The 72,089-nt window shown below is 39.1% G+C and overlaps 1 protein-coding gene, 2 long non-coding RNA genes and 1 other non-coding gene across 4 annotated transcripts; 1 reads left to right on the top strand and 3 right to left on the bottom strand.

The window, feature by feature from the left end:
• Window positions 1-3,641: 3,641 nt before the first annotated feature.
• LOC133728788 (uncharacterized) lies at window positions 3,642-7,407 on the bottom strand. The gene is made up of 3 exons (XR_009856013.1): window positions 7,290-7,407; window positions 4,867-5,803; window positions 3,642-4,442 (listed from the first exon to the last, which is right to left on the bottom strand). It is a non-coding gene; the product is annotated as an uncharacterized LOC133728788 (long non-coding RNA).
• A 6,893-nt stretch (window positions 7,408-14,300) lies between these two features.
• Window positions 14,301-15,613, bottom strand: LOC133729160 (uncharacterized). Its single transcript, XR_009856253.1, has 3 exons — window positions 15,569-15,613; window positions 14,918-14,987; window positions 14,301-14,363 (listed from the first exon to the last, which is right to left on the bottom strand). It is a non-coding gene; the product is annotated as an uncharacterized LOC133729160 (long non-coding RNA).
• A 3,582-nt stretch (window positions 15,614-19,195) lies between these two features.
• Window positions 19,196-19,666, top strand: LOC133730866 (uncharacterized). Its single transcript, XM_062158377.1, has one exon. The coding sequence runs from the start codon at window positions 19,196-19,198 to the stop codon at window positions 19,664-19,666; it is 471 nt and encodes a 156-aa protein (XP_062014361.1).
• A 4,841-nt stretch (window positions 19,667-24,507) lies between these two features.
• LOC133735002 (small nucleolar RNA R71) lies at window positions 24,508-24,614 on the bottom strand. The gene has a single exon (XR_009858742.1). It is a non-coding gene; the product is annotated as a small nucleolar RNA R71 (small nucleolar RNA).
• Between the last annotated feature and the right edge of the window lie 47,475 nt (window positions 24,615-72,089).

The raw sequence follows: 72,089 nt of genomic DNA, 5'->3' as shown, positions 1-72,089 counted from the left end.
ATCCCCTTACCCTACCCTCCCCATTGCCATCCCTAGGCAAAAGGACAACATATGCAATCTTGGTACTCCGCCCAGCCCAACACAGACGCTGCCCAGGCCGCGCAACACCCGCCGTAATCCGCCTATATGTTCTGGGTATTTGAGTTTTTGGTAAGGTTTTGCTGGGTGAAGTGTTTTGATTCAAATCCTCATTTGGGTATTTGAATTTTTGTAAGGTTTTCTATATGATCTTATTTATTTGTGTTTTTGATTCATGTTTTATAGTTTAATTGAGAGTGTGATTTGGTTTGGATATGTAATTGAATTGAGGTTCGAAAGCTTAAAGCTTTTGATTTCTTTCACTAATTCTACTTATATCAGTGTACATATAATGTGAAATTCAGAAGCAAATTCCCCTTTCTCGGTGGTGGTATGGTGGTAGCAGGCAAGTGGCGGTGGTTTTTTTGGGTGTGAAGAAGAAGAAAGTAGGAAGAAAAGTACAAAAAAAAAAAATTTTAAAATTTAAAAAAAAAGAAAGGAGAAAAAATACAGGGATATATTGGACATTTCACTTTTATATAGCTGAGTTGGCGTGGAATGAATTGCCACGTCAGCAACTTAACGGATCATTTGGACGGAGGGGATCTATTAGAGAGAAATTGAGAGATCAAAGAGTTTTTGGATGAAATTGAAAGGTCAGAGACTGAAATGATATTGAAGACAAAGCATAAGGACTAATCAAATTTTAACCCTAAAGTTTATGTTACTATTTGCAGATTTATAATAGAAAAAAATTCTAGATTTAAAAACATACAAAAGGAAGAAAATTTTTGATACACAGATCTAAAAAAGGCTTTAAAAACATATAAAAAGAAGGGGGGAAAAAACCTAAAAAGGGCCCTATCAGGATTCGAACCACAGTTGGAGTGGATGAATAATTTTCAGCCTACCCCTGCACTGATGCAAATATAGATGATTTATGTGCAAAGTTTATAGATATATATGAACTATATCAAAAATAAAATTTCCAGAGGCCCTCCGACAACCAGTGCGCCTCAGGCCGGCTCTGGACAATGCAAAAGGTTTGAATTCCAAACATACGAAAATACACGTTCTAGTGTCTTGTTTGAGTTCATGTACTAATTTGATGACTTCAAAAGTTCAAAGTTTAGCAATCTACTAGTCTACAGTTCAAACACTACTACTGATAAATACTTTTTATGTTTTTCTAGAGTCATGTCTATCACAATAAATTTATATGTAATTCTTGGCATTCGCACAACATTGATAAATTTTATTGAACTATAGAAGAATGCAACGATAAGATGCAAAAATGCATACATAAAGAAAATAAACAGTACGAAAGGAATAGATGCACAAAATGCATCGAAAATACAAGGAAAATTAAAGGAGCAATACCAGCAGCATCTAAAAGCAAAGCTGATTTTACAGTATGGATTGCAGCCATGTAGTGAATTGAATAATTGGTGGTTTGACTACCCATGCAAATTCAATGCACAAAATGACAAAAGTCAATTTGGCGTAGGTCAGAGAGCAATCTTTCACCCAAAAATCGAAGCCGGCCAAGATTGTCAGAACATGGCCATGTTTGCAGACGATCTTTCACAAACAGTTACCATAGACATGGTTTTCAAATACAATACCAGTAATGCACAAGAGCCCCAAGCCAATTTAGCAAGTGATAAACAGCCCACAAAGATAGTGGGCAGCAGTCCAAGCCTAAACCCCACTAGGATCCCAGATCTAGACCCATTTGCAAAACCCGCCCGTATCCCAGATCTAGATCATTCTACAAGTTGCCAGCTCGATCCTTAACTGCCAACCCAGCACCACAGCCAGTTCGATCTCTGATCGCTAGCCCACCGGCGGCCTGGAGAATTCCAAGAAAAAGATCGAACCAACCTGCATAAACAAAACTAGAATCCAATATCACAGGATCCAACAATCCCTAAACAGCCAAGCTCGAAGAGGATACCCAGTTGTTATCACCATCAGACATAACACACCGCCCTCGTAGCGACCTAATCACCAGATCCACCATTACCGGATCTATGTGAACCATCACCTGCGCCGACGACAATAACATCCTCCGAAGACCATGGTTGGCAGAGAGAAACACCACTGAAAGACGTGGACGATGCCCAGCCTCGAAACAAGATCACCATCGTCAATCGTCCTTGAAATAGCAGACAACCGCCATCGTCAATCTGATCTGCACAAAGTTAGTGCTCAATTTAAAATCCTATCAATATAGTAAGAATAAGTAGGGATCGTTCAACCGGGGATTAGAGACTTATTAATTTCTAAAAATAAAACGTTAGACCAAACAAAACTATATATTATATACATATTCACAATATTTACGATTTACATATAGAAGGGGATTTAGGATTTATTTTCTAAATTAACAACTAATATATACATGTGGCACATCAAAACACAGAATCAAGTAGATTTATATGAATGGAACAAATTTAAATGTTAAAGCATATAATCATCAAGAACAAAGATGAACACATACAAATTTCTTTTTACTTCCCTTAATTAAATTTACTAGATGAACTCACCATAATTAATCCTATTAAGCATGCAATTACTAGTGATAGCTGATCACTAACAAAAACACTTTTAACGCATAAAGCACCATAGAAGTTTTATCAATTCAACCAAGAACACAAGTTAGAACGCTAATCAAGCATGCAGGACTCATTGTTAATTTACCTAAGTAATTTTAGGTTTTCCACTTAAATTATTAAAGCCTAGAACGCTAGCACTGACTTGATACACATTTACGCAAGCGTACGTATCATTGTCAAGATAGGGAAATATTATGCCCAAAGTTTATTGTACCATGAGGATTAGTGGCTAACCCACAATCCTTGGGTAATAGGAAATAAAGACACTTAGCAAACAAAGAAAAAGAAAAAGAAAAAGAAAATAAATAAAAATGCTACTGTAAGGCACCAAGTCTTAGCAATGCTCGGCTTTGGTTTGCACCAAAGCCTAATCAAAACTAAGACCTAGTGATGACTATTTACAATGAGATAGAAATTGTCACCGATAATTGTAATTTGAATTTCTAATAACTAAAGTGTAAGAATTTAAATAGAAACTTTAACCAACAACTAAATTAAATAAAGTAAAGAAAACTAGAAAATGAATATAAATATGGAATTGGTAGTTAGGGATGAATCCTAATCCTAATTCAATGCTCTAGATGCTAATTTGGTTGACATGCAATTTATTAAAGATGGTAGAAGCCGTACCCAAGGCTTTTCAAGGCTCAAGGGCCAAAATTCTCTTTCATGGTATTCCTACTCCTGTTCAAGGGCCGTAGGAACTCACTTGGCATAAATTAGAGCCGGTTCAAGGGTCACTAATTCACATCAAGAGACCTAGAGATCGAAGAATTAGGCAACCAAGCTCACCATAATTGCGATCAAGTTAATCATGTAGTGAACCATTCTTATATCTCCCACGATTATTAAATCGGGGTTCTAGCTCTAAAATCTAAGGATGTCATCCCCTAAATTTCAATCTAGAAATATTAAAACACATACCCAAGAGTTGACAATTCCTAAGCATGCATTCTAATCAATTATCATTAAACACAAGCATCCAATAATTAACAAATTCCATATACAAATCAAATTAAGCATCCATTACATCAAATTTGGGTTAGGGCACACAACCCTAACCCCCAACAAAGAAATTACTCACAATCCATAATTATGAACAACAAAGATACAAAATTCAAAGAGAAAAGATTATAGAAGTGTAGGAGAAAACAAAGGTAGCCACAATTAGCTAGGAAACTAATATGACTTCCCTTGAATTACAACTCCCACAATTAGCTTGAATCTTGTAGCTCTTGATGAATGCTTGAAGCTTGTGTGAGAAATTCTATGAATACCCAAAAGAAAACTAAAACTATTATGAAAAATGGAGAAGGAGGGAGACAGAGCAGCCCAAAGGACTGCCCCCTGCGGCTACTGTTTGTGTGTGCGGCGCTGTTCTATATGTTCCCAGAGATTGAATATATAAGGGTCACTTCGTGGCTATTGTTTGTGAGAGAGGAGAAAAGGATACGGGTTTTGGACGATCCGGTGCGTTTTGGAATTAAGACAAGGGAAGGAAAAAAATGAAATGATCCATGGTTGCTCCATCCCACGGGATTAGCTGCTGCATAATTTGAATGAAGACAAACGAGGTCCATGCCACTTGTCAACTCACAATTGGTCAGACCAATTAATTAGACCAAAACGTGCATGCCTGCTTAATTAACAAGTTAATTAACCAATTAACAATAGGTTAATTAACTAATGGTTAATTGGTTAATAAAGGTAAAATAATTTTGTCCTTCTGTCGAGAATTCCGACTTTCACCATTTTGCATCATTTCTGTGTCCATTTTTCTTCGATTTCCGCAACTCCGCTGATTTCCTACAAATAAATAAAAATAGATTAACTACATGTTAATTTACTTAAGGATTAGCTTATTTCACGTGTTTAGAATGCAATTACGTGCATAAAAATGCGTGTAATCAAGCACCTTAATATGGATTCAATTACATCTTCATCAACCTAAGTATGCGTCCAAAGATCAATTAATACATAAAAGATGGGATTGAAGCTCGAAATTAACAATCATGCATAACATATTCAAATCGCAATTTATCAATTTAAAAACCTAAAACCTAAAACATGCTTCATAGTATTCGAAAACTACATATCTAAAATCAATACTTCACCATCACAAGAAATCGCAACATGTAAAACCAATAAGAAAACCAAATCGCAAGTTAATTAAAACCCGAAATAATTTTACAATCCAAAACGGAAAACAAAATAAGGTGTTCATGGTTACACTTTTTGATCTTCAAGGACGTAAGAAACTTCAAAAGGTGGTGGAATAGATGAGGATCACGGCAAGGATGCTTGAATGGAGAGGAGGATTGCTCATGACCTTGAACTTTTGTTGCCGAAACATGGAAGAGAAGGGGAAGTGTTTGTGGCTTTTGATTCTAAATTTTGTGGTGTGTAGAATGGCTTCAGAAACCTCCTATATATAGTTAATGACAAGGGCTAGGATATCAAGGTTGAAATCTACTTGTGACATCATCCGGCCAATGAAAATATTTCATGAGAATTGGAGAACAAGTCACCTCTTTATTTGCCGAAATCTTCCATGTACCCAGACCATATTTCAGCCTCCAAGTATGTAGAATGGAATCAGAAATCCAAATTCAATATTTATTCCTTTATTTTCTTCTCCAAAATTCCATAGAAATCCAAAACTATCCCAAATTGTGCATTGCCGAAATTCCTTGAATATCTCTTTTAATTATCACTGCAAAAAGCAATTATAAATGGGCCATGGACTCCTCAAGACGTCATGGATAATTCTAGAGACTGATATGCCAATCACATGCTTCAATCTTCAGGCCAGGCTTCTTCAAATGATCCAATTCGAAACCCATCTTCAAATGTAACGCCATTTTGCTTCTTCTAGAACATTTTTGAACAATCTTGAGTCATCTTCAAGACACAGCATCTCCTAGTCTCACCAGGTCTCCTAGTAGCATCAAGATTCCTAGTGTCATCAGGTTTCCTAGTCCAACTGGGACTCTGTCATTTCTTCATTTCTGAACATCATTTTTCCGAGCTCAGTCCTAGTTGAGTTAGGATTCCTACTTTGACTGGGATTCCTTTTTCTAGTAGAACAAGGAAAACTTCATTTCTCCATTTCTTCTCATTTCTGCGCCCTTTTACTCCTTGCCTTCCATTTCCAGACTCAAAACTACCTAAAAACACAAAACAAGTTAGAAATGACAATGTCAAGGAAATAACTAAGCAAACTGTAGAGAGAAATGTACTAAAAATATAATCGAAATTAGTCTCAACACAATCACACCGCCATCGGTACTTTGGAGAGCGACGAGAGCAGCTAGGTACAGGCTGAAACCCGATAGTGTCTCCATGAAGATGGAGCATGTACAAGAACGACAAACCAAAGAGGCCGCTGATTCCCAAAACCTAGCAGAGCTAGGTCGGGTGCTCTTGATTTTCTTAAATTGACAGAGCTGCACCACATTGATAAATATATTTTCACTTTATAATTTCATGATCTTTAAATTATTGGGTACATCATAAATAATTGGATCATTAAATTATAAAGTAAAAATACATTAATCACAGTAGGAGTGAACAAGCAAGAGTGAAATTGTTATTGAGGCTCCACTTGTCTTTTATGTATTACACACATCTTATACATAAGACTTTATCTCCTAAAGTATATCAAGGGGTTTGCTTTTCAAAAAATTGGTCTCACAAAAGAACCTTGTTTAACCCAAATGTAATTTTTGGCTTTATTTTTATGCAAGAATGAAAGACTTCCAAGACAAAATCTCTAAAACAGCCACTTCCCAGCTGATCCAAATGGAAAATTGAGAATAAAGAAGAGAGAGGCAATTAAACCAAATTGAAGTATCCCTATTAGAATGGCCAAAGCTAGCTAACTTATCAGCATCAAAATTAGCCTCTCTAAACTTGATGTGTTTGTTTTATATATTTAGTGTTATTCCTAAATATAGAGATACATCTCTCTCTCTCTCTCTCTCTCCGAGTCGAGATTAGCTCCTCAGTGCTATTATAGGTCACTAAAGCAAAATCTTGACTTAACACGCCTACAATCTCAAGATTTTACAACATGACATTAATTGTACATATTGTAAGTGTATTCAAACGCTCAACCTTGTATATGTTGTGAAAATCTTGCAGTTACACAATAATATTTTTGTTTTTTGTTTTTAGGGCTCTTGACTTGGCCCAAGAAATGCCCATTTATTCGCAAGGTTCTAAAAATCGGCCTAGGCGCTAGTCGCCGGCGTACTGTTCCGATTTTGGCCTGGGCGAAGGTATTAGGCGCTGGCCTCTTAGGCGACTGCCTAGGCAAGATAGGCGGAGGTTAGGCAGCCTGAGCGGAGGCTGCGCAGAGTAGGCTTAGCGCTGGGCGCATGAATTTTTTTTTAATTTTTTTTATCCTCATTTGTCAAATCAACGATTGTCTTCTCTCACTCTCTTAGTTTGCTGACAACCCAGAACTGAAAAATCCATATTCTAAGCATACAAATCACAATTCAAAATCAGAATCATCTATTTGGGTGCAGAGAAAACATGGGATTTTTCTCTTTGGTTCAAGAAAAGCAAAAACTTCAATCTTTACTATAATCCCCAATTTTCTTGACCACATTTTATGGGCAACAAAACAGAGAGAGAGTAATAGCTTACTGTTAAAGATTGGAAATTGTAGGTGGAGATCTTAGAGGTCTCAGATCTGTGGTGGCCTTGCCTTGGGTCTTGACGTAGAGAAATGGAAGAGCTTGCCTTGGGTTTTGACGAACAGAAAAGGAAGAGAGAGAGAGAGAGAGAGAAGTAGTTGGTTTGGTTTAAAGTAGTGGGATAGGTTGGAATTAAGCTGAAGACTCCAGCTGGGATTTTTTTTTATTTTTTTATTATTATTATACTTATTGCTCAATTGACGTCTTTGTCCGTGCCATTCTTTCTATTTTCAAACATTGTATATATCTTATATTATTATTTAAATAATTATATGTTATAAAAATAAAAATAAAATATAAAAATTAAAACCGCCTAGGCGCCTAGTCCCTAAGGCGATAGTCGCTTACTCCACTAAAAAGATTATGTGTCCACTTACCCCATTTTAAGATAAAAAAAATATGTTTCCCTCCGAATAATTAAAAAGTCATTAGAGACTTTGCTGGAATCCATTGCCAATCGCCCGACTCCGATCACCTGTCACTAGTTGCCAGAGGTTACCGAAGGTCCCTAAAGATGTAGTGCCCCGGAAATTCATATTTATTTTCTGAGGATTTTTCAGAATTTAATTTAGTGATTATTGGATGGCTTTTGTGGCTCGTGGATGGAGCAGAAGTGTTTCGAACGAATTTTTGTTCGAAAAAATATGGTTTTGGGGGGGGGGGGGGGGCACGAAGGTTGACTTTCTATACACTGGGTTTCTCCGAAAATTTTCTTCACGAAAGTCGTAGAGCGTGTCGATACGAGTTTGTGGACATGTGGAATGCGGAAATCGGAGTTTGTATGTGGAAGTTATTGTCTGCGGAAGATTCGGATATTTTTGGAAACCTTCCATTTCAGGAAATTTACTATTTTCAGTTTGGCTTCCATTTCCGGAAATCAGAACCTCCGTTCTCTCTCTTCTTTGTGTTAGACCCGACCCAAACCCGGAAACCCGACCCGGCTTTTCCGGCGACCTCTAGCGGCGGGACCTAAACAAACCTCTTCGCCTCCTTGTTCCGGTCCTCCTGGTGGTGCCCTCTAGCGTCGATTCTCGGTCACGGTGGTGCAGCAAAGCGGCGAACCATTGTGCAGTCGGACCCAGTCGGAAATCCTAGTTCCGGCGACGACAAAGGCTCAAACTCGGCTTCCTGAGTTCGCAGCAACCTCCTCTGTCGATCCTTGGTGGTTGTTTGGAGTGATTTACGTTGGAAGTGGTTCAACAGGAAGTGAACAGTGATCCTCTGCTTGCAGGCTTGATATAGGTTGAGTTGGCTTGAACCCCAAGTATTAAAGTTGTTATATTTGGTGTTCTTGACATTTTGGACGGTTGGATTAAGATGGTTTTGAGTTTTGGCCGGTGGTGGTTGTGCCACATCCTGTGGCGGTTTGGCGGCGTTCTGGCCATGTAAGGATGGTTTCTTGTGTTATTTATCATCTACTCATCGATACGTGCATTTAGATATATAATATGCAATTTTTGGAGATTGTACGAAAATGTTATGATTTTTAAGGTTTCGAACCGTTCGATTATTCGATCCGTGAGGATTCGAGCGTTCGATCAACTTGTGGTTTTGGCATATTGATCGTAGTAGCATTTCGGAGATTTTGGGTGGTCTCGGACGAGGTTTCGCCTCGATTGGCGTTACTTTCAGGGTTGTTGTTCGATTAGGGGATTCGAACTTTAATCACTTGGTGATTCGTATACTGATTTGAGACCCTTAGTGATTAGGTGCTTCTTAAGGTTATTTGGACAAGTTGTTGGTGAGAGTGTTAGTTCGGTTCTGTATAGAAGACGCAACAGGATTCTGAGGTGAGTAATCTCACATTGTTCATTTACGAACGAAGTTACCTTTATCGTTTTGAGAGTTATTTAGTTAACTGCAAACTATAGTTGGTATTAGTGGCAATTCTGAGTGAATGACCATGTATATATATATATATACACGTGAAATATGTATATTCTTATGGGTTGATGGGTGATTTAAGCAATAGGGATTGATGGGTTTCATTCTATTGTTTTGAGGCTTGACTTTTCGGGAAACATTGTTTTAGGAATTGGGAAGTTCTATTGTTTGAAAAGTGTCAAGAGTTGGTGGGAGTTGCCTTTAATGAGTTTAAACGTTTTGATCTAACTACCGGGGGTCTGAAGATCTAAGAGTCACAAGTGGTGATTTCTCCTTTTGATTTGATTTAACATTTTGGGTCCCGAGCGACTTGTTTAATGTTTTGATCTGACGACCGGGGAGGTCTGATGATCGGAGATCACAGGGTGACATCTCCTTTTGAGAGTCGAGTAACTTTTGGTCCTGAGTGACCGCTTTGAAATGTTTTGATCTGACGACCGGGGAGGTTTGAAGATTCGGGGTTGCTGGGAGTGACCTCAGGCATATATATCGGGACTTCAAGCCTTTGGCCTGGTGAGTGGATACGATCAGTTAGAGTTCTAATATGTTGCCATTGTACATCATGGGGGGTAGCGGGGAGTTATTTGATGCTCATGAGTACGTGTTTTAAAAGGGAGTGTCGGGGATTTTTTTTTTTTTTTAAATGTCCAGGGAGTACATGTGTATCATGTTTAATTGTTAGAGTTTTAATTTATATGATTTTGTCACGGGGTGACTTTTGTTAATTTGAGAACGTGTTTTAAAAGGGAGTTTCGGGGATTCTTTCTCTTAAACGTCTGGGGTGGACTTGTGTATCATATTTAAATTGTCAAATAAGTTTCAATTTATATGATTTTGTCACGGTGTGACTTTTGTTGTATTCTTTGGGGGAAAAGCATATTTGAATTGTCAGAGTTTCAATTAATATGGTTTTTGTCACGGGGTGATTTGTGTGGTTTTCTTTTGGGAAAAGAATGTGTTGTTTTGGGAAAACAGGGCGTGTGATCCTTTTTCAAGAGTTGATAGGTGTTCCTCAATTGGGTGAGTTGTGCGTGTGTTTGAGTTACTCATACGAGCTTTCATAAGCTTACTAGGTTTGTTGTGTGGCAATCCGGTGCACTATTTAATGGTGTAGGAGTTAATCCTATAAGTCAGGATAATCGTAGCTGAAGTTGAGATCGTGTGCTTATCGCTATATGGTTGGAAGCCAATTTTTCTAAGGAGCATTTACTTATTATTTTTTTATGGCAATTTAATTCGTATGCTTGTGTAATATTTGACTTTGCGGAGCGAGTCTGTATTGACATAGTGGGTTCAGGGCATCAGTATGTACTTGGTTTAAAAGGAAAAAAGTTTTCCAGGTATTTTATATTGATAGTTGAACCATCACGCTTGTATAATTAAGGGATTATATATCGATTTTTATTTTTGTTTAAAAATTGGGACGTGACAAAAGAGATCATCGGAGATCTTATAGGCCACTGGAGAAGTCATCAGAGACTTCTATTACCGAAAATAAAACTCAATAATTTTTATTCAGGGGCAATAAAAGTTTATTGGGTTTTGTCATGGGGGGCAAGAAAAGTTTATTAGTTATTATTAGGGCGAAATAAAACCAGATGCTGAACTCCAGTCATCGGAGGTCCTTAAAGAGGTTATCGAAAATCTTATAAGTCACCAAAGAGGTCGTCGGAGACTTTTATTACCTCCAATAAAACACAATAAATTTTTATTGGGGGCAATAAAAGTTTATCGAGTATTATTGGGAGCAATAAAACCGGACGCCGGACTCCCATCACAGGTCGCCGGAGGTTGCAGGAGTTCCCCAAAAAGGTTGTCGGAGATCATATAAGTCACCAGAGATGTAGCTGGAGACTTTTATTACCCCCAATAAAACCCAATAACTTTTTATTGGGAGAACATCAAGTATTATTGGGGGGCAATAAAACCAGACGCCGGACTCCCATCACCGGTCGCTGGAGGTTGCAGGAGGTCCCCAAAAAGGTCATCGAAGATCTTATAAGTCACCGAAAATGTCGTTGGAGACTTTTATTACCTCAAATAAACCACAGAGGTCGTCGGAGACTTTTATTACCCTCAATAAAACCCAATATATTTTTACTGGGGGGCAAGAAAAGTTTATCGAGTATTATTGGGGGGTAATAAAACGGGACGTGGGACTCCAGTCACGGGTCACAGGAGGTTGCAGGAGGTGCCCAAAAAGGTCGTTGGAGATTTTATAAGTCACCGGAGACTTTTGTTACCCCCCAATAAAAATTTATTTGGTTTTATTGGGGGGCAATTAAAGTTTATTAGATATTATTGTGGGCAATAAAACAGGATGTCAGAGTCATGTCACCGGTCCGGAGGTCCCCAAAGAGGTCATCAGAGATTTTTATTACCTCCCAATAAAACCGGATGCCAGATTACAGCGGTCGGTGAAAGAAGTTTGGCAAAGTTTTCGATGACTTTTCTCTCTCTAAGTGACAAAGAGAGAGAGGGAAAAATTTTCCCAAAAATAAAAAAAATTAATTGGATATTAGCGCAAAAATATGTAATTTATTGGGTAAATGGATAATCTTATAAAATATTTGGGTAAGTGTAGCTCAAATTTGAACAAATGGACTTTTTTTTTTTTATCAAACTAAAATTTTATATTAATATATTGTATTTAGAAGCTGACTGCAATTACAATACCCAATGATTATATCCACGAAGACCACCACTAATAAACTAAAACTATGCATCCTCACTCGAAATATGAGACTAACATGCCAATGGAATCAATGATGAGAACAAGATTGAGCAACTAACCAAATCAAATTAAAAAAAATTAGCAATAGTTAGGACATGTGATCACAACAATAAACTGTTGAATGAGCCATCCCAAGATATGCCAATCACATCTAAACAGGTAAATACTAAACCACACATCCTTAAATCGGCTAGGGACTGGGTCCTATGGAGGCAACCACGGCGGAAATTACAATCATACATCTATGTCACATGCTCCTTTGCATTCTAGTGAGCCTAGCAAACCCGGTTTTGAAGAGTTGATGAGTAAACTCATAGAAGCTCAAAATTCTACAAATGCGATCAACAAGCAAGCTATTGATTCTCTTCAAGCGGGCTTGCACAAATTGGAGACTCAAGTTGGGCAAATGGCATCTTCTATGCACTCAAGACCGCAAGGGTCTCTTCCTAGCAATACGGTGCCTAATCCTCGCCACAATGAGCAAGCAAATGCTATATCTATTCTTAGAAGTGGAAAGGTCTACGACAATAAGGTACACATGCCACAAACTTCATCTCCTACTCCCTTGCATGTGTATGATAATATGTATGACCCCTATTCCTCCTCATCCCATTCCTATAATGGTTATGTTCCCTCTCCTATGCATGCTCCCAACTCCCCCATTTCAAATTCTAGTGATGAGTATGTTATGGTAGAGGATTGCTCTAGTGATAGTGATTTTGAATTGATTGATGGTGCCACGAGGGAAGAAAATGTACCTCGTGGCAATGTTGAAAATTCTTTAAATATGCATGATTTTAATTCAAAGGCGGATGGGAACCGGGGGGAAGAAAATGTACCCCCGGAAATTGGAGTGGGTGATGTGGCTTTGTATACAAAAGGAAGAAATAAGGGGGTGGATAAGGAAGCCGGGGAGGAAGAAAATGTACTTCCCGGAGGTGCACAAGGAAGGAATTCTTCTTTATCTCATTCTACATCTTCAAAGTCTCATGTACCTACTTCATCCACACCACCTAAGCATGTTCACTTTGGGCCTACCACTACTATTGCATCATCTTCTAGTGATCATATGGGGAGCAATAAGGTGGAAGACCGGGGGAGAAATAAGGTGGAAGACTCTTCTAAAAGGAAGCCTCATGCTAAAAATTCGGAGCCTACATCAAAGGGGAGAAATAAGGCGGAAGATTCTCATATAACTAGTGGAGGTCCTAAGGATAGGAGTACTCCGGTCTATTCTTCACTAGGGGAGGCCGTGTTGGCTAGGGATCCTAGTGGGACCGTGAGCACCCTTAAGGGTCCCATGGGTAACTTGAAATTTACCCCACCATTAGTTTTCTCTCAAGAGCCGATTTTGCCATATCCTAATGTGAAGAGGATGCAAGACCTCAAGAAGAAGAAAGAGCGTCAAAATGTGGAGTTCATGGAATTGTTCAAGAAGGTGAATATTAATATTCCACTTTTGGATGCCATTAAGCAAGTACCCTCATATGCCAAGTACTTGAAGGAATTGTGCACAAATAAGAGACGGTTTAGGGATGATGAAAATGTGTTTCTTAGAGAGGAGGCCTCTTCCGTGATTCAACGAAGGCTTCCTCCTAAACTTGGAGATCCCGGATGCTTTACTGTCCCTTGTACCATTGGATTGAGAAATTTTGATAAGGCACTTCTAGATCTTGGAGCGAGTATCAACCTTATGCCTTATGAAGTCTACAAATCACTTGCTTTGGAGGACATTAAACCGGTCAAGATTAGATTGCAAATGGCGGACCGAAGTGTGGTTTACCCAAGAGGAGTAGTAGAGGATGTCTTGGTGAAAATTGATGAGATATTGATACCCGCCGACTTTGTGGTTTTAGATATGGAGCCTTTGAGTAGTGATAGTGAGGAGCTTCCCATTATTTTGGGGCGGGCATTCATGGCAACCGCTGGCACCAAGATTGATGTTCAAAAGGGAATCTTAACTATGACGGTGTTTGACACTACTATTGGGTTTCGAATTTTTGATGTCATGAATGTAACGCCCCAAGCCGCACCTCACCAGCTTAAGCACGTTACAGTGCCGCGAGTCTCTAAAACATAAACCAAACACTCAGTTTACATTCTAGAGGACCGCTAGGCATTTTGTTTGAAAAACTTTTCGTAAAACACAGCGGAAGCTACCAATATTTTTGAGGTGAAAATCCTTGAACGCTAAGTTCAATTTGTTCGTCCAGACTCATGCTCACTCAGGAGGCACAAGATTTAAGGACTAGGAATTTAACTACGTTTGACCCAAGAATTCCGGGACACAAAGTTCGAGAAATAGAAAGAAGAATAAAGCCCAGAAGGCAATTTACCAAACTTGTTCCGCACACCCAGCTCGGTCCGCCATTGTCCCGTCACCAGTGCACAGTACCTGCATCCATACTGTTGTAGGGGGTGAGCTTTCGTCCTCGCTGCTCAACAGGAACTCTACCTCAACTAGACTTAAAACCAATAAACAAATATTTGGGCTGCCCAGTATGAAAACATGCTTAAACCAAGTATTTAAAAGAACGACAAACTTTATAAAAATACTTTTTGACTCGAAAATCGATGCATGATACTAAATTGAATTACGCGCGCTTAATCTTACCAGATGGCCGGTCCCATAGACCCACTACACGACCTTACCTCAATTTACTTTATCACCAGGTAAGCGTAGCGAGAGCGTCCGCTACCTAGCTACGCACACGTACCGGGCCCGTCATTACGATCGGAATACCCGGACGACCGGCGTATCTAACCCTCCGGAGGTTTTGGGGATCGAACCCAAGGAAGTCAGAGCCACCCTTCGCTCTCAAGCCATCACAAATTTTCTCACGATTTGGTTAGTATGCGTTGCATTTGAATTTAACCAAACCGTACCACTTAACATGCATCACTTTAATAACAATATATATATGAAATTCACTAACCGAAGAGAGTCCTGAATCCCCTACCTGGATTCCGATGCTTTCTCTCACGTACTCCGAGAGTCGCGAACCTTCTGTTCCTCGGGTAATTGGAGTCCTAAGTTCCGACATTTTGATAGTTAATATCTCATTGAACTAGTAATTAAAATCTCGACGATTAATAAATCGTATGACTATTTTTTCCTGGTTTGACCAGGATTGACCAACATTTCTTAGTTTGACCAATTTGACCATTATTTTTCAAACTTTTCACCACCACGTACAACCAATATCTTCCAACGAAATATTTATTCCTAGCCAATTTCATCAACAATAGCCATCCACCACCTTAGCCACTCGAACAGAAAAACAAACGATAATCACAATCCATTCCACCACCGGTTCATAATTGTTGTATTGTTACCCCTCAAGTAACAATAGCCACAGTTCAAATATAACAACCCATACCACTAACTCATTCATGACCAGCAATCAATATTTGACAGAAACCTCACACACACGCTCACAATATCAAATCAACAATGCAACCAATTTCAAAATCTATAATTCCGTTGATTCTCTAGCCAAACAACATAAGGATAAACCAATTTCTATATCACATATCCGATTCAACTTGCATCCAACCAATCAGCATTAATTCACAAGAAGTATAGTTTCCTTCCAAGAACTTGAATTTACCTTTGATAATCAAAGTAGCTCGATTTGAGCTAATAGAAATCATGAACTTGCAGCCCCTGTGCTCGGTGAACTTCGAGCAGGGTATATCCCAGTTCTCTCATTTAGTCCGAAGTGCAGCAAGGACCAGAGCATCACTTTTTGATTTTTAGGACGAGAACCAACTTCAAAAACGAGCACAAAAACTCCAGAATCGCCGCCGTGCTCTGCAACTCCAACGAAGGCCGACTCACCCAAGAACATAACTTCATCAGAACACAATCGAATTCGAAAACTAAGCATACAAACGTGTAGAGCATGACGAGGGGATAGTTTTTCATACCACTTGCAGCTCCGACGGTGGCCGGAAATTGCAGAACTCGCCGGAGAGACTCAGACCTTCTCACTGACGTTTCTCCCTCCTCGTCCGGTGCATGGGCAATCGAAGACCATAGGCGTGACGGCGACGACGAGACGAGGCGATAGACATAAATTTCTCGGCCAACGGTGGCCGGAGGTGAGATTTCCGGTCGGGTTTCTCTTCCGGGTTGGCGCTCTCCCTTCGGGTCAGAAGCTTCGAGCTTCTCTCTCGATCCTTCTCTCTCTCTCTCGTGTTTACTGATTCAATCTCTGTCCTTGATCTGATCAAGGGCTTTATATACCTCAACCAAAATTGTAATCAAGGGCCAGGATGAAGCGGTGGATAGATCAACGGCCAGGATTGCACCGCAGAAAATCCTATTTCTTTAATTTATTTTCTAAAATTCAACAACTTCGGAAAATCGCTATAAATAGCTCGGGTGTCCAGAAAATTCCCCGAAAATTTCCACGAACTCGTGGTGTCGTGTACTTTATTATCCAACTCCTAAATTGAGGATTTCACTTTATGAAAATTTCTGAAAATTTCCTCGAGCATCCTAACATTTATCGAGATCGTTGAATAACTTCGTGTACGATCTCCATTAAGCTCGATACATTTTTCCGGGGCTCACAATGAAGAGTTCGGTGTATCTCAAAGATTGTTTTCGAGTTGAGACGATGGATATAATTGATGATCTTGTTGAAGAGTCTAGCTTGAGATTTAATGATGATGACATAATGGAGGAGGTGAATCACATGGAGACTATAATGCCATTCCATAAGGCATACAAGCCCAAGATAGTGCCTTTGCCTCCTATTACTACTAGAGCGGTACCATCTCTTGAGAGCCCACCTACACTTGAGTTGAAGCCCTTGCCGCCCACATTGAAGTATGTTTTTCTTGGAGACAAGGATACCCTTCCGGTTATTATTTCATCAAAGCTTAGTGAGTTGGAGGAAGGGAAGCTTCTTGAAGTTTTGAAGGAGCACAAGAATGCCTTAGGGTGGACAATTGCCGACATTAAGGGCATTTGTCTTTCTAAGTGTATGCACCGTATTCATTTGGAGGAGGACTCAAAACCGGTGCGAGATGCTCAAAGGAGGTTGAATCCTCCGATGATGCAGGTGGTAAAAGCCGAGGTGCTTAAGTTACTTGATGTGGGTGTGATCTATCCGATTAGCGATTCAAAGTGGGTTTCGCCGGTGCAAGTTGTTCCTAAGAAAGGTGGAGTAACGGTGATAACAAATGATAAAGGAGAAGAGGTAGCACAAAGGGTACAAACCGGGTGGCGCGTATGTATTGATTATCGGAAGTTGAATGTCACTACCCGAAAAGATCATTTTTCCTTACCCTTTATTGACATGATGTTGGATCGTTTATCGGGGCGCTCTCATTATTGCTTTTTGGATGGGTACTCCGGGTATAACCAAATAGCAATCGCCCCTGAAGACCAAGATAAGACCACTTTTACTTGTCCATTCGGCACGTTTGCCTATCGGAGAATGCCATTTGGGCTTTGCAATGCCCCCGCTACATTTCAAAGGTTAATGATGTCTATTTTTCATGATATGACTGAGAAATTTATGGAGGTATTTATGGATGATTTTAGCATACATGGAGATAACTTCGATGATTGCCTTGCCCATCTATCACTTGTACTTACAAGATGTGAGGAGACCAATTTGGTCTTGAATTGGGAAAAATGTCATTTCATGGTAGATGAGGGGATTGTATTAGGGCATGTTGTTTCATCAAGAGGCATTGAGGTTGACAAGGCGAAAATTGATTTGATTGCACGGTTACCACCTCCGACTAGTGTGAAGGGTGTGAGGAGTTTCTTGGGACATGCGGGATTTTATCGGCGGTTTATTGAGAATTTTTCCTTAATCTCTAAACCTCTATGTGATCTCTTGGCGAAAGATTCTAAATTTGAGTTCACCTCCGATTGCCTACGTGCTTTTGAGTTGCTTAAGGAGAGGTTGACACAAGCACCTATTATTGTTGCTCCCGATTGGTCACTCCCATTTAAAATTATGTGTGATGCATCAGAATTTGCCTTGGGAGCCGTGCTTGGTCAAAAGCGAGATAAGCGCTTGCATGCTATATATTATGCTAGTAGGACTTTGAATGAGGCTCAAATGAACTACACTACTACCGAGAAAGAACTACTAGCGGTGATTTTTGCTCTTGAAAAGTTTAGAGGTTATCTCTTGGGTTCGAAGGTGATAGTCCATACAGATCATGCGGCATTGAGATATTTGTTGAGTAAGAAAGATGCCAAGCCCCGTTTGATTCGTTGGGTGCTATTACTCCAAGAGTTTGATTTAGAGATCAAGGATAAGCCGGGTCGGGAAAACCTTGTTGCGGATCATTTGTCTAGACTTGAGCATGGTGGAGATTCTTCTGCTATACCATTGGTTGAGCATTTTCCCGATGAGTACTTATTCCATGTTGATATTGAGACGCCTTGGTTTGCAGACTTTGTGAATTATTGGGCTAGCAATTGTACTTTCATTCCAGATCACTATGATGCACAAGCTAGAAAGAAGTTTCTTCGTGATGCTCGATCTTATATTTGGGACGACCCGTACTTGTGGAAGGTGGGCAAAGACCAAGTGATTAGACGTTGTATTCCTCAGTGGGAAGCCCCAAAGATTATCTCATTGTGCCACTCATCTTTATGTGGAGGTCATTTTGGTGGGAGGAGGACAGCTTTCAAGATTCTTCAATCCGGTTTTTTTTGGCCTACATTATTTCGGGATTGCCATACTTTTGTTCTTCAATGTAATAGATGCCAAAGGACCGGGAATATATCCTCCAAGGACCAAATGCCTCTCACTAACATTATGGGAGTTGAGATTTTTGATTGTTGGGGCATTGACTTTATGGGACCCTTTCCGAAGTCTCATGGGAATGAATATATCATAGTTGCGGTTGATTACGTTTCAAAGTGGGTTGAAGCTAAGGCCACACGGAAGAATGATTCCAAGGTAGTCACTAAGTTCTTAAAGGAGCATATTTTCTCTCGATTTGGGACTCCTAGGATTATCATTAGTGATGGTGGGACACATTTTATCAACCGGACTTTTGATGCTTTGTTGAAGAAATACGGGGTCAAGCATAAGGTTGCCACACCTTACCATCCTCAAACCTCTGGTCAAGTGGAGGTGTCAAATAGGGAGATTAAACGGATATTGGAAAAGACGGTCAACTCTTCTAGAAAGGATTGGGCCATTAAACTTGATAATGCTTTATGAGCCTATCGGACCGCATATAAGACCCCTATCGGCATGTCTCCCTTCCGTTTATGCTATGGAAAGAATTGTCACCTTTCGGTCGAGCTTGAGCACAAAGCTATGTGGGCTATCAAATTTTTGAATTTTGACTTGGAAGCAAGTGGTGAGAAGCGGAAGCTTGATCTTTGTGAGTTGGAGGAGATTCGGGAAGAGGCATATGAAAGTGCCAAATTGTTTAAGGAGAAGACCAAGGTGATACATGATCGACACTTGGTGAAGAAGACATTTCTGCCCAAGCAAAAGGTTCTCCTATACAATTCTAGGCTCAAGCTATTTCCCGGGAAGTTGAGATCTAGGTGGAGCGGCCCATTTGAAGTAGTTGAAGTTTTCCCACATGGCGCTATAGCAATCAAGAACCTCAATGGTGGGGAACCCTTCAAGGTAAATGGGCACCGATTGAAGCCCTATATGGACTCTACCTTTGACTCTCAAGAGGAGGTGATCATCCTCCAAGATGTTCCTTGACTCACTCTTTTGACATATGGATCGGCAATGAAGTCCTTAAACAAAGCGCTCGCTTGGGAGGCAACCCTAGCATACTTATGATGTTTACTTTCCTTGTTGATAGTTGTGGTAAGTAGTTTAATTTCTTGTTATTTTTGGGAGGTTGGGAGGTGGTTGGAATTCGGAGAATATGGAGATATTTGGCATGGAGAATGACTTTGGGTTGTGAATTGATGGGATCAAGGCTATGAGCTTAATGGAGGACCCTTGTCCTTATTCTTTGCCTATTTATGACCGATTGCTCTTGGACACTACATATTTCTCAATGGAGTTGATCTTTACATGAGCACCTAGAGCTATTGTGGAGCATACGTTAAGGAAGTCAAGGCCTTGTGCCTTGAGGTTGGTGTCTCGTGTTAGTCTTCTCCAAAGGTCGTGAGCAATGGAGGGTCGCCAAAGGGGGTTTCCGTATCTTTTCTCCGCATTTAGTTTAGTATATTTGTGTAGGTTTTTCTTGTGCCTTCGCCCGGACTTCACTCTCATGCCTAATTCCGACTTGGATTTAGCTTTCGAGCTCACTTGACAACATTGAGGACAATGTTGGTTTTAAGTGTGGGGGTGAGGGCTCGGGCACCCTAAATAAAAAAAAAAAAAATAGATAGCTTTTTGTAATTAGAATTTAGTGGTTAATGCCTTTTCCAACCCCAGTGACGAGCCATGAACTTAACTTGTTATGATTGTGGATAGATTAAGCATGATTTAGGACTTTGAATTTGTTTTGTGATTGAGTGTATATGTGATCTATGCTTGATTATATGTGTGCACATAGCCTATGTTAGGTTCGTTCATCATAGTTAGAGAAGCATATAGATTATTTGATTAACTTGCATGCCTTATTTGTGAGCTTTTGAGCCTAATATCTATAGTGTATGCATTGTTCATTCACTTATTCTTTCATGTGTGTACAATTTCATGACATTGCGTATCTAGAACTTGCTTGAGACCTCTCGAGGCTACTTTTAGCTTGCGACATGATAGAAAGGATTGAGGCATTAGGACTATATACCACCATGGCCAAAGAAGCATGTGCCCAAAGATATTTACCACTAGATTGCCACTTTGAGCCTATTTATATATTTAGCATTTTTGTTCATTACCACCCCAAATTCCTACCTAGCCTATACACTCATATCCTACCATTCCATGGTAGTTGGTGAAGCGATTCGAGAGAATGACTTTATGTTTGAGTGCTTCAAAAGAAAGAAAAAGTTAAAAGTGTGAGGTTACAAAAGAATAAGTGTGGGGGTGAGTGTTTTGTATAGAAAAGAAAGTTCTAAAAAAAAAAAAAAAAAAGGTTCAAAGGAAAAAAAGAAAAAAGAAAAAAGAAAAAAAAAGGTGATCGAAAAAAAAAAAAAAAAATTGTTGAAAAGAAAAAAAAATAATAATAATAAATAGCTAGTATTATTTTTGCTTATAGTATAATGTAGTGTGGGTTGTACATTGGGTTTAGAGTGAGTGAGTTAGCATTTGAAAGCAAAAGTCATATATATCTCTACAAGAGAGAGTTGCTTCACGAGCTTCTATGGACTTTGTATTTTCTTATCCTTCATTTCTTATAGCCACTTGCCCTTAGCCCCATTACAACCAAATAAAAGACCTCTTAATCTTGAATGTTGTGGGTTACCTAGCGGAGATGAGATCGAAGAGCAAGCATATGGCGGCGCGTGTTGTGAAGTTACTTTTGAGTGAAACACATATAGCCCCTAAACACTTGAGCGGTAATATGTAGTGAACCTATGTGAGTTTAGCGGGTTATATCGGGTCTTCTATGTGCCTATTTGATTGTGGTGGATTGATTTGACACATGGTCAACCCATGCATATACTTGAGCATTTCTCATATGTGCTTCTTAATTGCCTTAGAAATTCGTAAGTCCTATGTTGTGCTTCATCAACTTTATGGTCATATACATAATTAGTTCTCCGAGGGTTATGGTTGGAAAGGCTAATACCACATTTTCTTTATGTTTGAGCATATGTGTTTGAGTTAATAGATTTTTGGCTATTAATTTACATTTAGTTTGCTTGGGGACAAGCAAAGTTCAAGTGTGGGGGTGTGATTATACGCATTTAAATGCGTGTAATTATATTTAAAACACTATAAATAAGCAAATCCCCATGTCAATTAATATGTAATTAATCTATTTTTATTTATTTTGTAGAAAATAAGCGGAATTGCGGAAACGAGAGAAAATTGTGTGAAATTGGAGTTAATTGAAGTTTTCTACAAAATGACGAAATAGTCAATGCGGGTCAACCGTAGTCAACACTATCAAGGGAGCGGAATCTAATCACATTTGATAATATGTTGTGGAACTGCATTGAGAAGACAGAAGAAAGAAGAGAGAAGAGAGAAGAAAATTGAGGAAAAGAAAGAAAAAGGTGAAAGAAAGAAAGAAAAAAAAATTTCTGATTTTGCTGACGTCAGCAGCTGACCCTTCCCTCTTCTCACGTGCCCAGTTTTTTTCTCTTCCTCCCTTCCTCTCATAGCTTTCTTTTCTTTTTCTCTCTTCCTCTCATAAGCTGACACATCAGCTTAGCTTATCTTTCTTTCTTCTTCCTCTCTCACCAGACCACGTATCTCTCTTCTTCCCCTCTCACCAGACCACATATAATTAACCTCATTTCCTCTCTCCTTCCTCTCTCACGCCCAGACCTCACTATTAATTCCAATTCCCATTTTCCTTCTCCTCCAACACGCCGAACAGCCACACACCACCAAACCTCACCACAATTCCTTCCTTCTCCATTTTTCCCTTCTCCTCACCAAGATTTCTTCTCCTCACCAAAATCCAACCCACCTCACCAAGATTCACACCACGTCACTAAGATTTTCTTCTCCTCACCAAAATCCAACCCACCTCACCAAGATTCATACTTCCTCACTAAGATTCACTTCACCAAAATTCCATCTTCTCATCAATTTCACAATATTCAAAGGGGAAGCACTTCAAGCATAAGGGGATTAATCACCACTTGGGTAAAAAGGGAGAAATTATAATTCCAAGGCTTGTTATGTTTGCTTTTTAGCATTTGTAACTTGTCTTGGTTGTTCTCCCTCTTCTATACCTTTTCCTCTTTTATTGTATGAAATTGATGGAATTGATGATGTATATATTTATGGGTAGTGAGTAGAAATTTTGTTGGGGGCTAGGGTTGTGTGCCCTAGCCCAAATTTTATGTAAAGGATGTCTATTTTAATGTCATTGATGCAATTTATTTTATTGGATGCTTATATCAATTTTCATTGAGTTGAAATGCATGTCTAGGAGCCTAGTCAACTCTAGGGTATGTATTTTGAGCATGTCTAGGACGGAATTAGGGGCTTGACCTCCTTTAATTCCTAAGCTAGAACCCTCAATTTGGTATTGTAGGGGTTATAAGCATGGTGATTTACACCCGCCGCGTGATTGCGAGGGTGAATTGCTTAGTGGTCTAATTCTTGAGCTTTATGCCAATTAGAGCGACTTAGAGACCATTAAACCGGCTCTACCTCTTTCTAATTGAGTTTGTGTGACCCTTGAAACGGCACATTAATACCGTAATTGAGAATATATGGTCCTTGAGCCTTGAACCGCCTAGGATACGACTACCGCCAAATGAAGAATTTTGCATCTACATTAGATTAGCTTCCGGCACATAGGATTTGGGTGAAGGAACCTCCCTAGCACCCAACACTCTCTTGTCTTGAATTTTTTCGCAAACTACTTTAGCATTGCATTTTTCATTTTTAGCAATTTTCTATTTTCGGTTCTTAAATTTAGTTTAAGTCTTCACAATTAAAAATCACAATTTCGGATACTTGTTGCTAGGATAATTTGTATTTGTGCTTAGTTGTCCGTAACTAAGTAGGGGTTCCCTATTCCCTTGGGTACGATACTTGGAGCTTAATTTAATTGCCCTAAACTTGATGACCGTGTTGTATTACGCGTGAGGCGCTAGTATAGGCACCGAATCAATGGCGCCGTTGCCGAGGATTAGGGTGTAAAAACCTTATTCCCTTGGTGTTCGGATTCTTAGGCACTTTGCATATTTTTCTAGCTTTTTCTTTATTTTGATTTGTGTGTGTTAAATATTGAAAATATATTTTGGTAATTTTTATTGCCATAAAAAAAAAATTCCAGATTTTTACTTTTGTGTTATATGTTACTTGTTGAGTTTTTATTATTGTAGTAGAAAAGAAGAAGAAAAAAAAAAGAGGTTTAATTATTTGTTTGAATTACTTGTGTTTTTCTTGAATTCTAGTTTCTAATCATTTTCATAGTTTTCTTTTGAAGGTGCATGAGTGAACTTCCTAATAAGAGAGGAAGAGGTCGACCAAGAAAAAGGGTGAGAAATCCGAGGACTAAATCTTTTGCACCATCAAGGACTACTTCACCTATTTTAGAGGAGAGATCACTAAGTCCAAGAGTTGAAGAGGTAGAAATGGGTGACGCGGAGAATAATGAGAGACCAATTAGAGCCTATAGTTGTCCTACCGTTGTCAACCAACCTTCTTGTATTGTCTTGCCACCTTGTGGAGTCAATTTTGAGATCAAGTCTTCTACTCTTCAAATTTTGCCAAAGTTCAATGGCTTTAGTCAAGAGAGGCCTTACACTCATGTGAAGATGTTTGAAGAAGTATGTGGTACACTACAATTGGGAGGACTTACACCGGATAGCTTGAAGATGCGTCTTTTTCCCTTTTCACTACAAGACCGGGCAAGAGAATGGTTACATAGACTACCTCCCGCGAGTATACGATCATGGCGTCAACTTCAAGAAGAGTTTTTGAATGCATTTTTTCCTCCCCACCGGACTACAAGTATGAGAGATGATATCTTGCGGTTTATTCAATTTGATGGAGAGACTTTGCATGAGGCATGGGAGAGATTCAAGGACATTGACCTTGGATGCCCTCACCATGGCCTAGATAAGTGGTTACTTATTGATTCATTGCATAGAGGCTTGCTACAGGAATCTAGAAGACGTGTGGATAATGCCGCACTTGGAAGCATTGAAAATAAGCATGCTACGGAAACTTGGGGTATCATTGAAGACTTATCTAAGCAAAGTGCAAGGTGGGACTCTCATGACCGAAGAAGAAGACCAAGAGATGAATTTGAGAAGCCAAGGAGCCGTGAATTGTATGATGAGCATAAGAGTCGAGATTCCTATGATGAGCCTAGGAGAGGCCGTGACACCCTTGATGATTCAAGGAGGAGCCGTGAGTTGTATGATGAGCCACGGACTCGTGAGCATGGTATTGATGATGTGAGAGGCCGAGAGCCTTTACCTAGAGGTCGTGGGATTTATGAGGTGTCTATGCCAAGTGATGGAATGATGAGTTCAAAGTTAGATAGACTTGAGAAAAAGATGGAGCAATTACTTGAAAATCAAGATCGTGAGCCACACATTTCACAAGTCAAGGCCATGCATTCTACTCTTTCTACTTGTCTTTTATGTGAGTCTCCTAGCCATGTTACTCAAGAATGTCATTTAGCACATCAATATCCCGATTTTGTGGAGGAGCAAGCAAGGGTAATAAATAATTTTCAAGGAAGGCAACAAAAGAATGACCCTTACTCACCAACATATAATCCGGGGTGGAGGAATCACCCCAATTTTTCATGGGGAGGCAACCAAGGTGGATCAAGTTCGCAAGGTGGTGGTTCTTATAGTCATCAAGGGCAAGGAGGTTCTAGCTATGTTCAAAGAGGCTCTAGTAACTCAAGTTTTATACCCCAAGGTCAAGGAGGTTACTATGGTGCATCGCATAGCCAAAATGGCTCAAGTTTTTCATCTTTTGGCCCTCACAACAATCAAGGGCAGATTTCACCTATGCATATGGTACACATGGGAATGTCACTTATCCTTATGGTTCGAATGTTCAAAATGGTCCTCCCGGATTTGTGCAAGGTAGTGGCTATGGAAACACCAAGTTTCAAGGTGGTTCTAGTGCTTTTCATGGAGGCAACCAAGGCGGAAATTACAATCATACATCTATGTCACATGCTCCTTTGCATTCTAGTGAGCCTAGCAAACCCGGTTTTGAAGAGTTGATGAGTAAACTCATAGAAGCTCAAAATTCTACAAATGCGATCAACAAGCAAGCTATTGATTCTCTTCAAGCGGGCTTGCACAAATTGGAGACTCAAGTTGGGCAAATGGCATCTTCTATGCACTCAAGACCGCAAGGGTCTCTTCCTAGCAATACAGTGCCTAATCCTCGCCACAATGAGCAAGCAAATGCTATATCTATTCTTAGAAGTGGAAAGGTCTACGACAATAAGGTACACATGCCACAAACTTCATCTCCTACTCCCTTGCATGTGTATGATAATATGTATGACCCCTATTCCTCCTCATCCCATTCCTATAATGGTTATGTTCCCTCTCCTATGCATGCTCCCAACTCCCCCATTTCAAATTCTAGTGATGAGTATGTTATGGTAGAGGATTGCTCTAGTGATAGTGATTTTGAATTGATTGATGGTGCCACGAGGGAAGAAAATGTACCTCGTGGCAATGTTGAAAATTCTTTAAATATGCATGATTTTAATTCAAAGGCGGATGGGAACCGGGGGGAAGAAAATGTACCCCCGGAAATTGGAGTGGGTGATGTGGCTTTGTATACAAAAGGAAGAAATAAGGGGGTGGATAAGGAAGCCGGGGAGGAAGAAAATGTACTTCCCGGAGGTGCACAAGGAAGGAATTCTTCTTTATCTCATTCTACATCTTCAAAGTCTCATGTACCTACTTCATCCACACCACCTAAGCATGTTCACTTTGGGCCTACCACTACTATTGCATCATCTTCTAGTGATCATATGGGGAGCAATAAGGTGGAAGACCGGGGGAGAAATAAGGTGGAAGACTCTTCTAAAAGGAAGCCTCATGCTAAAAATTCGGAGCCTACATCAAATGGGAGAAATAAGGCGGAAGATTCTCATATAACTAGTGGAGGTCCTAAGGATAGGAGTACTCCGGTCTATTCTTCACTAGGGGAGGCCGTGTTGGCTAGGGATCCTAGTGGGACCGTGAGCACCCTTAAGGGTCCCATGGGTAACTTGAAATTTACCCCACCATTAGTTTTCTCTCAAGAGCCGATTTTGCCATATCCTAATGTGAAGAGGATGCTACCCATTGCCATCCCCTTACCCTACCCTCCCCATTGCCATCCCTAGGCAAAAGGACAACATATGCAATCTTGGTACTCCCCCAGCCCAACACAGACGCTGCCCAGGCCGCGCAACACCCGCCGTAATCCGCCTATATGTTCTGGGTATTTGAGTTTTTGGTAAGGTTTTGCTGGGTGAAGTGTTTTGATTCAAATCCTCATTTGGGTATTTGAATTTTTGTAAGGTTTTCTATATGATCTTATTTATTTGTGTTTTTGATTCATGTTTTATAGTTTAATTGAGAGTGTGATTTGGTTTGGATATGTAATTGAATTGAGGTTCGAAAGCTTAAAGCTTTTGATTTCTTTCACTAATTCTACTTATATCAGTGTACATATAATGTGAAATTCAGAAGCAAATTCCCCTTTCTCGGTGGTGGTATGGTGGTAGCAGGCAAGTGGCGGTGGTTTTTTGGGTGTGAAGAAGAAGAAAGTAGGAAGAAAAGTAAAAAAAAAAAAAATTTAAAAATTTAAAAAAAAGAAAGGAGAAAAAATACAGGGATATATTGGACATTTCACTTTTATATAGCTGAGTTGCCGTGGAATGAATTGCCACGTCAGCAACTTAACGGATCATTTGGACGGAGGGGATCTATTAGAGAGAAATTGAGAGATCAAAGAGTTTTTGGATGAAATTGAAAGGTCAGAGACTGAAATGATATTGAAGACAAAGCATAAGGACTAATCAAATTTTAACCCTAAAGTTTATGTTACTATTTGCAGATTTATAATAGAAAAAAAATTCTAGATTTAAAAACATACAAAAGGAAGAAAATTTTTGATACACAGATCTAAAAAAGGCTTTAGAAACATATAAAAAGAAGGGGGGAAAAAACCTAAAAAGGGCCCTATCAGGATTCGAACCACAGTTGGAGTGGATGAATAATTTTCAGCCTACCCCTGCACTGATGCAAATATAGATGATTTATGTGCAAAGTTTATAGATATATATGAACTATATCAAAAATAAAATTTCCAGAGGCCCTCCGACAACCAGTGGCTTGAGGCGCCTGCCTCAGGCCGGCTCTGGACAATGCAAAAGGTTTGAATTCCAAACATACGAAAATACACGTTCTAGTGTCTTGTTTGAGTTCATGTACTAATTTGATGACTTCAAAAGTTCAAAGTTTAGCAATCTACTAGTCTACAGTTCAAACACTACTACTGATAAATACTTTTTATGTTTTTCTAGAGTCATGTCTATCACAATAAATTTATATGTAATTCTTGGCATTCGCACAACATTGATAAATTTTATTGAACTATAGAAGAATGCAACGATAAGATGCAAAAATGCATACATAAAGAAAATAAACAGTACGAAAGGAATAGATGCACAAAATGCATCGAAAATACAAGGAAAATTAAAGGAGCAATACCAGCAGCATCTAAAAGCAAAGCTGATTTTACAGTATGGATTGCAGCCATGTAGTGAATTGAATAATTGGTGGTTTGACTACCCATGCAAATTCAATGCACAAAATGACAAAAGTCAATTTGGCGTAGGCCAGAGAGCAATCTTTCACCCAAAAATCGAAGCCGGCCAAGATTGTCAGAACATGGCCATGTTTGCAGACGATCTTTCACAAACAGTTACCATAGACATGGTTTTCAAATACAATACCAGTAATGCACAAGAGCCCCAAGCCAATTTAGCAAGTGATAAACAGCCCACAAAGATAGTGGGCAGCAGTCCAAGCCTAAACCCCACTAGGATCCCAGATCTAGACCCATTTGCAAAACCCGCCAGTATCCCAGTTCTAGATCATTCTACATAGTTGCCAGCTCGATCCTTAACTGCCAACCCAGCACCACAGCCAGTTCGATCTCTGATCGCTAGCCCACCAGCGGCCTGGAGAATTCCAAGAAAAAGATCGAACCAACCTGCATAAACAAAACTAGAATCCAATATCACAGGATCCAACAATCCCTAAACAGCCAAGCTCGAAGAGGATACCCAGTTGTTATCACCATCAGACATAACACACCGCCCTCGTAGCGACCTAATCACCAGATCCACCATTACCGGATCTATGTGAACCATCACCTGCGCCGACGACAATAACATCCTCCGAAGACCATGGTTGGCAGAGAGAAACACCACTGAAAGACGTGGACGATGCCCAGCCTCGAAACAAGATCACCATCGTCAATCGTCCTTGAAATAGCAGACAACCGCCATCGTCAATCTGATCTGCACAAAGTTAGTGCTCAATTTAAAATCCTATCAATATAGTAAGAATAAGTAGGGATCGTTCAACCGGGGATTAGAGACTTATTAATTTCTAAAAAATAAAACGTTAGACCAAACAAAACTATATATTATATACATATTCACAATATTTACGATTTACATATAGAAGGGGATTTAGGATTTATTTTCTAAATTAACAACTAATATATACATGTGGCACATCAAAACACAGAATCAAGTAGATTTATATGAATGGAACAAATTTAAATGTTAAAGCATATAATCATCAAGAACAAAGATGAACACATACAAATTTCTTTTTACTTCCCTTAATTAAATTTACTAGATGAACTCACCATAATTAATCCTATTAAGCATGCAATTACTAGTGATAGCTGATCACTAACAAAAACACTTTTAACGCATAAAGCACCATAGAAGTTTTATCAATTCAACCAAGAACACAAGTTAGAACGCTAATCAAGCATGCAGGACTCATTGTTAATTTACCTAAGTAATTTTAGGTTTTCCACTTAAATTATTAAAGCCTAGAACGCTAGCACTGACTTGATACACATTTACGCAAGCGTACGTATCATTGTCAAGATAGGGAAATATTATGCCCAAAGTTTATTGTACCATGAGGATTAATGGCTAACCCACAATCCTTGGGTAATAGGAAATAAAGACACTTAGCAAACAAAGAAAAAGAAAAAGAAAATAAATAAAAATGCTACTGTAAGGCACCAAGTCTTAGCAATGCTCGGCTTTGGTTTGCACCAAAGCCTAATCAAAACTAAGACCTAGTGATGACTATTTACAATGAGATAGAAATTGTCACCGATAATTGTAATTTGAATTTCTAATAACTAAAGTGTAAGAATTTAAATAGAAACTTTAACCAACAACTAAATTAAATAAAGTAAAGAAAACTAGAAAATGAATATAAATATGGAATTGGTAGTTAGGGATGAATCCTAATCCTAATTCAATGCTCTAGATGCTAATTTGGTTGACATGCAATTTATTAAAGATGGTAGAAGCCGTACCCAAGGCTTTTCAAGGCTCAAGGGCCAAAATTCTCTTTCATGGTATTCCTACTCCTGTTCAAGGGCCGTAGGAACTCACTTGGCATAAATTAGAGCCGGTTCAAGGGTCACTAATTCACATCAAGAGACCTAGAGATCGAAGAATTAGGCAACCAAGCTCACCATAATTGCGATCAAGTTAATCATGTAGTGAACCATTCTTATATCTCCCACGATTATTAAATCGGGGTTCTAGCTCTAAAATCTAAGGATGTCATCCCCTAAATTTCAATCTAGAAATATTAAAACACATACCCAAGAGTTGACAATTCCTAAGCATGCATTCTAATCAATTATCATTAAACACAAGCATCCAATAATTAACAAATTCCATATACAAATCAAATTAAGCATCCATTACATCAAATTTGGGTTAGGGCACACAACCCTAACCCCCAACAAAGAAATTACTCACAATCCATAATTATGAACAACAAAGATACAAAATTCAAAGAGAAAAGATTATAGAAGTGTAGGAGAAAACAAAGGTAGCCACAATTAGCTAGGAAACTAATATGACTTCCCTTGAATTACAACTCCCACAATTAGCTTGAATCTTGTAGCTCTTGATGAATGCTTGAAGCTTGTGTGAGAAATTCTATGAATACCCAAAAGAAAACTAAAACTATTATGAAAAATGGAGAAGGAGGGAGACAGAGCAGCCCAAAGGACTGCCCCCTGCGGCTACTGTTTGTGTGTGCGGCGCTGTTCTATATGTTCCCAGAGATTGAATATATAAGGGTCACTTCGTGGCTATTGTTTGTGAGAGAGGAGAAAAGGATACGGGTTTTGGACGATCCGGTGCGTTTTGGAATTAAGACAAGGGAAGGAAAAAAATGAAATGATCCATGGTTGCTCCATCCCACGGGATTAGCTGCTGCATAATTTGAATGAAGACAAACGAGGTCCATGCCACTTGTCAACTCACAATTGGTCAGACCAATTAATTAGACCAAAACGTGCATGCCTGCTTAATTAACAAGTTAATTAACCAATTAACAATAGGTTAATTAACTAATGGTTAATTGGTTAATAAAGGTAAAATAATTTTGTCCTTCTGTCGAGAATTCCGACTTTCACCATTTTGCATCATTTCTGTGTCCATTTTTCTTCGATTTCCGCAACTCCGCTGATTTCCTACAAATAAATAAAAATAGATTAACTACATGTTAATTTACTTAAGGATTAGCTTATTTCACGTGTTTAGAATGCAATTACGTGCATAAAAATGCGTGTAATCAAGCACCTTAATATGGATTCAATTACATCTTCATCAACCTAAGTATGCGTCCAAAGATCAATTAATACATAAAAGATGGGATTGAAGCTCGAAATTAACAATCATGCATAACATATTCAAATCGCAATTTATCAATTTAAAAACCTAAAACCTAAAACATGCTTCATAGTATTCGAAAACTACATATCTAAAATCAATACTACACCATCACAAGAAATCGCAACATGTAAAACCAATAAGAAAACCAAATCGCAAGTTAATTAAAACCCAAAATAATTTTACAATCCAAAACGGAAAACAAAATAAGGTGTTCATGGTTACACTTTTTGATCTTCAAGGATGTAAGAAACTTCAAAAGGTGGTGGAATAGATGAGGATCACGGCAAGGATGCTTGAATGGAGAGGAGGATTGCTCATGACCTTGAACTTTTGTTGCCGAAACATGGAAGAGAAGGGGAAGTGTTTGTGGCTTTTGATTCTAAATTTTGTGGTGTGTAGAATGGCTTCAGAAACCTCCTATATATAGTTAATGACAAGGGCTAGGATATCAAGGTTGAAATCTACTTGTGACATCATCCGGCCAATGAAAATATTTCATGAGAATTGGAGAACAAGTCACCTCTTTATTTGCCGAAATCTTCCATGTACCCAGACCATATTTCAGCCTCCAAGTATGTAGAATGGAATCAGAAATCCAAATTCAATATTTATTCCTTTATTTTCTTCTCCAAAATTCCATAGAAATCCAAAACTATCCCAAATTGTGCATTGCCGAAATTCCTTGAATATCTCTTTTAATTATCACTGCAAAAAGCAATTATAAATGGGCCATGGACTCCTCAAGACGTCATGGATAATTCTAGAGACTCATATGCCAATCACATGCTTCAATCTTCAGGCCAGACTTCTTCAAATGATCCAATTCGAAACCCATCTTCAAATGTAACGCCATTTTGCTTCTTCTAGAACATTTTTGAACAATCTTGAGTCATCTTCAAGACACAGCATCTCCTAGTCTCACCAGGTCTCCTAGTAGCATCAAGATTCCTAGTGTCATCAGGTTTCCTAGTCCAACTGGGACTCTGTCATTTCTTCATTTCTGAACATCATTTTTCCGAGCTCAGTCCTAGTTGAGTTAGGATTCCTACTTTGACTGGGATTCCTTTTTCTAGTAGAACTAGGAAAACTTCATTTCTCCATTTCTTCTCATTTCTGCGCCCTTTTACTCCTTGCCTTCCATTTCCAGACTCAAAACTACCTAAAAACACAAAACAAGTTAGAAATGACAATGTCAAGGAAATAACTAAGCAAACTGTAGAGAAAAATGTACTAAAAATATAATCGAAATTAGTCTCAACACAATCGCACCGCCATCGGTACTTTGGAGAGCGACGAGAGCAGCTAGGTACAGGCTGAAACCCGATAGTGTCTCCATGAAGATGGAGCATGTACAAGAACGACAAACCAAAGAGGCCGCTGATTCCCAAAACCTAGCAGAGCTAGGTCAGGTGCTCTTGATTTTCTTAAATTGACAGAGCTGCACCACATTGATAAATATATTTTCACTTTATAATTTCATGATCTTTAAATTATTGGGTACATCATAAATAATTGGATCATTAAATTATAAAGTAAAAATACATTAATCACAGTAGGAGTGAACAAGCAAGAGTGAAATTGTTATTGAGGCTCCACTTGTCTTTTATGTATTACACACATCTTATACATAAGACTTTATCTCCTAAAGTATATCAAGGGGTTTGCTTTTCAAAAAATTGGTCTCACAAAAGAACCTTGTTTAACCCAAATGTAATTTTTGGCTTTATTTTTATGCAAGAATGAAAGACTTCCAAGACAAAATCTCTAAAACAGCCACTTCCCAGCTGATCCAAATGGAAAATTGAGAATAAAGAAGAGAGAGGCAATTAAACCAAATTGAAGTATCCCTATTAGAATGGCCAAAGCTAGCTAACTTATCAGCATCAAAATTAGCCTCTCTAAACTTGATGTGTTTGTTTTATATATTTAGTGTTATTCCTAAATATAGAGATACATCTCTCTCTCTCTCTCTCTCTCCGAGTCGAGATTAGCTCCTCAGTGCTATTATAGGTCACTAAAGCAAAATCTTGACTTAACACGCCTACAATCTCAAGATTTTACAACATGACATTAATTGTACATATTGTAAGTGTATTCAAACGCTCAACCTTGTATATGTTGTGAAAATCTTGCAGTTACACAATAATATTTTTGTTTTTTGTTTTTAGGGCTCTTGACTTGGCCCAAGAAATGCCCATTTATTCGCAAGGTTCTAAAAATCGGCCTAGGCGCTAGTCGCCGGCGTACTGTTCCGATTTTGGCCTGGGCGAAGGTATTAGGCGCTGGCCTCTTAGGCGACTGCCTAGGCAAGATAGGCGGAGGTTAGGCAGCCTGAGCGGAGGCTGCGCAGAGTAGGCTTAGCGCTGGGCGCATGAATTTTTTTTTAATTTTTTTTATCCTCATTTGTCAAATCAACGATTGTCTTCTCTCACTCTCTTAGTTTGCTGACAACCCAGAACTGAAAAATCCATATTCTAAGCATACAAATCACAATTCAAAATCAGAATCATCTATTTGGGTGCAGAGAAAACATGGGATTTTTCTCTTTGGTTCAAGAAAAGCAAAAACTTCAATCTTTACTATAATCCCCAATTTTCTTGACCACATTTTATGGGCAACAAAACAGAGAGAGAGTAATAGCTTACTGTTAAAGATTGGAAATTGTAGGTGGAGATCTTAGAGGTCTCAGATCTGTGGTGGCCTTGCCTTGGGTCTTGACGTAGAGAAATGGAAGAGCTTGCCTTGGGTTTTGACGAACAGAAAAGGAAGAGAGAGAGAGAGAGAGAAGTAGTTGGTTTGGTTTAAAGTAGTGGGATAGGTTGGAATTAAGCTGAAGACTCCAGCTGGGATTTTTTTTTATTTTTTTATTATTATTATACTTATTGCTCAATTGACGTCTTTGTCCGTGCCATTCTTTCTATTTTCAAACATTGTATATATCTTATATTATTATTTAAATAATTATATGTTATAAAAATAAAAATAAAATATAAAAATTAAAACCGCCTAGGCGCCTAGTCCCTAAGGCGATAGTCGCTTACTCCACTAAAAAGATTATGTGTCCACTTACCCCATTTTAAGATAAAAAAAATATGTTTCCCTCCGAATAATTAAAAAGTCATTAGAGACTTTGCTGGAATCCATTGCCAATCGCCCGACTCCGATCACCTGTCACTAGTTGCCAGAGGTTACCGAAGGTCCCTAAAGATGTAGTGCCCCGGAAATTCATATTTATTTTCTGAGGATTTTTCAGAATTTAATTTAGTGATTATTGGATGGCTTTTGTGGCTCGTGGATGGAGCAGAAGTGTTTCGAACGAATTTTTGTTCGAAAAAATATGGTTTTGGGGGGGGGGGCACGAAGGTTGACTTTCTATACACTGGGTTTCTCCGAAAATTTTCTTCACGAAAGTCGTAGAGCGTGTCGATACGAGTTTGTGGACATGTGGAATGCGGAAATCGGAGTTTGTATGTGGAAGTTATTGTCTGCGGAAGATTCGGATATTTTTGGAAACCTTCCATTTCAGGAAATTTACTATTTTCAGTTTGGCTTCCATTTCCGGAAATCAGAACCTCCGTTCTCTCTCTTCTTTGTGTTAGACCCGACCCAAACCCGGAAACCCGACCCGGCTTTTCCGGCGACCTCTAGCGGCGGGACCTAAACAAACCTCTTCGCCTCCTTGTTCCGGTCCTCCTGGTGGTGCCCTCTAGCGTCGATTCTCGGTCACGGTGGTGCAGCAAAGCGGCGAACCATTGTGCAGTCGGACCCAGTCGGAAATCCTAGTTCCGGCGACGACAAAGGCTCAAACTCGGCTTCCTGAGTTCGCAGCAACCTCCTCTGTCGATCCTTGGTGGTTGTTTGGAGTGATTTACGTTGGAAGTGGTTCAACAGGAAGTGAACAGTGATCCTCTGCTTGCAGGCTTGATATAGGTTGAGTTGGCTTGAACCCCAAGTATTAAAGTTGTTATATTTGGTGTTCTTGACATTTTGGACGGTTGGATTAAGATGGTTTTGAGTTTTGGCCGGTGGTGGTTGTGCCACATCCTGTGGCGGTTTGGCGGCGTTCTGGCCATGTAAGGATGGTTTCTTGTGTTATTTATCATCTACTCATCGATACGTGCATTTAGATATATAATATGCAATTTTTGGAGATTGTACGAAAATGTTATGATTTTTAAGGTTTCGAACCGTTCGATTATTCGATCCGTGAGGATTCGAGCGTTCGATCAACTTGTGGTTTTGGCATATTGATCGTAGTAGCATTTCGGAGATTTTGGGTGGTCTCGGACGAGGTTTCGCCTCGATTGGCGTTACTTTCAGGGTTGTTGTTCGATTAGGGGATTCGAACTTTAATCACTTGGTGATTCGTATACTGATTTGAGACCCTTAGTGATTAGGTGCTTCTTAAGGTTATTTGGACAAGTTGTTGGTGAGAGTGTTAGTTCGGTTCTGTATAGAAGACGCAACAGGATTCTGAGGTGAGTAATCTCACATTGTTCATTTACGAACGAAGTTACCTTTATCGTTTTGAGAGTTATTTAGTTAACTGCAAACTATAGTTGGTATTAGTGGCAATTCTGAGTGAATGACCATGTATATATATATATATACACGTGAAATATGTATATTCTTATGGGTTGATGGGTGATTTAAGCAATAGGGATTGATGGGTTTCATTCTATTGTTTTGAGGCTTGACTTTTCGGGAAACATTGTTTTAGGAATTGGGAAGTTCTATTGTTTGAAAAGTGTCAAGATTTGGTGGGAGTTGCCTTTAATGAGTTTAAACGTTTTGATCTAACTACCGGGGGTCTGAAGATCTAAGAGTCACAAGTGGTGATTTCTCCTTTTGATTTGATTTAACATTTTGGGTCCCGAGCGACTTGTTTAATGTTTTGATCTGACGACCGGGGAGGTCTGATGATCGGAGATCACAGGGTGACATCTCCTTTTGAGAGTCGAGTAACTTTTGGTCCTGAGTGACCGCTTTGAAATGTTTTGATCTGACGACCGGGGAGGTTTGAAGATTCGGGGTTGCTGGGAGTGACCTCAGGCATATATATCGGGACTTCAAGCCTTTGGCCTGGTGAGTGGATACGATCAGTTAGAGTTCTAATATGTTGCCATTGTACATCATGGGGGGTAGCGGGGAGTTATTTGATGCTCATGAGTACGTGTTTTAAAAGGGAGTGTCGGGGATTTTTTTTTTTTTTTAAATGTCCAGGGAGTACATGTGTATCATGTTTAATTGTTAGAGTTTTAATTTATATGATTTTGTCACGGGGTGACTTTTGTTAATTTGAGAACGTGTTTTAAAAGGGAGTTTCGGGGATTCTTTCTCTTAAACGTCTGGGGTGGACTTGTGTATCATATTTAAATTGTCAAATAAGTTTCAATTTATATGATTTTGTCACGGTGTGACTTTTGTTGTATTCTTTGGGGGAAAAGCATATTTGAATTGTCAGAGTTTCAATTAATATGGTTTTTGTCACGGGGTGATTTGTGTGGTTTTCTTTTGGGAAAAGAATGTGTTGTTTTGGGAAAACAGGGCGTGTGATCCTTTTTCAAGAGTTGATAGGTGTTCCTCGGTTGGGTGAGTTGTGCGTGTGTTTGAGTTACTCATACGAGCTTTCATAAGCTTACTAGGTTTGTTGTGTGGCAATCCGGTGCACTATTTAATGGTGTAGGAGTTAATCCTATAGGTTAGGATAATCGTAGCTGAAGTTGAGATCGTGTGCTTATCGCTATATGGTAGGAAGCCAATTTTTCTAAGGAGCATTTACTTATTATTTTTTTATGGCAATTTAATTCGTATGCTTGTGTAATATTTGACTTTGCGGAGCGAGTCTGTATTGACATAGTGGGTTCAGGGCATCAGTATGTACTTGGTTTAAAAGGAAAAAAGTTTTCCAGGTATTTTATATTGATAGTTGAACCATCACGCTTGTATAATTAAGGGATTATATATCGATTTTTATTTTTGTTTAAAAATTGGGACGTGACAAAAGAGATCATCGGAGATCTTATAGGCCACTGGAGAAGTCATCAGAGACTTCTATTACCGAAAATAAAACTCAATAATTTTTATTCAGGGGCAATAAAAGTTTATTGGGTTTTGTCATGGGGGGCAAGAAAAGTTTATTAGTTATTATTAGGGCGAAATAAAACCGGATGCTGAACTCCAGTCATCGGAGGTCCTTAAAGAGGTTATCGAAAATCTTATAAGTCACCAAAGAGGTCGTCGGAGACTTTTATTACCTCCAATAAAACACAATAAATTTTTATTGGGGGCAATAAAAGTTTATCGAGTATTATTGGGAGCAATAAAACCGGACGCCGGACTCCCATCACAGGTCGCCGGAGGTTGCAGGAGTTCCCCAAAAAGGTTGTCGGAGATCATATAAGTCACCAGAGATGTAGCTGGAGACTTTTATTACCCCCAATAAAACCCAATAACTTTTTATTGGGAGAACATCAAGTATTATTGGGGGGCAATAAAACCAGACGCCGGACTCCCATCACCGGTCGCTGGAGGTTGCAGGAGGTCCCCAAAAAGGTCATCGAAGATCTTATAAGTCACCGAAAATGTCGTTGGAGACTTTTATTACCTCAAATAAACCACAGAGGTCGTCGGAGACTTTTATTACCCTCAATAAAACCCAATATATTTTTACTGGGGGGCAAGAAAAGTTTATCGAGTATTATTGGGGGGTAATAAAACGGGACGTGGGACTCCAGTCACGGGTCACAGGAGGTTGCAGGAGGTGCCCAAAAAGGTCGTTGGAGATTTTATAAGTCACCGGAGACTTTTGTTACCCCCCAATAAAAATTTATTTGGTTTTATTGGGGGGCAATTAAAGTTTATTAGATATTATTGTGGGCAATAAAACAGGATGTCAGAGTCATGTCACCGGTCCGGAGGTCCCCAAAGAGGTCATCAGAGATTTTTATTACCTCCCAATAAAACCGGATGCCAGATTACAGCGGTCGGTGAAAGAAGTTTGGCAAAGTTTTCGATGACTTTTCTCTCTCTAAGTGACAAAGAGAGAGAGAGGGAAAAATTTTCCCAAAAATAAAAAAAATTAATTGGATATTAGCGCAAAAATATGTAATTTATTGGGTAAATGGATAATCTTATAAAATATTTGGGTAAGTGTAGCTCAAATTTGAACAAATGGACTTTTTTTTTTTTATCAAACTAAAATTTTATATTAATATATTGTATTTAGAAGCTGACTGCAATTACAATACCCAATGATTATATCCACGAAGACCACCACTAATAAACTAAAACTATGCATCCTCACTCGAAATATGAGACTAACATGCCAATGGAATCAATGATGAGAACAAGATTGAGCAACTAACCAAATCAAATTAAGAAAAATTAGCAATAGTTAGGACATGTGATCACAACAATAAACTGTTGAATGAGCCATCCCAAGATATGCCAATCACATCTAAACAGGTAAATACTAAACCACACATCCTTAAATCGGCTAGGGACTGGGTCCTATTGATAACAAATTAACTACCTAAATACATATGCCCTTTGGAATCCAAGACTACAACCCTGACTCAAAGAAGTGTGAACTCAGTAGATTGAAATTTGCACGAAATAAAATAGGTTGAACTCACACGACTAAAGAGCGAGTCATTTACATGTCAAATCGCCAACATGAATGAACCTGTATAACTCATTATTAAAAGGATTAGGTTTGGTGAGTAATATTCACATGGTTATCAGTGACCAAGGATTTTGTGGTCACTCACCGTAAAATTTAATATCAAGGGTTGAGATTAAAAGAATAAAGTTAAAGTGTTTTAATCCCAACCCTTGAAATTAAATCCAAGAGTGAGTGACTACAAAATCCTTGATCACTTGGTGATCGTGGGATCATCGCTGTAAATTTGTTATTTATAATCCGCAGACACAATATGAGATCTCGGAATTTCGGTTTCCTATTTTTGAAAAGAAAATTAATTTCAAGCTATTTTTAGTTGAATTTCTATTATTTTAAAATTATTTAAATTTTTGGTTTGCCAAAATTTATCTTTCAAGCCCGTAGGATTAAACTAGACGTCGTTACGAGTTCATAGGAATTTTCGTAAGATTTTTCAGATATCCGAGCTATTTTTAATGATTTTTAGATGGTGGAATTATTCAGAAATTTAATTACAAATAGAATTTAGAGGCGGCTGAATCTGGAGCTTTCATTTCAAACACCACTGAATCTGGAACCTCCGCCGACCCGGATATGCACGACGGAGACCCGGCCCTTTCTCCGTCATCCGGCTGTCTCCCGGCTTCACACCGGTGGTGCTGGCTTCGTCTTTAGATCTCTGGCGTCATGGTGGTCCTCATTTGTCAAGTCGTCAAGCGAGGAAGGAGAATCAAAGGAGAGAAGGTGGTGGGCTTTTCCGATCGGGTTTTCCGATTCCGACCATGTCACGGCATCTCACCGGTGCCGGAAGCTTTGTCTCCAGGTCAGGAATCTTTCTCTGGTCTTCCTTGGTCCAAATAATGACCGGTGATTGAAAAACGAAGTCCGAAAGCTACGGTTGGATTTCCTTGTTTTTCCGGCGGTTCCGGCCATGAACGGCGGCGATTAAGGTATCAATATTCATCTACTCAGTGAGCTCTACATTTTGGTGTACTTGGTTTTCAATTTCAGTTCATGTTTCAAGATTTGGAGTGTTGGAGTTCCGGCGGGTTTGCTTAGTTTTCCGGCAACTCCGGCCTTTTTTCGGCAAGTATGATATCAGAATTTCTCCTCTCATCGAGCGCTATCTGTTTGTGTAATTGGTTTCAGAATTAGTTGGGTTTGCAAGAATTGGAATTCTGGGGTTTGTACGATCAAGATGAGTTTATTGGGCATGGTGGTGATTTGGTTTTCCTTAGCTAGGTTCAGTTATAATTCGTCTCTTTGGACATATTTTGATGCTTGTACAGGTAGAAATCATATTATTGTGAAGTTTGGAGTGAAAATCGCAGAACAGAGATGTAAGGTTTTGTGTTAAGAAGCTATGTTCTTGGAAACTTGCTGATCTTCGTTTGTGTTGGTTGATGAGAGCAGGAAGGTATTGGTATGGTGTTAGAGTTGTGTGAGGACGAGGGAAAGCTGCTAAGTTCTAAATATATGATTGATTAGCAGAAACTGGAAAATTGTGTGGAAGACTAGAGTTGAGTTATCGAAGTTAACCTTGATATTGTTGGTATGGATTTGGTGACTATTGTGAAACTTGCGAGAATCCTAAAACTTGGTATTGGAGTTGTGGAGCAATGGTTCAGGCTCTACTGGCTGTAGAGATCACATCGGATTGTGCATGGGTGTCCAGAGTAATTTATGAATCCTTTTAGGAAAATATATTTTCAAGCTATCAATGGTTATTTGGTCGACGTTATATTGAAATTCAATATAAAGTTATTTGAATAACATGTTCAAGGAGAAGTTTGGAAGAGGTTTAATATATTAGTTTCTTAAGGAAGAAGAAATTAATGTATCGAACAATGAACACTAGTAGCAGTTGGTATATTGGGTGTCCTTAATAATTTGTAGGATTTGCACCGATTTGGAAAATAAGGTAGTTCTCAGCTTTCAAGCGATAGATATTGTTTTGAAGTACTTCACCGACTGTCATTGATTAAAGATTCAATACGAGGATTGAATGATTATCGGCAATCCCAGCAGCATACCAATTTTGAGTATCGATGTAATTAAAGCTTGGACTTCCAGGTAGGGTCTCTCGGGGAACCTTGTCTGTTAAATTGATAAATAGTATTATATGCAAATCAATGAATTGTTTGATATTGCTTGACTTAACTCTCGGATGTTATCGCTTTGTATAAAGGCATGTGTAGTCGATGAGTTACTTATTGAATGTAATCACTTTCAATATAAGCATATGCTGGATATCATATTTCTTGCATTAATTGATATTCAAATTGGCATACATAATGCATGGAGAGGCATTGAGAGTATGCATTTGAAAGTGGTGTATGTGGAAAAGGATGTGAGCGATGTTGATATCCCAATGAGATCGAACGCAATGATCCTTTTGTGTGGTTGAGTTTGGCGTCATGAGACATTCAGGATCTATGATCAGCCCACAAGTGCACATTGAGGGAAAGTATACCCTTTTTCAACAATGAGTGTTGATAAAACGATCTCATTGAGTTTCGGGTCTAAAGATCATGAGCAAACAAGATGACTAACAAAAGGGATATGTGCATTGAGTTCTTATGGGTTGTTAGATCATATATTCAAAACATCTAGGGTCACCCTCGGTTAGTAAAATACAAGGTATGGGACGTGTAGGCTCTCTCGTTTTTGATATATGGACAAACGGGTACTTAAGTGAAGTTCATTTGGCATACATGCATCAATTGTTATCATTTATAAATTATTTGTTGATAACTTGATTGCTTTACATAGTTAAGAATAACCTAAAGAGGTTGAGCCCTACTGAGTGAAAGCTCACCTTTCGCTCACCCCTATAGATTTTGACTTTGTTCAGGACGTTTGACACGTTTATCAAGAGGACTAAGCGAGATATTAGTACTGTTTACGAGACTCCAATAAATTACAAAAGACGAGAGTGAGTTAGATTCAAGAGCAAGATGTAATTTCTCTTTATTTGAGCTCAAGTTTTGTTATTTTAAATGTTACATTTTCGACGATTTCTGAAAATGTATTTGGTATTGTTTTTAATTTCGTTTTACTTTTCTATCGTTGACACCTCGGATTGGGCGGTGGGTACCAAATCTCACATCCACCTAGTTCGAGGCGTCACACACAATCCATTAAAAGTAACTTTAAATTTAGGGCAAATTTCATTTTACCTCCCTAATATTTACACCTTAAATCATTTGTGCCCCTGCACTTTTAATTTCATCATGCATGCCCCTGTACTTATCAAATCTTGTCTAACCCTTGGCTTTTTTTGTCAACTATTATGTGATGTATTTTAAAATTGTAGTCACATACGGTATAATTTTGCATGCCACATTAGTGAATCATCATCATATAAGAAAGCCCATTAGAGCCACATTTTCAATTTACAAAATACTTGACAAAAAAAAAAAAGAATTATGGACATGATTGATTAAACTGGAGAGCATCAGAGTACATGTGACGAAATTACAAGTGCAGGGCCACAATTGATTTAACATGTAAATGTTAGGGATGTAAAATGAAATTAGCTCTTATATTTATGGCGAAATTGTATTTTAAGTCCAAAATTTATCCTCTATGTTGGATGCAATCCACACAAAACCTTTTGTTAATTGCGGTCCAGTAACTCACCTGTCATATTGGAATTAGTGCATTAATTTTTATAAACTTCTTATATATAGGTTAAGCACCCAACAATCACAATGTTTCCTTCTTTTTCCTATTGAATCATCTCTTTCTTCCTTTGCTTCTATTTTTTTTTTGGTCGAAAGGTAGCATCAATTAACAAGGCTCAAAGCCAAACAACAGTACAAGGGACACAGCCCAATACAGACTAAGTCTGCAAAGCATGATCCACATGGTCATCTGCCAGAACAAGCAAGACCAGAGAAATCAACATACAAGAAAGAAAACAGCCGAAAGCAAAAAGGCCAAAGCAGCCCAAAAAACCCAAATCATAATCAAAGCTTCTTCTTCATCTCTAACTTGCAGCCACCATAGCAGATTCGACTCCGGAGCTCCGACGGAAGTCATGAGCAAGGGCTGGTAACCAAGGGTGGTCAACAGAGGTGAGGAGGACAGAGTCTCGGTACATTCTCCAGTTGACCGATTACGAGAAGATCTCGCATAAAAGGATAACAACAACCAAACCAAGATAGAACTTAGCAAAGAAACCTGAGATCTGAAGAGGTGATTGCAGAGGAGTTCGAACTCTTCCATGGCAGAGCAAGGTAGAGAAGAAGAAGGAGATTTGTTCACGGTTTGGACATCTTGAGGAGCAAAGACAGAACAAAAACTGAGAATGACCATGAGAACAAAACTGAGAATATATCTTAGAGATTCAGATCTAAGATCTAAAAACAGATTTGAACAGTGAGGACAAAATCAGATGCAAAAGAAGAGGAAAACAAGGAAATCAAAACACCACTTGGGTGAGGAATCACCACAGAGGATGAGGAATCACCACATGGGTGAGGAAAATTTAGGGAAGAAAAAGTTGTTGCAGAGAAGAGAGAGCCTGGGTAAGAGAGAAGCAGGAGCTTCTCTCACTCCTGTGGGTTTTTTTTCTTCCTTTGCTTCTTCCATGGCTATCTTTCATGCAACAACTTTTTTTTTTTTTTTTTATCTCCACTATTTCCCACTTTTGATGGGGCTCTAACACATGACTCCCCATATAGGAAGCCATTGTCTTAATTATCACCCCAGCAAACACATGCACTCATCTTTCTTCCAACACATGCTTTTCATTTCTTTGTTTCTTTCTTCTTATCTCATATTTATATCTTTGGTGTGACTTCTCATTTCTTAGTTCATTTTTATGTCTTACTAATCTGACTTCTTCAGTTTGTAACTACCTTTATTATAGACTTGGTAAGGAGTTTTTGCATACCTTTAATATAGAATCCATTATGGTGTTAGCCAATATTTTTCCTACAATTTGATTATATATTTTTATTTTACATTTATTAGCCTTATTTGTAGGTAAGATCTCACAAGTTTTAAAAAAATTCAAGTTTCTGTGTATCTCTATATCTGAGTTTATATTTAGGATTTCAACGTCTTCGATGAGCCAACTTGAGAAGTTTTACACTGTATGTTATTTCAAGATTTCATGCATAATTTTCAGTTAAGTCGCTAAAATGTCTTAAATGGATCAGAAGGTGGGGTGGGCTTTCAATAAGGACCATTAAAATGGGGACTTCATGAAGACTTTCTAATCAACCATAGTGAGACACATTTTTCGATCACACTTCAGCAAATCAACCGTTAGATGTTTTTAGATATTCATGAGTGGATCACTTATGCAAATTTTCATCCAAATTGAAAATGTTAAGGCATTCACCCAATCGTGGTGTATCAGTTATTAACATGAAAGGTTCAGATTGGACCGATTTATCATTTATTAGCATATCTAAACATCTAGCGGTTTATTTGTCAAAATGTAATTGAAAAGTAGGTCTCACAACCAGTGGCTTAGCCAGAATTTTTTTCTACGAGGGTCAAAATTTAAATATATAGCTATTACTATTATCTAATAACACATAAAATTCTAGATGCATGCATCTTACAACATATCATAGAAGATTGAATCTGTGGTTAGCTTGTCAACCTCTACCAGTGACGAGAAGAAATAAAAGAAAATGGCTTAACAGAAGGAACATAAAAGTAAAATATAAAATTTTTGACTGGAGGCTAGGGTTTAGAAAATAAAGGGATTTAATGGGCTTTGGCATTTTTTGTATTTATGTTTTTATTTCCTATTCTGTCTGAAGGGTCAAAATGTTGAATTATGATATTACATTTTGAGAAAAGTAGAAGGCATTCAACCAAGCAAATGACATTGTAAAAAGTTGAGAATATTCAATTGACCCTTCTAACTCCACCATATATAGCTACGCTATGCTCACAACTAGTGATTAGAAAGTCCTCATGAAGTTCTCATTTTAAAGTAGAAGCTCCCCTTGAAAAGGTAACCCTTTTATATGGTGAAAATAATTTATTAAATTAAACTTGACAAGACCTATTTATTAAACAAGTTACGCAAGTCATTGCGACACATTAATAAATAAGTTGCATTTGAGCTTGAGTTTGTCTATTATGACACATTTAATACTTTGACACAACATGAACCTCATGACTTGTGACAACCCAAAATTTTAATAAATATTTTTATTTACAAATTTGTATACATATATATGTGTGTGTGTGTGTGTGTGTTGTTTCCTTATATATACTTGTTTATGAAGAAAGATAAATACCAGTTCACTATATAGTCCTTGTATACAAGTATGTAAATTATAATTACAAATACTAATTCGATGACAATATCGTTGGATTGTTGTGTTTGTGAACTTGTATTGCATTGATAAATTTAGATGTTGTGCTTAGGTACTATATTTAAGATTATGGTATACTTGTACACATACGCTAGACATAGTTATTAGGAATTTATACATTTCCCCCCACACTAGTTTAACGTCCTTTATATATTTATGTGAAGAACTAGGGTGCAGCTACAGCTTAATTGAGCAATGAATTAATCTTTGGGAGCCATGTATCTACCTTGATATTATATGACCTATTGTTAAGTTTATAGTCCAAAGTAATTAGATCTTGATAGTATGAGTAGAATTGGAGGTGGCCGGCATTTCCTAATCTAAAAGAGTGATATGACCCTAGTGTTGGTAGCACAATGAAAGATTGAAGATTGGGATGATGAATCTCTTATTATTCATTGTTCATATCCAAGTGTGAGTAAGTATTCTATTTGGGTGATTATGCAAAGTTAGGAATTATAGGTGTTGATGAATCTGTAAACTAAGCTAGCTAGTACCTGGAGGTGGTGATTACACGCATTTTTATGAATGTAATTATATCTAAAACACTGTAAATAAATTAATCCTCAAGTTAATTATTATGTAATTAATCCATTTTCATTTATATTGTAGTAAATAAGCGGAGTTGTGGATTTCGGAAGAAGTTGTGCGAAATTGGAGGAAAATGGAAACTCCAAAAAAGGACAAAAAAATCAACATTGGTCAACTCGAGCGAGGATGCGGAAGCCGACTATCCCAAAGATTATCTATGTGGATGTGCTTGAAGATCGGAAGAAGAAACAATTGTCTTAACTAACTATTAGTTTCATCAATTATGCATGCCTAATTAACTATTAGTTTAATTAACTAAGCGTGCCTAAGCCAATTGCACGTGCATGCAATTAAACATTGTTTGCTTAATTGGTTTCTGCCAATTATATGGCTACACGTGTTCAACTATCCAAGACCTAATCCCTTTTTCCACCACGCAAAAAAAAACGGAGGCCTGGGATCTTCTCCTCCTTCTTGGATCAATCACAGCCACCCATTATCAGTTACACTCTCCTCTCACATTTTAACACACAGACCACGACCTAATTATCCATAGAGAAAATGCACCACCAGTGCCTCAACTCTTGTGCACCGGCCAATTTGATACCCACACTCTCAATGGTATCAATGTGATACCTGAACCCATATTTCGCTATCGACGAGGTACTTCCGTCAGATTTCGCTGATGGCTGCGTTAAAAAAGTCACGTGCAAAGCACGTGGGCCCAAAAAAAAGGGCAAACACGTCTTTTTACCCACACTCTGAAGCTGTTGAAGTACGAACTCTGTTCTCTCTCTCTCTCTCTTTCTCCCCGATCAAAACCTCCACTTTTCCTCCATTCTAAGAATCATCCAAAGCAACCAATTCTCGGCATAGGCTCTCTCGTCAACTCCTCCTCCACTGCCGGCGACACATCCGCCTTCGCCCATACCCGAATCGACTGGAAGGAGACCCCGGATGCCTATATCTTCAACCCATGACCCTGCCTTTTTTCTCCAGTCGGCTACACCTGCAAATCCACTACACAGTCGACCCAATCGCTTATGCAAAACCCACCAATTCTTCTAGGTTCGTGTATGGAAGAGAGAGAGAGAGAGAGAGAGAGCAGAGTTCGTATTTCTCTCTGATCATCAAATCCCGGCCATGCATCCTGGCAGTCAACACAGAAGCTTTTCTCGGTGACCAACGCCCAATCTCCTTTCGGTATCGGAACCCAGCGAGGGTATTAGTCATGTCAACCTCTTGGTCTCGGCATTGGCACCAAACTCGGCCTCGGTGCCCCATCCCTCTTCGCACCTTCCGATCTCAGATTCAATTTCAAGCGGCACCCTCGGCACCTCTGGATCTCGGTTTGTTCGGTTGTTCCTCTACTCTTATGTTAAAGCTTGAAGCTTTTAATGTGGGTTTGGATCAATGGGTTTCTCTCAAATTGGAAAATATTCTTCCGTAAGTGATTTCTGGGCAAGCATTGATTAATGGGTTTTTGATCTAGCTCGTAAGGAAAGCAAGCATAAAGCTTGAGTCTATGTTTACAAATGGTTTTTTGATTTTGAATGATGTCAAATGCCAATTGATTGGAAAATATATTGTTTTCTAGATTTTTTGGTTTGGTTTAGTTAGGGTTGGGATCATTGAGCTGTATGTGACTTGTGGGAGGGTGGGTGATGCACAGAAGGTGTTCGATGAAATGTCTAAAAGAGATGTGATTGTTTGGAATTTGATGATTCGTGGGTTTTGCAAGAGTGGCAATGTCGATACTGGGTTGTGTTTGTTTAGGAAGATGGGTAAGAGGAATGTTGTTTTGTGGAACTCGATGATTTTGCTTAGCGCAGTGTGGGAGGGACAGTGAAGCTTTGGGGTTTTTTAATGAGACATGGGAGCAGGGTTTTGAACCGGATGAGGCTACTGTGGTGTCGGTTTTGCCTGCGTGCGTTCGGTTTGGGGATGTTGATGATGGGAAATGGATACACTCTTATGCAGATTCTAAAGGGTTTGCAAGAAGTTGTGTCTGTGGGGAACTCACTTGTGAGTTTTTACTGTAAACATGGAGATTTGGATGTTGCATCTAATGTTTTTGAACGAATGGCCCGGAAGGATGTTGTTTCCTGGAACTCTTTGATTTCGGGGTATGCATTTAATGGGAGAGGTGTACTTGGGATCAACTTGTTCAAGGAGATGATGCAGGTACTTAACCCATTTGATCAGGTTCCAAAGAAAATGGACTGATGTGATATTATGTTACTAAAGTTAATTTGGAGGGAAAGTTGTATGGCAAATGAATTTTGGAGGGAATCAGTTGTTGGGAGAAGCAAAGGGTCATTCAGGTCATTTGCCCTTTTTTTAAGGCCCACGTGCTTGGCATGTGACTTTTTTAACGGAGCCGTCAGTGAAATCTGACGGAAGTACCTCTTTTATAGCAAAATATAGGTTCAGGTATCACATTGGTAGCACTGAGAGTCTGGGTATCAACTTGGCCGGTGCACAAGAGTTGAGGCACTGATGGTGCATTTTTCTCTTATCCATATATATAGATACCTTCTACAACAGCCGCAGACGGATTCGACCCCATTCTCTTTACCTCTTCCTCACCTGCAGCAGACCCCCAGATCCATTTTACTCTCCCTCACCTCAATCCCAAATCAGCCGAACCCACCTCCATCTCTCTCTCTCTCCTCCATTTTTAAATCTCTTACCATTTTCTCTCACCCATCACCTCACACTCTCTCCTCTTCCCTTCTTCATTTGTTAATTCCAATGTTTTGGGATTGGACACTTAAGGCCTCATGGGAATCATCATCAAGAGTACCACACCTTAATTTGGGTAGTTGGGTGAAGAAATTGCTTGATTCATACTAGCTCATAGCTAGAAGTGACCAAGCTAACTCTCCCCTCTCTTCCTTATTATCTATTTCATAATTTTTATATACTTTTGTTGATGGATTCTTGTATGGGTTGTGAGTAATTCAATCTTGTATAAATATTGATGCTTTAATTTTAATAAATGCAATTTTCATTGTGTATGCTTTAAATCCGAATGTATTGGTCCTTAGAAGCATGTTTCTAGGCTTTGTCACCCTTTGAAATTATGTTGTGGGTTATTGTGATGAATAGATTGATAAATTGACAACTTATTGGTCTTTTTGCATCTAGGATTTAAGTGTGGTAACTATTAGCTTGCTTAATTGTAGCTAAGCTTGCTTGAGTCTCTATTATCTTGCTCTCTAGGCCTCTAATTTTGGATATTGCGGCCTTAACCGGCGTAATGCCCAAATCAGAGAGTTGATTGTGGCTTTAACCGGCATAGTCAATACACCGAAAGGATAATTGGTTTAGTAGCCTTAACCGGTACTAGATACGGGACTCGACACATATAGGAAATGCATGCATTTGTGAAATTGACATCGATATTTGCAAGATAGTTAGTGTGAATCACCCGACACTCCCAAGTTCCCATTAATTTGAAAATCCAAATTTAATTTCTTGCTTGATAATTAGTTGTTTGCTTTTATTTTAGTTTGCATTTAATTTACTTAATTCCCAATTCAAAACTTCCAAACAAAATTCTACCTTCCATTGTGCATAACTCATTTGGGCTACAAGTTAGTGGCTTTGATTAGGTTTAGTGTGAGCTAAGCCGAGCATTGCCGAGGCTTTGTGCCTTGTGAATATTATTTCGCTTTATTTTATTTTTATTTTTCATTGTGTGCTTTTAAGTTACTTTACCGCCAATTACCTCGGTTAGGTCCAACGCCTAATCCCCGAGGTACGATAATCAAGGTTCAAATGCTTCCTTTACTTGACAACGATTCGTACGCTTGCGAGAGTTTATGAGTCAAGTCAGGTGGCATATCACTCAATTTCTAGTCTACTGCTATAACCTGGATATCCCCAGATTATAGAAATAGAGCTTATCTTATTCATATATGTTTTTATATATAATCTTGGTCATTAAGTTATATAGGGATAAGAGCTTTCATACCTATCTCTGCAATACTTACTGATGAAGGTTTCCATTAAGAGATAGGACTACACAAGCCCTATGAAGGGAGTCAAGGCCCAAATTCTTCATCTTTTGGACCCCACGGTCATGGAAACACACAATTTGGTGAACAAAATCATTATGGACAGCAAGCATCTAGTTACAATTCTCAAGGCCAAGGGCCATCTTTTGGTGCTCCAAATGTTTATGGAGGAGGCCTACATGACACTCAAGGGTTTGGTCAAAGTTCCCAATCATTTGGAGGTGTTAATCCTACACAAAATGCTCCTCCCGGATTTCAAAATAGGCAAGCACCACAACCGGAACCAAAGGAGTCTCATATGGATGATATATTGGCCACCCTAGCCCAAAGTCATACTTCTCTTACACAAAGCCAAGCGAAGACCGATCAAACTCTTAATATTCTTGCTCAAGGTCAAAGCTCACTTGCACAATGTGTGGGAAAATTAGAAGTCCAAATGGGACAATTAGCTAAAGAGCTTGGAGCACGTCCACATAGTGCATTACCTACACAACCGGATCAAAATCCGAGACATGAACAAGCTAAGGCTATTACTGCACTTCGAAGTGGGAGGGTTTATGACAATAAGGTATGCATGCCTAAATCTTCTAACTCCCCTTTGAATTTGCATGATGACATGTATGCTCCCACTTACCCCACATCACATTCTTATGATACACTTGTTTCCACCCCTATACATGATTCTCATTCTTCACTTTCATATTCTAATGATGATGATCATGTGTTAGTTGAGGATTACATTGATAATGATGATGATAATGTGTTGCATTCATATGGGGCCAAGGGGGAAGAAAATGTACCTCTTGGCCATGTTGCTAATGATAATGTGCATATGCATCGTACTTTTATTTCAAAGGAGGATGGGAACCGGGGGGAAGAAAATGTACCCTCGGGAATTGGAGTGGGTGATGTGACTTTGTATACAAAATGAAGAAATAAGGGGGTGGATAAGGAAGCCGGGGAGGAAGAAAATGTACTTCCCAGAGGTGCACAAGGAAGGAAGACCTCTTTATCTCATTCTACATCTTCAAAATCTCAAGCCTCTAATTCTTCATCCGCACCACCTAAGCATGTGCATTTTGGCCCCACTACTCATTTATCATCACCTAGGGATCTTCATCAAGGGGGGAGGAATAAGGCGGAAGCTACTTCATCTACTTCTATTGATACACATGGTTCATCCTCGGGTTTGAGTTCTAATGGTTCATCGCCTATTTCGTCATCTAGTGAGCATCGGGAACAACATCAAGGGGGAAGTAATAAGGAGGAAGACTATTCTCATGTACCTAGACCTGTAAATGGACCGGATTTTGATCCGGACCCGCTCCATATCCGTGACTATTAGACGGGTTTGGATCGAAAGTTTTGATCCGTTGATCCGTTAATGATCCGAATCCGTTAGCCCGTTTATTTAACGGATCAAATACGGATCTAGGTCGATCCGATCCGTTAATGATCCGGCCCGTTTTTGTAATAATAAAATATTATTTTTTATTAATATATTATTATTTTTAAAAAATATAAAATATAAAATATGAAGAATTTCTAATACAATTTTTTTGCAGAAATCTAAGGGACAGTCTATCACCCAAGATTCCAAGAAGCATTAAAAATTTTGATAATGTAATTCTACTTTTGGTGATACTTTTCATGTTGTTTTAATATTTTATTAATATCTTATGAGGTATCATGATATAAATTTAATATTACTATTTAAAATTTTATAATATTTGAAATTATAACGGGTCGGATTGGCGGATCGGGTATCCGTTAACCCGGCGGATACGGATTTGGATCGAGCTATCAACGATCCGCCGGGTTAACGGAGCGGGTTTGGATCGAATTTTTTTTTAAGTAAACGGATTTGGATTTAGGTCGATCCGATCCAAATCCGGTCCATTTACAGGTCTACATGTACCTTTGGATTCTAGGGATAGGAGTGGACCGATCCATTCTACACTAGGAGAGGCCTTGAGGGCTAAGAACCCTAGTGGGACGGTTACCACCCTTAGGGGTTCAAGGGGGAGTCTCACTTTTTCTCCACCTCTTGATTTGAACTCATCGGAGCCTAGACTTCCCTATCCACAAGTTAAGAGGGCTCAAGATCAAAAGAAGCGGAAGGAGACACAAAAGCAAGAGTTCATTGAGCTATTCAAGTCCGTTAACATCAATATCCCATTACTTGATGCCATCAAGCAAGTACCGGCCTATGCAAAATGCTTGAAGGACATGTGCACTAATAAGAGAGTTTGTGGAGAATGAAGATATATACTTAAGTGAGCAAGTGTCGGCCGTACTTCAAAGGAGGTTGCCTCCTAAGCTTAGTGACCCCGGATCTTTTACTATTCCATGCACCATTGGGTCACGAAACTTTGATCGAGCATTATTAGACTTGGGGGCTAGCATCAACCTTATGCCATATGATTTGTACAAGACTTTGTCATTGGAACCAATTAAGCATTTGAAAATTAAGCTTAAGATGGCGGATAGGAGAATTAAGTACCCTCGTTGTGGTGGAGGATGTTCTTGTCAAGGTAGATGAGCTTTATGTGCCGACTGATTTTGTAGTACTTGATATGGACTCTCCTTCTTGTGAAGATGATGATGATGAGTTACCTGTCATTTTTGGTATGGCGACCGCCGGGGTGAAGATTGATGTTCAAAAGGGTCTACTTACCATGACAGTCTTTGACACTACTATTGGGTTTCGTATTTTTGATGCTATGAGGAGTCCGTTATATCATCTTGATGAGTGCTTTCGGATTGATGTTATGGATGATATAGTTGGGAAGAACTTTATTAAGCATTCATCGACTGATTACATGGAGACTTACATTGCTCCAGGTGGAACTAAATTTGAGGGTGATGAGCACATTGAGGCTATTGCACATTTGGAGGCTTTGAGACCATATGTTCCTAGACGTGTTACACCAGTTTTACCTTTACCTCCCTCTAGTACACCACTTATTCGTTCATATGAGACACCACCAGATTTGGAGCTGAAGACTTTACCTTCGACATTGAGATATGCATTTCTAGGGGAGGGAAGCACATTACCGGTTATTATCTCATCGAAATTGAGTAAAGCTGAGGAACATAAGCTTTTAAGGGTGTTACGTGAGCATAAGAGAGTTATTGGTTGGACCATTGCCGATATCAAAGGCATTAGTCCATCCAAGTGTCAGCATCACATTTACTTGGAGGAGGGGTGTAAGCCCACACGAGAGGCTCAAAGGAGGTTGAATCCTCCCATGATGGAGGTAGTGAAGAAGGAGATTATTAAGCTTCTAGATGTTGGAGTCATTTTCCCGATTTCTGATTCACCGTGGGTTTCACCAATTCAGGTTGTCCCCAAGAAGGGAGGAATTACAGTAGTGCAGAATGAGAAGGGTGAAGATGTGCCACAACGAGTTCAGAATGGATGGAGGGTTTGTATTGATTATAGGAAGCTTAATGGAGCTACAAGGAAGGATCATTTTCCACTACCTTTCATTGATCACATGTTGGAGAGATTAGCAGGTCATAGCCATTATTGTTTCCTAGATGGATATTTGGGGTATAATCAGATTGCTATTGCCAAGGAAGACCAGGAGAAGACTACTTTCACATGCCCATTTGGTACTTTTGCGTATAGGAGGATGCCTTTTGGACTTTGCAATGCACCTGCCACTTTCCAGAGGTGTATGATGGCATTGTTCCATGACATGACTGAGCGCTTTATGGAGATATTTATGGATGATTTCTCGATTCATGGTGATTCCTTTGATGATTGTCTTCGACACTTAACCCTTGTTCTAGAACAGTGTGAGGAGACCAATTTGGTCCTCAATTGGGAGAAGTGCCACTTTATGGTGGATGAGGGTATTGTGTTAGGGCATGTAGTATCATCACGTGGCATTGAGGTGGATAAGGCGAAGATTGAGTTGATTTCTAGTTTACCACCACCGAAGAATGTGAAAGGGGTTAGGAGTTTCCTTGGGCATGCAGGCTTTTATAGACGTTTTATTAAGGATTTCTCTCGGATCACCAAGCCATTGTGTGACTTGCTAAGCAAGGACGTACCATTTGAGTTCACTTCAGAGTGTTTACAGGCTTTTGAGCTACTGAAGGAGAAGTTGACTCATGCACCTATCATGATTGCACCTGATTGGACTAGACCATTTGTGTTGATGTGCGATGCTTCAGATTTTGCTATGGGAGTTGTTTTGGGTCAAAGGATCGAGCGAGCACTCCGTGTGATTTATTATGCTTCTCGAACTTTGAATGATGCTCAAGTCTACTACACTACTACCGAGAAGGAGCTTCTTGCTATTATTTTTGCATTGGAGAAGTTCCGGAGTTATCTTCTTGGGAGTAAGGTGATTGTTCACACGGATCATGCGGCATTGAGATATTTGTTGAGCAAGAAGGATGCCAAGCCTCGTTTGATTCGTTAGGTGCTATTGCTTCAGGAGTTTGATATAGAGATCAAGGATAAGCCGGGTAGAGAGAACCTTGTTGCAGATCATTTGTCTAGACTTGAGCATGGCGGAGACACTTCTAACATACCATTGATTGAGCATTTTCCCGATGAGTACTTATTCCGTGTTGACAGTGAGATGCCTTGGTTTGCAGACTTTGTGAACTATTGGGCTGGCAATTGTACTTTCATTTCGGATAACTATGATGCACAGGCCATAAAGAAGTTTCTTAGAGATGCTCGGTCATATATTTGGGATGACCCGTACTTGTGGAAGGTGGGTAAAGACCAAGTGATTAGACGTTGTATTCCTCAATGGGAGGCCCCAGAGATTATTTCATTGTGTCACTCATCTTTGTGTGGAGGTCATTTTGGTGGGAGGAGGACAGCTTTCAAGATCCTTCAGTCCGGTTTCTTTTGGCCTACTTTGTTTCAAGATTGTCATTCTTTCGTGCTTCAATGTGATAGATGTCAAAGGACCGGGAATATGTCCTCCAAGGACTAAATGCCTCTCACTAACATTATGGAGGTTGAGATTTTTGATTGTTGGGGCATAGACTTTATGGGGCCGTTTCCAAAATCTCATGGGAATGAGTATATCATAGTCACGGTTGATTATGTTTCGAAGTGGGTTGAAGCCAAGGCCACAAGGAAGAATGATGCTAAGGTAGTCACCAAGTTCTTGAAAGAGCATATTTTCTCTCGATTCGGGACTCCTAGGATTATTATTAGTGATGGTGGTACACATTTTATCAACCGGACTTTTGATGCTTTGTTGAGGAAATATGGGGTCAAGCATAAGGTTGCCACACCTTACCACCCTCAAACTTCCGGTCAAGTAGAGGTGTCAAATAGGGAGATTAAGAGGATTTTGGAAAAGACGGTCAACTCTTCTAGGAAGGATTGGGCTATTAAGCTTGATGATGCTTTATGGGCCTATCAGACCGCATATAAGACTCCTATTGGCATGTCTCCCTTTCGCTTATGCTATGGAAAGAATTGTCATCTTCCGGTTGAGCTTGAGTACAAAGCTTGGTAGGCTATCAAATTTTTGAATTTTGACTTGGAAGCTAGTGGTGACAAGCAGAAACTTGACCTTTGTGAGTTAGAGGAAATTCGGGAGGAGGCATATGAAAATGCCAAATTGTTTAAGGAGAAGACAAAGGAGCTACACGATAGAAAATTGGTGAAGAAGGCCTTTGAGCCCAAACAGAAGGTTCTCCTATACAACTCTAAACTTCGTCTCTTTCCCGGTAAATTAAAATCAAGATGGAGTGGACCCTATGAAGTAGTGGAAGTGTTCCCTCATGGTGCTATTGAAGTAAGAAATTTGAATGATGGGAGAATTTTCAAGGTAAATGGGCACCGGCTTAAACCATATCATGACTCCACTTTTGATTCTCATCATGAGGTGACTTACCTCGATGATGCTTCTTGAATAATGAAAAACTCTATGGACCGGCAATGAAGTCCTTAAACAAAGCGCTCGCTAGGGAGGCAACCCTAGCAATACTTGTGATGTTTTCTTTGTTTGTGGTAGTTTGTTGTTGTTTCTTTCTTATCATTTTTGGGAGGTTGGGAGGTGCTTGAGGTGTGGATAATAAGGAGATATTTTAAGCTACAATTCTTATATGGAGGTCATAGAGGACAATTTTGGGTCGTGGATTGATGAGATCAAGGCTATGAGCTTAATGGAGGACCCATGTCCTTATTCTTTGAAGTGGCCTATCGGGTGACGCATTGCTCTAGGACATTCGCTGTTCAAAATTGAGTCGATCATTTTATGAGCACCTTGAGCTATTATGGAGTATGCGGAAGGAAGTCAAGGCCTTGTGCCTTGAGGTTGGTGTCTCATATTGGTTTTCTCCAAGGGTCATGAGCAATGGAGGTGTCTACAAAGGGGGTTTTCCGTAACTTTACTCCGCCTTTAGATTTTTATTTTCATAGTTAATTTTTGTGCTTTCGCCCGGACTTCACTCTCATGCCTAAATCCAACACGGATTTTAGCTTTCGAGCTCACTTTACAACATTGAAGAAAATGTTGGCTTTAAGTGTGGGGGTGAGGGCTCGGGTGCCCTATTTTCGTCACTTAAAAAAAAAAAATTAGATTAGCTTTATGTAATTATATTTTAGTGGTTAATGCCTTTTCCAACCCCAATGACGAGCCATGGGCTTAACTTGTTGTGATTGTGAATAGATTAAGCATGATCTAGGACTTTGAATTTGTTTTGTGATTAAGTGTATATGTGATATATGCTTGACTATATGTGTGCACATAGCCTATTGTTAGGTTCGTTCATCATAGTTAGAGAAGCATATAGATTATTCGATTAACTTGCATGCCTTATTTGTGAGCTTTTGAGTCTAATATCTATAGTGTATGCATCGTTCATTCACTTATTATTTCATGTGTGTACAATTTCATGACATTGCGTATCTAGAACTTGCTTGAGACCTCTCGAGGTTACTTTTAGCTTGCGACGGGATAGAAAGGATTGAGGCAATTAGGCTTAATACCACCATGGCCAAAGAAGCATGTACCCAAAAATATTTACCACTAGATTGTCACTTTGAGCCCATTTATATATTTAGCCTTTTTGTTTATTCGCACCACAAATGCCTACCTAGCCTATACACTTTTATCCTACCCTTCCATGGTAGTTGGTGAAGCGATTCGAGATAATGACTTTATGTTTGAGTGCTTCACAAGAAAGAAAAATTCCAAAGTGTGAGGTTACAAAAGATAAGTGTGGGGGTGAGTGATTTGTATAGAAAAGAAAGTCTCAAAAAAAAAAAAAAAAAAAAAAAGAGAGAGAAGAAGAAGAAGAAGAAAAAAAAAAGTTTGTGAAAATAGAAAGAATGTTTAAGGAAAAGAAAAGTAGAAGAACGAAAAAAAAAAAAAGTAAGTTGTGTGAAAAAAAAAAAAAAGTATTACGTAGTATAGTGTGGGTTGTACATTGGGATTAGAGTGAGTGAGTTAGCATTTGGAAAGCAAAGTCATATGTCTTTACAAGAGAGAGTTGCTTCACTAATTTTTGTGGACTTTGTATTTCCTTATCCTTCATTTCTATTAGCCATTTGCCCTTTAGCCCCATTACAACCAAATAAAGGACCTCTTGATCTTGAATGTTGTGAGCTACCTAGCGGAGATGAGATCGAAGAGCAAGCATATGACAGCGCGTGTTGTGAATTGCTTTTGAGTGAAACACATATAGCCCCTAAACACTTGAGCGGTAATATTTAGTGAACATATGTGAGTTTAGTGGGTTATATCGGGTCTTCTATATGTTTATTTGATTGTGGTGGATTGATTTGACACATGGTCAACACATGCATATACTTGAGCATTTCTCGCATGTGCATCTTAATTGCCTTACAAATTTATAATTTCTATGTCATGCTTTGTCGACTTCATGGTCATGTACATAATTAGTTTTCTGAGGGTTATGGTTGGAAAAGCTAATACTACACTTCCTTTATGTTTATGAGTTAGTAGATTTTCGGATTATGTTTCATTTAGTTTGCTTGAGGACAAGCAAAGTTCAAGTGTGGGGGTGTGATTACACGCATTTTTATGCATGTAATTATATCTACAACACTGTAAATAAATTAATCCTCAAGTTAATTATTATGTAATTAATCCATTTTCATTTATATTGTAGTAAATAAGCGGAGTTGTGGATTTCGGAAGAAGTTGTGCGAAATTAGAGGAAAATGGAGTTCCCAAAAAAAGGACAAAAAAAATCAACATTGGTCAACTCGAGCGAGGATGCGGAAGCCGACTATCCCAAAGATTATCTATGTGGATGTGCTTGAAGATCGGAAGAAGAAACAATTGTCTTAACTAACTATTAGTTTCATCAATTATGCATGCCTAATTAACTATTAGTTTAATTAACTAAGCGTGCCTAAGCCAATTGCACGTGCATGCAATTAAACATTGTTTGCTTAATTGGTTTCTGCCAATTATATGGCTACACGTGTTCAACTATCCAAGACCTAATCCCTTTTTCCACCACGCAAAAAAAAACGGAGGCCTGGGATCTTCTCCTCCTTCTTGGATCAATCACAGCCACCCATTATCAGTTACACTCTCCTCTCACATTTTAACACACAGACCACGACCTAATTATCCATATATATAGATACCTTCTACAACAGCCGCAGACGGATTCGACCCCATTCTCTTTACCTCTTCCTCACCTGCAGCAGACCCCCAGATCCATTTTACTCTCCCTCACCTCAATCCCAAATCAGCCGAACCCACCTCCATCTCTCTCTCTCCTCCATTTTTAAATCTCTTACCATTTTCTCTCACCCATCACCTCACACTCTCTCCTCTTCCCTTCTTCATTTGTTAATTCCAATCTTTTGGGATTGGACACTCAAGGCCTCAAGGGAATAATCATCAATAGTATCACACCTTAATTTGGATAGTTGGGTGAAGAAATTGCTTGATTCATACTAGCTCATAGCTAGAAGTGACCAAGCTAACTCTCCCCTCTCTTCCTTATTATCTATTTCATAATTTTTATATACTTTTGTTGATGGATTCTTGTATGGGTTGTGAGTAGTTCAATTTTGAGAGTTAGGGTTGTGAAGCCCTAACTCATCTTGTATAAATATTGATGCTTTAATTTTAATAAATGCAATTTTCATTGTGTATGCTTTAAATCCGAATGTATTGGTCCTTAGAAGCATGTTTCTAGGCTTTGTCACCCTCTGAAATTATGTTGTGGGCTATTGTGATGAATAGATTGATAAATTGATAACTTATTGGTCTTGTTGCATCTAGGATTTAAGTGTGGTAACTATTAGCTAGCTTAATTGTAGCTAAGCTTCCTTGAGTCTCTATTATCTTGCTCTCTAGGGCTCTAATTTTGGATATTGCGGCCATAACCGGCGTAATGCCCAAATCAGAGAGTTGATTGTGGCTTTAACCGGCATAGTCAATACACCGAAAGGATAATTGGTTTAGTAGCCTTAACCGGTACTAGATACGGGACTCGACACATATAGGAAATGCATGCATTTGTGAAATTGACATCGATATTTGCAAGATAGTTAGTGTGAATCACCCGACACTCCCAAGTTCCCATTAATTTGAAAATCCAAATTTAATTTCTTGCTTGATAATTAGTTGTTTGCTTTTATTTTAGTTTGCATTTAATTTACTTAATTCCCAATTCAAAACTTCTAAACAAAATTCTACCTTCCATTGTGCATAACTCATTTAGGCTACAAGTTAGTGGCTTTGATTAGGTTTAGTGTGAGCTAAGCCGAGCATTGCCGAGGCTTTGTGCCTTATGAATATTATTTCGCTTTATTTTATTTTTATTTTTCATTGTGTGCTTTTAAGTTACTTTACCACCAATTACCTCGGTTAGGTCCAACGCCTAATCCCCGAGGTACGATAATCAAGGTTCAAATGCTTCCCTTACTTGACAACGATTCGTACGCTGACGAGAGTTTATGAGTCAAGTCAGGTGGCATATCACTCAATTTCTAGTCTACTGCTATAACCTGGATATCCCCAGATTATAGAAATAGAGCTTATCTTCTTCATATATATTTTTATATATAATCTTGGTCATTAAGTTATATAGGGATAAGAGCTTTCATACCTATCTCTGCAATACTTACTGATGAAGGTTTCCATTAAGAGATAGGACTACACAAGTATATCTATTGAATGCTTGGTGATCAAATCATTAAGTGAAAGGTATGGACAAACACATCTTTATGCAGATTTAATTATGATTGTGTTTGCTTGATGGCCAAGAACCTGACTAGTATAAATAGCAGCTATCTACTTGATTCATACCCACAGTACAATGAGCAATAGAACAGAGAGAACATGAGAGTGAGGGAGATACAGAGAAGGGCTGCAGTAGCATAGAAAGAAAGAAAGAAAGAAATAAACAGAAACGAAACAAAAGAGAGAGAGAAAAGTACGTGAGTAATAGGAGCATGAAAGAAAAGAAGAAAACAAAAGAGAGAGATCAAGATAGAATAGAGGAGATTAGAGGAAATGAAAGAAGAAACAAAATTAAGATCATAAGAGAAACATGAGAAGCGAGAGAGATAACTGAAGTGAAGGAAGGAGGAATTAATAAGAGTAGTTTGATTTATATTCTGAATGGAATTCAAAGGTGAATTTAATCCTATAAGCTATTTCAATTGTTATTCTTGTTCTTACATTTAGCTTAATTCCTGTCTAAGCTGGCTTAAGTTTTTGTACAGTTAGTAACCTAAATGATTTTCAAATAGGATATAAGCATAGAAACAAATCAAGATGATTAGAGAACTAATTCCATAAGAATGGGTGTCCTGAGTAATTCTTAGGTTGCTGTGTGGGTTAGAATTCTTATTTTATCTTAACAACAAGAGGTTAGAGTGATCAAAGAACCTATATACATCAGTTTAACAACCTTAGACTGAGCAGTAACCTCAAACATTAGTTTGTAGGCATTGGAGAAAAAAAGACAGAAATTAAGAAAAGCCATGCCAACTTTCCTGAGGACGAAGGAAGCTCTTATGCAATGTTGTACTTCTCCAATGTCGGGATGCACTCCACATCCTCAGCGTATATCATGTTTGCAAATTTACTTGTAACCCCCACTGCTGGAGTCGAAATCGACCATGAGGGACTCAAAATCAGAACTCGGCCTCCTAAATTATTAACTCTTGTCCAATTCTTTTGTGACAAATAATCAAACCGGTAAACCTCAGGGCACAAAAGTTCACCACTACCTTGCTGTTGATGATAGACGGCCAATAAGAGCTCCCCATCAGATTTAACCAGGTAAAGATGTACCGGACGATATGGTCACTACTACAGAAAACTAAATTGGGGACACATGGATTTTGGATACAATGACATCATTTTTAAAATGCGTCCTTGTATTATTCTTAGGACGTTTTAGTTTTTCCGAAAACACGGAGGGAGAGCATGGCCACCCACTCAGCTAAACTAAGGCACCTCTAAGTTTGGTAAGGTCCTAGGTTCGATTCCCTGAAACCCAAACAAAGAGAACAATAATATAGAAGTATATATATCAGTCTCCCAAATCACAGCACTCTGCAGCAGAATTGAAAGAGAAAACCCTAAATTTTCACTTTCCCGGGTTCTCCAAAATTTCCCTCTCTGAGTTTCAATTTCCCACCATGGAATCTCGCCAAATTCACTTTAGAATTCACCCCGTTCATTTACTCAAACCCAGGTATCAGAGCAGATCGATTCATTCGATCCCCAAAACAAACAGACCCAAGCCACCGCAGCTCTTCGCTCTTCGCTCTCCCCCCCAAGCCACCGCAGCTGCACCGCGCCTCTGCTCCACGCCTCCACCGCATCTCTACCTCAGACTCCCTCTGGTCCGCGCCTCTGCCTCTAAACGGTAAGTTCTAATTTCTAAACTTTAGCCGCAATGAATCTTGTGTCTGCTAAAATCAATCCCAAAACCATGTCATTGCTTGATATCCTTTGAAACCGTGATGATCTTCTGCACACAGGAAACTAATTTCGTTGTAAAGATTCTACCTTTAATTCATTTTCTAACAATTTCCATTGAAATCGATAGAGTAAGAGATACGATTGGAAGTTTGAATTGGTATTTCACTATTTTGGTTAGTGGGTAGTTGGGTACTGACTACTGAATCTACTGATCTATTTTGGATACATGAATTGGTGTTGGTTGTTGAACTATTGATTATTGGTGTTGGTGTTGATTGTTCTTCAGTTCTTCGCAATGTTCTTCAATTAAGAGGAGGCACTATTTACTCTTGTTGCTCTGTTTTGTTTTGCAGAGTCTATCATATGAAGTGTTTTCGTATTTCAAAATAACCACCACTTGTTCCTCACCAACTCATCCAGAATTCATATTTCTGCAAGAACCAGGTATTGTTCTCTCTATTCCTCGATGTACATTTGTATTATTTTTGAGTATTTTGTTATAGCAATTTTTAACTAGTTTTATTGTGCAACTATCAAGTAACCCTACTATATGTGAGTTTAAGAATCGATTTTGTTGAGTTGTCACTTATCTTTGTATAAGAATGACTTTATTGAATCACAGGTTTGACATTTTCAAATACTTGTCAGAAATTTTACATGGAAGCAAATTCTGTTGGAATTGGAAAGGTACTTAAGTTCACTGTTGTTTAATTTTTCTTTTCTTTTCTAATTCTGTTTTAGAGTGAGTTTACTCTTCTGCTTATTTAATTTTCATTGAGACCTCAAAAAAAGGCTGATAATTGGTTTTGTACAGGCTCAGAAAGATACAAGTCCAACTACACTTTCATGGTTCTTCTGCATGCTCAGTAAGAACCCTCTAATAAGGAGAAAGTTGCACAAGAAGTGAGGGATGTCGTTGGTATAAATCATGAAGCTAACATTGATGAATTTGTGGCAGATATAACTGATGCAGCTCTCGAACAAATGCATAATCTTCACGCTACTCTAACTGAGACTGAGGCTATATCCTGCAGTTCCTCTGGTACGTATGTATGTATACTCAAATATCCAATTAAAACTTCCAAAGAGTTATTCAAACAACTCTGTAATAAAATCTGATTATATGCTTGATTGAATCTCGATCCCAGTGTGAGTCAATACAATTATTATTGTTTGTACATTGGTCTTTTTATTAATTAGTTGCAATCTGGTTCCATCATGCTACTAAAATTTGATGTGAAAAGCATATAATGTTTCATGTTAATCCTTCCTTTATTATTTCAGTAATTGGCTTCCATACTTAAAATACCAGCTGCTGAAACTTGTTAGATATTCTACGTACCAATATTAGGCTCCAGACTCAGGTTTGTTTTACTGTATAATCTTGAGTATCCTTATAATTTAAAGTTTTAGTGCTCATTTTTCAATCTATAACCTAACTTCATTCCTTACAGGATATGTTGCTTAGCTCAAAAAATTATTGTGGATAGTATCTGTAATATCCTGTACGCTGGAAGTTAGAAACCATCTTGATATGCTAATGTTTCTGATCAGGATAGTACATAATATTTGAGACCAAGTAAAGGTAGCTTTCATTTATATACATCTTTATATTATTCTTTCAAGTTTACTTTGTATATTTTGATATGCTTTTCTGTACTTTACAAGTAAGGAATGTTGCGTGGTTCTGCATGATTTAGATGCTTGTGTGTTTTGTTGTGGACATCCATATGTGGTTGCATCTATTAAGTTTTGGATTAAGATGCTGCTATGTAGTACGTTTTGTAATTTAATCAATTAATAGTAGTATTATATTGCTCACTTGCACTAACGTAAAACTTTTTATATCAAGTTGAGGACTAGCAAAAGAAAGTTCAAAAGGCCAGTAAAGTACATTAACTACCGAGATTATACATGGTAATTACTTTTGCCTATGTCCTAAGTTTGGGACATAGAGATTACATTTTGAAATATGACTGCTCTACAAGGGCAAATCACATAGTTCCAGATGAAACTTTGTTTTGCTTCTTTCTTTTGTCTCTGCCAAAATTCATGATTTGCCTTAAGAAAATCTGTCTTAGTTATTAAGGTATAGGTGATATGTGGGCTGAGTTTCAAATAAGTTTATAGCTTAGAAAATGGAATCAATAATACCGTGGTATGGTATTTATGCAATTGAGTACTTTCTATGAAAAGGCTAGAAGGGTTATGGTGCCATGCCCTCTACTTATTACGTTCCAACTTTTGCTTGTGTTTCCAAACAACTGATCTTGTAAGCTCTTTCACTAATAATTTGCTTACTGTCTCCAACTGTGTGATTCAAATTCATTTATATACATGTGGGAATTTGATTTTGTCTACCCCATAAAGAAAATGCAGTAATATAAGTTCTCTTCTTAGTCGAATTGAGTGGTAAAACATATATTTCTTCTCTGTTAATTGATATTATGCAATCTTGACAAGATTGGACAGCTATCTACAGCAATATTGTTGATTTTCTGGTGTAGGTCTTGTGATTGAAGACTGAATTTTCTGCTTTAGTCATATTGTTGATTTTCTGAAACTATTGTAATGTAGGTACTTCTACGCATCAATTTTAGCTTCATGAGTATTAAAAACTAAAAAGACGTGCTAAGCAGCAGCTTGAGTTTCTTCAGGTGTTTCCTCTTTGTCATCAGTCTATATACATGTTCCACGCTCATGATGCTCCTCTAGGTAACTACTACTACAACTGTCTTTCTGGACAATGATTTGAGTTTTGTAATTGATCTTTTTGGTAACTTTTTCAGTTTTATAGATAAAGGTGGTTCCAGACTTCCAGTGCTATCCGATCATGGAAGTCCTACTTTAGGTGCAGGGTTCCCCTATACATTACTTAATGAATGTTGTGCTATTCGTGTCCTTTAGATAAAGATCTGTACATTTGTATGTATGTCTATTGTCATATAGGATTAGATAAGATTTGAATGTATAACTAGGAATTAGTTACTAGAATGTGCTTGTAGTCAAGTATATTGTAACGAGTAATAGATACAATGACATTTGTTTTGGGATTGTGAAGATTATTTGTATGTAAATGTCTTCTTTTCGTTTCAAGGACATTTTTTTTTTGTGTTCTATAATAGATATAAGGACGTTTTCTTAGCGTCCTAATATACATTAGATGACCCTTTTCTCGGATTTAAGGACATTTAAAAAGTGTCCTAATATACATTAGAGGACGCTCTTCTAACGTCCTTAAAGACATTAGAGGACGCTTTTTTAGTGTCCTTAAAGACCTTAGATGACGTTTTTTTTTTTGGATTAGAGGACGTTTTTCTGGCGTCCTTATAAACATTAGAGGACGTTTTTTGAACGTCCTCGTAAGTGACTTACAATGACTCCTTGATAGATGACGTTTTTTTTGCGTGTCATCTAAAGTTTTCGATGACGTTTTTCGAACGTCCTAAAATGCTTTTTTTGTAGTAGTGGGTAGTGTCAGTGTGGAGCTGGGATTGTCCATTAGAACCCACTTTTGAAGTGCTGCATCGAAGGTGCCCAACATAATTTCCGACGAGTTGATAACAAGAAGAAAATAGAAAATTCCATCCGCACAAGCCACGTCCCTGATTGCAACACCTATGTAGAACCCCATTCTTATTTCGCCTCGGTAAGGTGGAATTTTATAGATACTCCATGTTCTATCTCGTTGGTTATATGTTGTAATAGTGTAAACATTAATTACACTGTCCTCATTTATTTACAACAAAATTGGTTTTCCATAGGATAAAAATAATACAATCGGGAGAAGTTGGAGTGGTCGTCAAGGTTGCTACCTGAAACTTTGAGCAACTAAATGGAGGCAGTTCCAATTCCATAGTCACTTTGCGAAGAGGATTATGAACAAAGAACGTCTTATCTTTACTCCTTGTATAGGCTGGTGACTCTGATCTAAACAAAAGCAACCAACCGGAATTCGGACAACAATAAACTGTATTCAGAATCGAAGAACATCCTTTTCGTTGTTTTTGTACCACGACCACGTTTGTGATGCAGAAACTTGAAATCTCTTGCGACGTAAAATCAACGTACCTGGCTTCACAGTAGGTTTCAATAGCACCTCGGCGGCGCTTACCCCTGTAACAGCGGCCCTGCAACAGTATTACACGTCGGTTGTCGGGAATAGCTAGCTGCCATTTTTTGCATATGACGCTAAAGCGAAGAACATCATGGTATGAGAGACGTTCAGTCACTTCTGTTAACAGATCGACCGGAAGATCAGACCAACAGTGTTGGTGTGATTGTGTCATGGTAGGGATTGGTGGCTAGCGCGCTAGGGTGAGATCGAATTTGTGTGCGGAAGACTTTCAGTTTCTATTCTATTATACAATAGCTCCTAACCCTAAACCCAGATTGCATTGCTAATTTGCTACTCGATCTCTCTGTATAGATACTATTTATATTTAAGAGGAGGAGAAATTTTGTAGGGCTGGGGCACGGGCCGGGCCCAACTTAGTTTTTACTAGGCCCAGGACTGGCACGAAATAAACGGTTCGGGCCTAAAACCCGCATTTGTCTCAATAGGGACCGTACTGGGACCGACCCGTTTCATTTCGGGCCAGGTTTCTAGGCTTTGAGGCCGCAGATGCGGTGGAAGGTGTAGCGGTGCTAGTCTAGGGACAGGGAGTGAGGATTTGGGTGATGAACCTAGAAAGATAAAGCACTGAAGATCTGAAGAAGATCTGGGTGATGGAGAGAGAGTGAGGATTTCAGTGATGAAGAAGACAAACTCAAGAAGATCTGGGTGAGGGAGAAAGAACAAGGATTTGGGTGATGATAAAGAAGAAGAACTGAAGAAAATCTGGGTGAGGGAGTGAGAGTCAGGATTTGGGCAATGAAGAAGAAGATCTCGCGATCTCGTTTGCAAGAAGAAGAAGAATTGAAGAAGATCTCACAAAAGAAGTAAGAGGAACAGAAGTGTAAACTAATATGCCCAGCAATAATCAATTCAATTTTGCAAGATTTGATTATGCCCAGAAGCTTAAAATGTCAAGTTGAACGAGAGAGAAGGATGAAATTTGTGAGTGAATCGAGTCACCCTTGAGGAGCTGAAGATTTGGATTGAGTGAGGTGGAGTGTAGGAAAAAGATTTTGGATATAGCGGAGTTGAGGCAACGCAAAAAAAAAAAAAAAAAAAAAAGAGAAGCAAACAGTGGCAATCCTATGGGTTGGTCCCTCTCTATTCAGGCCCGCGTCATATTCCCAACCCTTGATCGCGACACAGTATGTGGCCCGCCAGAAGGACATGGAGTCCAGAGGGTTCTCGACCAACCGAGACGCCCCGGTATGCCGATTCAGGTTCACTTGGTCGCTACACCCTTTCCTCCTCACGTACACCAACTAGTAGAAGTGTAGAACCTTGGCCACAGTCGGACCTTCACGACCGGACATCCTTCATAGTGCGTTCAACCCCATCAGAAGCTTTCACATATTTGGATAGATTTTCCGAAAGGCAAGGTCGAATTCACATTGTAGTATTTGGAGGTTCGGCAACAGCGGAAACCGGACCCCTTGGCGAAACATCGCCTCGTGTACAGCTGCTTACCCCGCTCGCAGCGACGATGTTGGGTCATTTCTCAGCGGCACCCTTAGCTTCGCCACCCTGCGAAGTTTAAACACTCGCTTTATCCTATTGATCGTCACTTGGGACATCGGGCTGACCGCTTCATCTACCTGCATCCCGTTCGACAACTTCCATGTCAACACAACGATGTTTTCATCAGCGGGGTTACCACCCTCCTCATGCGAACCGCTGGCGGCACCATGACTGGCTAACCACTCCTCTCGTTGTTGGCTGGCAGCAGTGTCCTCTCTAGCCGATGCAGTTATCTCAGTTCGTCCCTCACCGCTTTGTACATCTCTAGCCGTTGTCGGATATATTGTTTGAACGGTTCGATGTCTAATGGATCGGACAGTGAGGTTCCTGCAGGGGTAGACGGACGCAACGCGTCAATAAAAACCCATCTGAACCGCTAAGCGACACGTAAGACTCGGAATCCTCACTACTCGAGATCTCTAGGACGTTAGCCATCACAAACACCCTAAAACCCAAATTAGTTAGTTCCAAATGGATCTAAACTATATTTATGTCAGATTCTATCCAAGAACACCACGAACACAAGTTCAACAAAAACCCAGAAACCACATATACCCCTCTAAACCCATATTCGACCATCTAGCAAAATCATAACCATCAACCCTCTGCCAAAAACGCCAAAATCTACCCACAAGCCTTTCTAGACCCTCAAACAGGTTATCACAACAAAGACAAGAACACATTCAGAGGCAAAAATATCCAGAAGTCCAAACAACAAACAGAAGCGAAGACCAGAACTCCAACCTGAAGTATGAGAGATATATGCATTCGAAGACGCCTGCTTCTGCCTCTGGGATGGTTTCTCTCTCGAAAGCTCAACGCCCCCACTAATCACTTACAGCACTCACTCCCTCTGACTCTCACAGAGCAAAGCTTGAAGACTACGACTCAAGTTTGAAGTTTTCACAAAATGTCAAATCTCTCTAAGTTCCCCCTCTTTTATGTCAACATCAAACAAATCAGGGCCGTCCTCTAAAAAATGACATCGCACGAGAACCGTACACGTGCCCCACGATTGCAACCACTATCTGGATTAACAGAGGCATTGCCTCGGTTACAAAAATGATATTTACTCTCATTAATGGCGAAGAGACGAGCGTACTGAGAAGACGTACACTCACACGCTAACCCAATAGGTAACCGACATGCGTCAGGCGCTGTCAGACGAAATGTCTATCTAATTCAACTATCAGAAATAGCCATATCAGCCATCTTGCAAGCAAGACTGTCTCTGCTAAGCGAAACACCGCTAGTGGAACTTCTCACCTTCATCTTGCAAGTCCGCTAAGCGCAACTCCGCTAGCGGACCTTCTCACTTTCACCTTGCAAGCGAGACAGTCTCCGCTAAGTGCAACACCTCTAGCGGAACTTCTCACCTTCATCTTGCAAGTGAGACAATCTCCGCTAAACGTAACACCGCTAGCGGACCTTCTCACGTTCACCTTGCAAGCGAGACAGTCTCCGCTAAGCACATCACTACTAGCGGACTTCCCCCCTTCATCTTGCAAGTGAGACAGTCTCCGCTAAGCGCAACACAGCTAGCGAAACTTCTCCCCTTCATCTTGCAAGCAAGAAGATCCCCGCGACACTTCTTACCACTGACTCTCAGTAGAGGGACTTCCACCAGCGGCGACTCCCGAGGCAATGCCTCACAATGACAACAACCGCCATGTGGCGTTGCAGTTAAGCTCTGTTCCTCCGGGACAAGTAAAGGGACACGTCAATAGTCTTCGACGACCCTGATCAGGATTGTTGACCCCCGCCACTCGGGTATAAAGATTGGGCTTGCTACCCAACACCCGCTGCTCAACGCAGCTCCCCTCAACAAACAATTTACAGGCCAAACAGAGGCCTATCTTAGCTGGGGAGTGGGGGACTCCCTGGGAGGCCTAGCAGGGGCCCACTTGAAAGGGTATAAAACGTTTGTTCATAACAAATCCATGGTTCACAACGCACTGACGCTAATTATGCTTTCGCAAGACTAGCAGAAATAACGCTTCAAACCTCTAGGCAACTCCCCAACCAAGATTGCCCTCCTTGACGGGGGACTTGGGGGACTTGTACTTACATGAGCATTTGCCTAAGCATAATTAGCTACAATGAGCCATGCTCATACTGCCGCCAGCGGTAGCAACAACTATCGAGGGTGTTACCTACGGAAACACAGCCAAGCAGGCTATCACCTGAGCCCCGGCTCATCCCTAGATCGCCACTGACACGCTGCCACGCGCCGAGCCAAGGTCACCTCGCTGAAGCATCAAAATCTAGGAACTTAAGCATATCAGTCCCACATCGAAAACTAGGAAGAGATCAGTCTCTTCCCCACCTATAAAAGGTCCACTTCTCTCTCCTCATTAATTACGCATTTACTACTTACCTAACGTTATTCTGTCAACACAAATACATTAACTGACTTAGGCATCGGAGAAGATAAGGCAGCCAACCGTGGTCTCCCTTTGATGCCCTTTGTATTTCATTTGACAGATAGCGGTAGCAACAAAACTATCATGAGTAGCGGTTCGCCCCTCAAACCAACGTTGACCAGGATTCAGCTACCGCTGAATCTTAGACATTAACACATTACTTAGTTTGTAAGTAATTATCTAGGTAAACATCGTGACTAACTCTAAGTAATCGCGCATACTAAATCTTTTTTATTTCAATGAGGCTATTTATTATTTCTTTCAACTTTTACCAATTTGGGAAACTAACTACTTTCTTAAAAAGGAAAACATCATTATCGCTCTATTAAACTATCGCCAATTCGAGCGACCAAAGTCCAATCGATCTTCTCGTTTTATGAGGTCGATCAACCTTGGTCAACTGTTGGAGTTGACTTTTGACATTTGACTTTAACTTCTAACTTTTGACCAAGTACCCCTTTATTTATCATTATTTCTTATTTCTTTTAAAAATAAATAAGTAAATAATTATAAATAAAGTTTTACTTCTACTTTTACCCTTTTACTACTCCTTTTTCACCTTTTTACTTTTACTGTGGTTTTCACCTTTTTACTTTCACTTTTACCCTTTTACCTCCTTACACCGATTTTACCTTTACTTTAACCATTTTCACTTTTTACCACTTTACCACGGTAAAACTCCTTTAATCCAACTTTTACTCATTTCTTTATTTTCTTTTTCTTCCAAAATAAAGATTTGTTTTTTCCTTCTTCTTCTTCCTTTTCTTTTTCTTCTGGTCAAGATTACACAACAAAAATCACCAAAATCTACAACACAATTTACCACCACTTTGAGAATTAAACCAATAAATTCATACTAATTAAATCCTCCTCAAAGATCCAATTTTCACAATTTTCCACCAACAAAAATAGCTCAACAAAATTCAAAATCAACAAAACAAAATCCAAAAATTCAAGGGTTTTCCCAAAACCCATTCCTTACCCTTTCTTCTCCAAAAACTCATGGCCTTTCCTCCTCCTTGGCCTTCTTCACCTACAAATCCGTCCAAAATCAACATCACAACCAAAAACTCGAAACAAGGTGGCATGGGATAGATCCTTACCACAAATCCTTGCCAAATCCGTAGCCTAGCCTCATGGTTTAAGGAAAAATCGGGTTCATGCACCAAAATCACAAATCAAAATCAAAAACTCGAATTTGATAAGAAACAAGTATAGATCGGAGGAATAAAGGCTAGATTAGGAGGGATATCACCTTGATTTGAACTTAGAATGAAGGAATCACAAAAACCCCCAAATTGGCTTCGGGTTCTAGGGTTTTTGGGTGATTGAATGGCTAAATCTCACGATTTTGGTTTGAGAAATGGGTAGAGAGAATGAAGAGGAGAAAATCTGAAAATTTTGGTGTAGATTGGAGCACTGGCGGCCGCAGCCGGCGAAGCAAGGAGAGAGAGAGGGCCGGATGAGAGAGAGAGAGAGAAGTGAGGAAATGGTGTTTGAGGCTAGGGTTTGGGGAATGTGAGGCTTCAGTGTGAAAAGTCTAATTTGTCCCTCCTTTTGGGCCAAGTGGGTTGGCTGCTCCCATTTTATTTTTCTCTTAATTTTCCCTCAAGCCCACTTCAGAAATACTATTCTAAACATCCTTATTTCTCCGACACTTCACCGAATCTTTTCGGAAAAATTTTTCGGGCTTTTCCTAAGCCTCGATACTTCAAGAAAAGTTTCCTAAATCCAAATTGGATTTTCTCTAAATTCTTAATCCTTTAAAATAGCCTCATAGTCTTACCTAAGCGCGAATACTTTTGTACCTTACGAATACGTAGTCCCATACGTTGTACGACAAAATAAAATAAACAAGAAAAAGTACGGGAGTCTACAGCGGGTCTGGTTGGCCAGGCTGGCTGAGGATTTGGTCACTAGCGAGGCTAGCGAGGAAGAGAGCAGGGGCGCTTGTGGGGTAAGGCTGTAGCGGCGGTGGCGAGGCTAACTAGTGGAGAATTTTTTCTGAATTTTTTGGTTTTTGGTTTCAGAGTTAAGGCTCGTGCTGATAATGTGTTTAAGGATATTAGGAT

This window comes from Rosa rugosa, chromosome 2 (assembly GCF_958449725.1).
Source record: "Rosa rugosa chromosome 2, drRosRugo1.1, whole genome shotgun sequence".
NCBI lineage: Eukaryota > Viridiplantae > Streptophyta > Magnoliopsida > Rosales > Rosaceae > Rosa > Rosa rugosa.
This window is presented reverse-complemented; position numbering and strand designations above follow the sequence as displayed.

What these genes read in the sequence shown, in the direction of transcription:
- LOC133730866 (XM_062158377.1), top strand. Translation starts at nt 19,196, where the DNA reads ATGTCTCCCTTCCGTTTATGCTATGGAAAGAATTGTCACCTTTCGGTC.